General features: G+C 41.8%; 1 long non-coding RNA gene across 1 annotated transcript; it reads left to right on the top strand.

The window, feature by feature from the left end:
• The first annotated feature begins 21,724 nt into the window (after positions 1-21,724).
• On the top strand, positions 21,725-24,913 carry LOC133373903 (uncharacterized). Its single transcript, XR_009759777.1, has 3 exons — positions 21,725-21,798; positions 23,879-23,931; positions 24,424-24,913. It is a non-coding gene; the product is annotated as an uncharacterized LOC133373903 (long non-coding RNA).
• The last annotated feature ends 46,625 nt before the right edge of the window (positions 24,914-71,538 follow it).

Below are 71,538 nucleotides of genomic sequence, written 5' to 3'. Positions count from 1 at the left end.
CTTTGAAACCTTTAACTATGCTGTTCCAGTATTGCCCCAAATGAGAACATAAACAATTCATATCTTGGTATCTTCAGAGAGAGAGAGAGAGAGAAAGAGAGAGAGTTATGTGCCTTCAAGTCAATTACGACTTATGGCGACTCTATGAATCAACATTAGTTGTAAACCATCCTGTTCAGATCTTGTAAGTTCAGGTCTGTGGCTTCCTTTATGGAATCAATCCATCTCTTGTTTGGTCTTCTTCTTTTTCTACTCCCTTCTGTTTTTCCCAGCATTATTCTCTTTTCTAGTGAATCATGTCTTCTTATTATGTGTCCAAAGTATAATAACCTCAGCTTCATAATTTTAGCTTCTAGTGATAGTTCTGGTTCAATTTGTTCTAACACCCAATTATTTGTCTTTTTTGCAAAGCTCTCCTCCAACACCACATTTCAAATGAGATGATTTTTCTCTTATCCGCTTTTTTCTTTGTCCAACTTTCACATCCATATATATAGATCAGGAATACCATGGTCTGAATGATCCTGACTTTGGTGTTCAGTGACACATCTTTGCATTTGAGGATTTTTTCTAGTTCTCTCGTAGCTGCCCTCCCCAGTCCTAGCCTTCTTCTGATTTCTTGACTATAGTCTCCATTTTGGTTAATGACTGCACCAAGATATTGATAATTCTTGACAAGTTCAATGTCTTCATTATCAATTTACATAAGTTACATAAATCTTCTGGTGTCATTACTTTAGTCGTCTTGATGTTCAGCTGTAGTCCTGCTTTTGTGCTTTCCTCTTTAACTTTCATCAGCATTCATTTCAGATCATTATTGGTTTCTGCTAGTAAGTACCTTCAGTATCTTCAGATATTTGCTGTGCTTTCCTTGACTGCTGATTGTTACCAAAAAGAAAAACAGCATCTTCCAAATGACTACCTAAAAGTACATAAAAGTGAGCTCTGTCCATCCACGGAATTTCCCTCAATTGCAGTTGATCCATCTAGTGTTGAGAAATATTTATCACTAGTCATGTCATTAAGAATGCCTTTCCACATGGACAGGAGAAAGATATTTGTAAGTCCAGAGAGGGTGGAGGGGAGGGTGAAAGTAGAAGAGAAACACGTTTTGGGGGGTTCTTTTCCAAATTTGTTCAGTGGGAAAATCGGACATCTTGAGAGGAGTTGAGAGTGGGGGACCCTCTTTCAGATTAAGTGAAATACTTTTAAAATAACACAAGAGGGGTCTACATCAAAATGTTGCAATGTGCAGTGATGCTTTTTAGAATTCAAGCCATGCCATTCCATTCCACCTCTCTCCTTCGTTGTCTCCCTCCCCAACAGTCAGTAGCCATGCATGGCCACTGAGAGTGCTCAGCTTTCATTGGGATATTTCTGGGAAATGTTTTTTTCTAACTGTTTTTGTACTTCTGCAGACGTCGCCTGCTGATATCTTCCTTTGTGTGAGAGGAGTGCCATTTTGATTACCATGATGGATAAAAGGAGAAATAATAAATGTAAGAATAAATAAATACATAAGCCAGCAAGCAATGGCATTCGTCACCTGAAACACTGATAATTGATTTTTTAAATTATTTTTGTAAGTCATTGTGAATTATAAACATTATTTATAAATTATGCAAGCCACAAACACGCACATATTATGAAGTCTACAAAGAAATGACTTCTGAGATCAGGTAGTTCACTTTATGCAAATAAATTTAGTTAATTTGGTGATAGATCTACCACACAAAGGTGTTAACAGCATCTAAGACAACTAGTTGAGATTTGCTTTTTACAGGATATTAGATGAGCTATTGTGGCAGAAAATGTATCTGGCTTTCCTAGTTTTTTTTAATGGGGTTATTTAAAAATATTATCAGTTCCATAGATGGAAACAAATGTAATGGACCCAAATGTGGAATATCACAAAAACTTCAAGGAAGAGTTTCCCCCCCTCCTTTTTTAGTTATAATCTTTCCAGCCAATCATTTCCAAATGTTTCTCGCTGCACTCACATGAGATCTAACAGGCTTATAAAAAATAAAACACAATCTCTGGATGGGTTACAAATCAACATTTTCATAACACTCCATTGCCATCCTAAAGTTGAACTTTCCTTGGGATATCGCCTTACCCCATGTATGCCCACTTGACCACTTGGATCTGTGGAACTGACACTGTTACAAGTGCCACATAAAGCTCATTTCACAGTTATAAGAAATCAATCTATTAGTGTAGCCACACCTACACTTTCAAACTCCCTGCCTATTGACATCCGGCAGGTGCCTTCATTGTACTCTTTTTGGTGCTTGCTTAAAACATTTTTGTTTAAGAAAACCTATCCAGACATGTAGTTACATGAGTTTAAACCTATGCCTATTGTTGATTTGAATTCAGTTTTTTAATGTTTTTAAATACCTGTTTTTAAGTGTCTTTTTACTGATAATTTTAATGTGTTTTTTGTAAACCACTTTAAGGTTTTGTTGCAATCAGGTGGTATATAAATTTTGTTAAATAAAAAATAAAATTAAAACAAGAAGTTTTCCAAAAATCTGCAAAGAAATTCAAGAACAGCTCAGTATAACTTACATATTTAAAACCTTGCTAATTTAAAAATGGCAAAAACTCCAACCTAATTAAATCTAGTTGTGATTGAGGGCCAGGCTAGACATCATGTTTGCCACACAGGTTGCTGCTGCGTCATTGATTATTTTATTTTTTAACGAATAGCCAGCATCAAAGGAAGGGAGGCAAGTTTGGAACTGTGATGTGGTGGGAGGGGTTTGTTAAACATTTGCCTCTGCCATTATATTGATTGGAATCACACACACACTTGCACCTTCTATTTGCAACACAAGAAAAGCAGCCACATGTAGCTCCTCGTCTCCTTGCACTCCCACTGAAAAATGCTTTTTTTAAATGTGTTTGGCAACTTTTTATTTTAATGGAAAAGTAGCTGTGCAGGGCCCCATGGTGCCTTGTACCAAACTTTCAATTTAAAAGCTCACCCAGCTGCTATTTTCCTCTGCAAGTGCACCTTCAAGGCAAATAGCAGTTAGATTCGGGGGGGGGGGGGTTCAGTGGGAAAATAGCATAGGGGTCCATGGAGCCATGGAGCTGCTTTTCCATTAAAATGAATGTGTCTAGCTTAGCCACATTTTTTAAAAGTGCGTTTGATGTAATGTGCAGCTTGGCCCTGAATAGGTTATGTTTAGGTTAGGTTTATTAAATGTATATATTGCTTTGCACTACAAGAAAGCTATTTACAGTGAGACCTATTTAAACCTATAGATTAAGTTAACTGCAATTAACTCAAGTATCATTGCTTTTAGTTGGACATAGCCTTGACAAATGTTGGATTTTATCTCAGTGTATCTCAAGCTGCGGAAAAGCGTCCCAACCCTTAGGGTGTGCAAGATGCCTTCATGGAGAAGGGCATGAAGGAGTTCCAGTTCGGCCACTGGTTGAATAGTTTGTAGCAGAGGTGTAGTTGCACAGAGTCTCAGGGGGTCTTTGACCCCTTACATTTTTGAGAGCAGGGTCCCTATGTCTCCAGCATCATATGAGCCAATCAGCATGAAAGGGGAGTTAGCCACTGAGAAAAGACTTTAACATGCTTCTTTGTCCTTTCCTGATGATTGGAGTCAATCAGAGTGAAAGGTCAGCCACTGAGAAGAGTCTTCTCAGTAGCTAGCACACTCCCCCTTTCATGCTGATTGGCTCCTAGGGATGTCTGTTGTTGTGGGAGAAGGCATGTGCGGGAAGGATTGAGGAGTGTGGAGATGGAGATGGACAGCAAGTGAATGAGGGAGTGGCTGTGAGGGGGCATGGCATGACTATCATGAAGGGACGCTGCCCCTGTGCTACTGGTTTGCAGCCATTCCTGGTAGATAGCAACAGGGAGAAGACAAAATGTTCTTGCTTAACCCAAACTCTTGCTGTTTGTGTTTCTGCTTGTCTTCTGCCCGTTAGCTCCAGAGCCACAGAACAAATAGGGGCAGGCCAGTGTGGACCCATTCTGAGACACCTTTCTAGAGCAGAGCTACAGAAAGAAAGGAGTTCCTTCGAAGTCTTGCTGCATGTGTAAAACTCCAAGTGGTGTGAAACTCTTTAGATATCCACCCAATGTAAGGGAATTTAGAAAGCAGAGGGTGGGATAGAGTATACGCAGAACTCTTAATCAACACAAAAAGAAAGGAATAAAAACAGCTAAAATTTTCTTGCAGGGAAATATGACAATCAATGGCAGAGTTGCCAGCTTCATGGAAGACTGAAAACTCTAAAAGCTTTCCTAAGTATAAGCCCAACCTGAGAAGAGATGTCTTAAGGAACAGAACTGCTCACTATCAGCTGGAATGTTTAATCTCACAGCTCCATTTCAAACAGCTTTGTGTGTCTGTCCGCAGAGGAGAATGAGCCACCCGTGTCAGAGGGAGCTCTCAAGCCTGCTGCAACATCATGCCCATCTATGATGCTTTCGTACATCTTACAGGCTGTACAACCCTATGCATGTCTACTAAGGTTGCACTCAGATATGGGATTTATTGTGTTAGTTTTACTGATTGCAATGGTAGTGCTTCTGTCCCGATTTCTAACATTCCTTTCACACTGCAGCACCTGTTGTCTTATAGAATGGTGGCTTTTTGACCGATATACTCCCATGTTGCACTAAACTTCATTCACACCAGTGGGTGTGGTGTGACACAGCAATGAACATCATTGGACATGTCACTACTCCCCCGCCCTTTCCATGCATGCACAATTCTGTCCCCCATGATTCTCCCAGGAATTATAGGGGAAAGAAAAGAACTGTATGGCAGAAAGAACTGCATGCCAGTATACTGCCCCAAATGTTGTCACTTTGCTCCTGTGGTTTTCTGGGTTAATAGGATTGCAAACAGCTTTTGTCTGGAATCAATTAACGTGGAAATGAGCACTAAACTGCCACTAGATTCCACTAGATTTCCAGAAGTGGCTTTTACAGTATGTGAAAGGTCAAATAAAATGCAGAAATGATCAGGTAAGGAAACGTTGCGGAAATGAAATAAACTGCTGTATGAATGCAGCCTAAGAAGTAAGGCCCATTGATAGAGGATTGCAGATTTAGACATTTATTTATTTATTTATTTATTTCATTTCATTTCATTTTTAAACCGCCCATAGCGAATAGCTCTCTGGGCGGTGAACAAAACAAGATTAAAATACAATATTACAATAAAATTACAATAAAATCAGCAACAAGTTAAATGAAAAAAAAAAATTAAATGAAACACATTGAACATTAAAATGCCTGGGAGTATAGCCAGGTCTTAACCTGGCGCCTAAAAGAAAGTACCGAAGGCGCCAGGCGTATCTCCACAGGTAGGCTGTTCCACAGTTCGGGGGCCACTACAGAAAAGGCCCTAGATCTAATAACAATCCTCCGGGCATCCTGATGAGTTGGTACCCGGAGGAGGGCCTTGGATATTGAACGAAGTGAACGGGTAGGTTCATAGCGGGAGAGGTGTTCCACAAGGTATTGTGGTCCCACACCGTGTAAGGCTTTATAGGTCAAAACCAGCACCTTGAATCTGGCTCGGAAACAAATAGGCAGCCAGTGCAGGTGGGCCAGGACAGGTGTTATATGCGCAGACCAGCAGGTCCTCGTTAACAACCTGGCTGCCACATTTTGCACTAGCTGAAGTTTCCGAACGGTCTTCAAGGGCAGCCCTACGTAGAGCGCATTACAGTAGTCCAGTCTAGAGGTTACCAGTGCGTGAACAACTGAGGCGAGATCGTCACTGTCCAGATAGGGGCGTAGTTGGGCTACTAAGCGAAGATGGTAAAACGCATTCCGTGCCACCGAGGCCACTTGAGCCTCAAGCGACAAGGAAGGGTCAAAAAGGACCCCCAAGCTACGAACCTGTTCCTTCAAGGGGAGTGTAACCCCATCTAGAACAGGATGAACATCCACCATCGGGGCAGGTAAAGAGCTCACCAACAGTGTCTCAGTCTTGTCTGGATTAAGTTTCAGTTTATTAGCTCTCATCCGGTCCATTATCGCGGTTAGGCAACGGTTCAGCACATCAACAGCCTCACCTGAAGAAGGTGAAAAGGAGAAGTAGAGTTGCGTGTCATCAGCGTACTGATGGCAACGCACTCCAAAACTCCTGATGACCGCACCCAGAGGCTGCATGTAGATGTTAAAGAGCATGGGGGACAAGACCGACCCCTGAGGGACTCCACAATGGAGAGTCCAGGGTGTCGAGCAATGTTCCCCAAGCACTACCTTCTGGCGACGATCCGCTAAGTAGGAGCAGAGCCACTGCCAAGCAGTGCCCCCAACTCCCAACTCCGCGAGCCTCCCCAGAAGTATACCATGGTCGATGGTATCAAACGCCGCTGAGAGATCAAGGAGAATCAACAGGGTCACACTCCCCCTGTCCCTCTCCCGACAAAGGTCATCATACAGGGCGACCAAGGCTGTTTCAGTGCCAAAACCAGGCCTAAAACCGGATTGAAACGGATCCAGATAATCGGTTTCATCTAAGAGCGCCTGGAGCTGGCCGGCGACCACCCGCTCCAGGACCTTGCCCCAAAAAGGGACATTCGCCACCGGTCTATAGTTGTTCAAAATATCTGGGTCCAAAGAAGGTTTCTTTAGAAGAGGTCTCACTACTGCCTCCTTGAGACTACCAGGGACTACTCCCTCTCTCAAGGAGGCGTTTATCACCTCTTTGGCCCAGCCGGTGGTTACAGCCCTGCTGGCCTTCACCAGCCAAGATGGGCAAGGATCAAGGGCAGACGTGGTCGCCCGCACCATTCCAAGCACCTTGTCCACTTCCTCGAGCTGCACCAACTGAAACTCATCCAACAATGAAGGACAAGACCGCGCTCTGGACACTTCAATGGAGTCATCTGTCATAACATCAGAGTCTAAGTCCCGACGGATGCAAGCAATCTTATCCTGGAAGTGCTCCGCAAATTCATTCCAGCGAGCTTCCGATGTTTCCTTAGTATCAGGAGGGCCAGAATGTAAAAGCCCTTGTACCACCCTAAAAAGCTCCGCTGGGCGGCAAAGAGATGATCTAATGGTGGCAGCAAAATATGACTTTTTTGCCGCCCTAACCGCTTTTACATACAACTTAGTGGAAGCACTCACCAAAGAATGACTACATCCGTCAGGAGTTCACCTCCACCTGCACTCTAGCCTCCTTCTCTCTTGCTTCATCACTCTCAGCTCCGGGGTATACCACGGTGCTGTTTGAGTTCTGCACCGAAGGGGGCGCGCGGGAGCGATCATGTCAATGGCCCGGGTCATCTCCGCATTCCACAGATCGACCATGGCCTCGACAGGAGTGCCAGTGCTATCAGCCGGAAAAACTCCCAGAGCGCTCTGGAAAGCAACAGGATCCATAAGCCTCCGGGAGCGGACCAACTTAATAGGTCCCCCACCTCTGCAGAGGGAAAGGGTTGCCGTGAGTCTAAAGCTCAGCAAGCGGTGATCTGTCCATGACAATGGAGTAGATGAAAAATACCCCACCCTCAGATCACCATCTCCATGACCAGTGGCGAAGATCAAATCAAGAGTATGTCCTGATACATGCGTTGGGCCAGTAGCAACTTGAGACAGCCCCATGGTTGTCATGGAGGCCATGAAGTCCTGAGCTGCCCCGAACAAGACAGCCTCGGCATGAATGTTGACATCCCCCAGTACCACAAGTCTGGGGGATCTCAACAATACCTCCGAGACTATCTCCGTCAGCTCAGCTAGGGAAGCCATTGGGCAGCACGGTGGGCGGTACACCAATAGTATTCCCAATCTGTCTCCTTGGCCCAGCACAAGATGAAGACACTCCAAACCAGTCGCCGTCTGGACAGGGTGCTTAGTGAGAGAGAAAGAACTCCGATAGACCACAGCAACCCCACCTCCCCGGCCCTCAGATCTACCACAGTGCTGCACCGAATACCCGGGTGGGCAAAGCTGGGAAAGAGCAACTCCTCCCTGCTCACCCACCCAGGTTTCGGTAATACACACAAGGTCGGCACCCTTCTCCACAATCAAATCGTGGATAAGGGGGGTTTTATTAACGACCGACCTAGCATTTAAAAGCAGCACCTGGAAATCCGAGAGCTGGCTGACAGTACAACCAACAGTCCTGTGGATAGGAGGAGAACCAGAACAAGGCACAGACACAACTTGTCTGGGACGAGTTCCCCTTACCTGGCACGTTCTCCTCCCAACGCCATACCTCCCATTACCCGTCACAACGTTAATTGGGGCCCCCGAAAATCTCCCTGCGAGGCCCAAGGCATGTTCTCCCAGGCACATCTTAAAATAAATCTAATACAGCAAAACACTTAAACAACATAAACACAAACACACATTCACTCAATCTCATTCACACAACAGACAGACAAACAAACAAACAAATTAAAATACAGCCAAACTTATTTATATCTGGCATAATCACAATTGTTTAAAATGTCATCCCTTTACTGAGCACTTTGTTGGTATGATAAGACAAAATGTCAAAGGGCTAACTCAAGAGCTAATGTGGCCACGCTTTCCCCTTGTTAGCTCTTAGCTGTCACAAGTAAGATATGTACAGCCATCACCACAGCAAATATTTGCCTTGATTCAGCAAAAACAAACCACTTTCATGATCAGCTTATGCTAACTAACATTTCCCTGATCAAGGACAAACAGCATGCAAGGACAGGATTGTCCCCAGTTCTTTCCCCTGACATTCAAGCTTTCCATGTGCAAGGAGGAAAGGTTTTATGCTTGGGCACGTATAAACATATAATCTCTTACCTGCAGGCAATCCCAGAAACATCTCTCTCTCTCTCTCTCTCTCTCATATGAGCTTTTTCAGATCAGCATATATCTCCATTGTTTTTTACTTTTTGGGGGGGGGAGCTTTATGCAGTTGTGTCTATGCCTATCTCATGTTCTCTTCCTTCCATTTCTCCTTCATTTATATCTTACATTAACCCCGCATTTCTTAGAAACTGATTTATCTGCATGTGTAAATCAGTCCTGTTCAAACAAGCATCCCTTCCCACAAGTAGATCCAATGCATGGAGGAGGTTGCAGGCCCCACACCTGTCAGCCCTAGTGCCTGTAGTCCTCCTGCCCCCTTTTCCCCTTAAGTTTGTGACTTCAATGGGACATTTACATATTTACTTACAAAACTTATTAGATTCCTAACATCTATTGCTCTCAGAAAGTGGCAAGTGGAGCACATAAAGTTGAATATGCTTAGGCTCTCCATGCTATTGGGATGCCTGATTCTACTGGGTTCCTTTACAGCAGGTGTGGGAAACCTCCAGACCTCCAGTTGTTGCTGGACTATCATCCCCAATGGTTGACATTGCTGGCTGAAGAACCTTCATGCATACAGCTGTAGGTATGGAAGCCCCACAGCCACTGAGAGCAGTGGTGTGGATGTCAGACTGGGATTGGCAAATGCAGGCCTGCAGCCCCTTTCACGTGTTGATATAAGTGGCTTTAAAAACAGATTAGACAAATCAATAGAGAATAAGGCTATCAATAGCTAGTAGCCATGATTGCCATCTTCCACCTCCACTATTGTAAACCACCCAGAGAGCTTCAGCTATGGGGTATACAAATGTAATAAACAACAACAACAATATACATGTGAACAGAGCTAGAGGAGGGAAGAATGAAGTCATTTCCATCTTTCCCTGACTTTCCTATAATGCCAAAGCACAGACTTTAATGGAAACACTTGACCAGGACTTACCCTGTGCTATCATAACTCACTGATGTACAAAATATTATTGGCACAAAAAGACAGAGTTGAATGGATGCTTGCTCTACCACAACGCCAGCGGAAATTAATTCAACTTGTTGTGACACCATGCACAAGAAGGAGAAGGTGCAGCCTGAGATGGTAATTCGAGCTGAATTCCCATCATTGTTTGTTTATTAAATTTATAGCTCACCCTTCCTCTCAAAGGAACCCAGGGCAGCAGTTGTTCTGGTTGTTTCTCACAACTATCCTGTGCCTAGAAACCAGCAGCAATTAAAGCTCGGATGCGGAAACTGTGGCCCTCCAGATGTTGTCGTCTGACTGTCCATGCTGGCTGGGGCTGATGGGAGTTGAAGTCCAACAGCATCTGGAGGACCACTGGGTTTCCCATCCTGGCATTAAAGGGATTTACTCACCTTTTCTCTTTCATGAAGTATCCCCACCTCTTGCGCCTCCCCAACACACATATATGCACACAAAATGGCTCTGCTCATTCTAGTGATGGCCACCAACGTGGGTGGCTTTAAAAACAGATTAGACAAATGAATAGAGGATAAGGCTATCAATAGCTAGTAGGCATGATTGCCATGTTCCACCTCCACTGTCAGGGGCAGTATGCCTCTGAATACCCATTGCTAGCCATCACAGGTGGGGTGAGTGCTGTACAATTAGATCCTGCTTGCAGGTTTCCCATAGGCATCTGGTTGGCCACTGTGAGAACAGGAAGCCGAACTAGATGGGCTTTTGGCCTGATCTAGCAGGGCTCTTCTTATGTTCTTATGTTTCTTGTGAATGGAGGTGGCACATTAATTGTTACTGGCACATAATGCTCTTTTGAAACCTGACCTCAACCAAATAGTCTGACTCATTCCTCCTTTTTAATTTCCAGCATGATTAAGTAGCTTTGGCGGGGGAGGGGGTAATCTTTTGCTGCTTCCTTGCCAAAATTTGTTTAAGGATTAAGCAACCTAATAATTTAAATCAGTTTTTCTCAGCTAGGCTTGGCCTCCTGTAACCACCCACATCTGCATGGAATAGTGGATCTTGATTTGAGCCAGGATTCATCACAGCTTATTCCTGAGAACCGGTATTCAATGCAAATGCTCAACCCTGAAATTTGTGGAGTAGAGGGCCCCTCTGAGCATGCGCCAGGATGCCTTTCCTCCTACATGTGTAACTAAATCCAGTCTGGGATTACAGCAAAGCTTGTCAGGACAGATTGTATAACTTCCAGACAATCTTAAATTATTTCACTATACAAATTAGGCACTGCAGAGGTATGATTGCTGCTCTCCTCCCTCCACAGTGTTAACTAAAATACAAAACGTGACTCGCAGAAATTTCACTGGTAAAGTTTTTCTTGCCATTGAGATAAAGATCACATCCACATCATACATTTAAAGCACATAGTTTCCCCAAAAGAACCCTGGAAACTGTAGTTTACCCCTCACAGAACTACAATTCCCAGCACCTTCATAAACTACAGCTCCTGGGGTTCTTTGGGGGAAGCCATGTGCTTTAAATGTATGGTGTGGATGTGACCTAAGTAATGAGAAATCTGCTCTGTTTCTCTCTCTTCTGCAATCACTGAAGGCGCAGGAATCCCCCTCTAAGGCCAAATTTGATATGAGGTTAAATGTGACTTTACACTTAACATGCATGTCTTTTAAAAATGTAAATGGAATCCATGTGCAGAGCGGAGCGCTAATAATTATCAGGCTCACAGCAGGCAGGGAAGTGAAGTATGACCCTTTCCTCCTCTACTTTATCCCTGATGAAAATACCTCCTTTGAAGATGATACTTGCAATAAGAGGAAAATCGCTATCACCACCACCCCCCTCAGTGGCTACTGTTTGCATTTTAAGTGTGCACATTAAATGCAAATACATATTTAACATAATATCTAGTTGGGTCATAGGAGAATGAGAGTTCTATCAGATCAGAATCCCATTTGGTCCCATTCACTTTGCATGCTATTTTCTGGGATCATTATATTTGGCTGGATGCTAAAAAATTACATTTTGTAACTACCTAATACCAGGGTAGATGTATTTGTTGTATGCATCACCATCTTACTCTGGTGCATAGTAAAGCAACAAACACAATTTGTGGCACCATTTCACGTGGACTGGGAAAGCCCACGTTCCATGATAGATACAGGGAGCCTTTGTGGACTTTGAAGTCATGGATTGAAGACTATGTGAATGTTCCCATCCTGATTCCACCACCCCCATCAGCATATCTTCTAGATTTCCTCACATTTCAACAAGGGTAGCCAATACTGGCCAAATTCACACAGTTGTTCCATTATTATTCCACTTTAAACAGTCATGGCTTCCCCCAAAGGATCCTGGGAAGCATAGTTTGATAATAGTGCTGAGAGCTGTAAGGAGATCCCTAGTCCCCTCATAGAGCCACAATTCCCAGAGTTGTCTGGGAAAAGGGACTGACTGTTAAACAACTTGGGGAATTGTAGTTCTGTGAGGGGAACTGGGGTCTCCTAACATCTCTCAGCACCCTTCCTTGGGGGAAGCCATGACTGTTTAAAGTGGAATAAATGTCTGGTGTGGTTGTTGTGTCCTCCAGCTGGTGTGGAATACAACTCTTATAAGCATGGCCAGCCAGCATGGCCAATGGTCAGCAATGATGGAGTTATAATCTACATCACGTGGAGGACACATTGGGTGCTACCCCTGCATCAATATACATGATCTCTTCTTGCTTTCCCAGAATGAACAATGGTATTATAGCCATATTTTTCTTCTGGCCTGGCTCTTCTCAAAGCCGTGTCTTCCCTCTTCTGCCACACTCTGTCCTGTCCATTCCTTCTTCACCTGTTGAAATTGCTGCACTCTTTTTCCAGCCCTTCTGCTTGCTCTTATCCCTTCTTTCAGTAATATTTTAACATACATTCTATTGTGTGACTATCAAGAAAAGAGATGTGTAACCTGTTTGCAAGGGGGAAATGATGGTAGGCTTCTATGTCCAGAGGCCGCAGAGGTGCTTACTTACTTAATGGCTTTTCACTAGACAAGGATAGATGGTAGCGATCCATGGCTGGCTGGAAGCCTGAACAGGAGAATACATAGCAACATTTTTTGCAGGTCTCATTTGTACCTCCTATTCCTGAATTTGAACTTCTTGCACTTCTAGATATAACAGCAAATGACTATAAGCTTCTAGTGGTTTACACACACACTTACATACACAATGATCCTTTTAGCCTGGGCTTTGTTGATTTGTGTGAAGATGCATGACTTGAGTCACTGTTCCTGAAAGAGTTCTGGGAAGCATGATAAATAAAAGCAATTAGTGCCTGTAATGTCAGAGTCTCCATTCTTTGTGTAAATCACAAGGCAGTCTCTGGGTCTTAAGAACAGTAAATCACAGAGAAGGGCATCACACCTCCCTGCAAAGAGCAATTTTATGGGTGCTGTTCAAAACAAACACAATGTCAGGGGAAGGGACTATGTTTTGCACTGACATGAATATTCTCCTTGGAGTCAAATTTTCTGGTAACAAAACTTCTGTTTTCTTGACCAACAGGATTCAGTCCCAGATGCTCTACAATGTTGATTGTATACACATCATCATTTTTCTGTCTTAAACACATTTTGTTATTTAACAAAGCATTAAGGTGGTCATTTGAAATGGATTAGCTACCTCTCCTTTACATGTTTACTCACATAAATGGGGTAATTAACACATAATAGTAGGCAGTTAAAGCACCGTTTTCTTCTCTGATTCAGTATATTTATTCCACAGTATAAAATTATATGATATTATCAGAATGCTATCAAAGATTTTCAGGAAGGACAGAGCAACCCCAGCTTTCTCCCAAGATTGAATAAGCAATCTAACACTTCATCCACACGTTATGCTGTGGATTCTGCTATATTATTAGTTTTAGGTCTCTTCCAGACAATATGTTTAAAGAGGTGACTTGGTGGAAATATTAGACAACATGGGTTATTTAATGTGTATTCATCATGATTTGTCTGACGGGAGGTTAGATGATGTTGCATCAGGTTTCCAGTGCATTTTCCCATCACTTTCCTTATCACAAAAAGTCTGATCTTTTGGGGAAACCAATTTGTTGCAGAAGAGCTCTAAATATGGGGAGTGGTCCAGAGCCTTCCTTGCTATAAGAACAGACCTAAAGAGGGGGCTAGTTGGCTTGAAATGTGGTGTTGGATGAGAACTTTGCAGATACCATGGACCATGAAAAAGACAAATAATTGGGTGTTAGAACAAATTAAACCAGAACTATCATTAGAAGCTAACATTATGAAACTGAGGTTACCATACTTTGGACTCATAATGAGAAGATATGATTTGCTAGAAAAAAAATAATGCTGGGACAAACAGAAGGGTGTAGAAATAGAGGGAGACCAAACAAGAGATGTATTGATTCCATAAAGGAAGCCACAGACCTGAACTTACAAGATCTCAACAGGGTGGTTTATAACAGATGCTATTGGAGGTCACTGATTCATAGGGTCGCCATAAGTCATAATCAAATTGAAGGCACATAACAACAATGCAGTGATTACTAGGAGCCAGCATGGATTTATGAAGAACAAATCCTGCCAAACTAATCTTATCTCAGTTTTTGATCGGGTAACCTCCCTTGTAGACTGTGGGAATGCTGTGGACATAATATATCTCAGCTTCAGCAAAGCTTTTGACAAAGTGTCCCATGATATTTTGATTAGCAAGCTAGCTAAATGTGGGCTGGCTGGAACAATTATCAGGCGGATCCACAGTTGGCTCCAGAATCATAATGAAAGAGTGCTTATCAATGGTTCCTTCTCAAACTGGGCAGAAGTAACAAGTGGGGTACCACAGGGCTTGGTCCTGGGCCCAGTGCTCTTCAACATTTTTATTAATGACTTGGATGAAGAGGTACAGACCATACTTATCAAATTTGCAGATGATACAAAATTGGGGGGCACAGCTAATACCGTGGAAGACAGAAACAAAATTCAGAGGGACCTTGATAGGCTGGAGCACTGGGCTGAAAATAACAGAATGAATTCAACAGGGATAAATGCAAAGTTCTACACGTAGGAAAAAGAAACTAAATACACAGTTATAGGATGGGGAATACTTGGCTCAGCAATACGACATGTGAGAAGGATCTTGGAATTGTTGTTGATCAAGCTGAATATGAGCCAACAGTGCGATGTGGCTGCAAAAAAGGCAAATGCTATTTTAGGCTGCATTAACAGAAGTATAGTTTCCAAATTGCATGAAGTATTAGTTCCCCTCTATTCAGCACTGGTTAGGTCTCATCTTGAGTACTGTGTCCAGCTCTGGTCTCCGCACTTCAAGAAGGATGCAGACAAACTGGAACAGGTTCAGAGGAGGGCAACAAGGATGATCAGGGGACTGGAACAAAGCCCTATCAGGAGAGACTGAAAGAACTGGGAATGTTTAGGGTTGAGAAGAGAAGACTGAGGGGAGATATGATAGAACTCTTCAAATACTTGAAAGGTTGCCAGACAGAGGAGGGCCAGGATCTCTTCTTGATCGTCCCAGAGTGCAGGACATGGAATAATGGGCTCAAGTTGCAGGAAGCCAGATTTTGACTGAACATCAGGAAAAACTTCATATGACAATGGAACCAATTACCTAGAGAGGTAGTGGGCTCTCCAACACTGGAGGCATTCAAGAGGCAGCTGGATAGCCATCTGTTGGGAACAGAGCTTGGAAAAGTTACTTTTTTGAACTACAACTCCCATCAGCCCCAGCCAGCATGGCCAGTGGATTGGGCTGATGGGAGTTGTAGTTCAAAAAAGTAACTTTTCCAAGCTCTGGTCGGGAATGCTTTGATTTGGATTCTTGCATTGAGCAAGGGGTTGGACTTGATGGCCTTCTAGGCCCCTTCCAACTCTACTATTCTATGGTTCTATAAACAAGAAGTTGGCATCATCCTGGCCCCCGCCTGGTCTGCTCATCCAGCCAACAAGATTGTTTGATCAGTTTGTTTGCACTGTGACAGTTACTTGCAGGTAAAGTGAGTTTGGGCTGATTGCAGGGTGGGATATTTTTTGATTGCTGGTTGAATGCACAGAGATGGGGTGAGGGTGTAGTCCAGAGCCTGCCTTGCTATAAAAAGTGGGTGGCGGGGTAGACTGCAGTGGAGTTGCCCCCAAAGGGGATGACATACAAGGGGGTTGCCCTTTTGGGTTGACTCTTCAGGGAAGTACAGGGGCAGGGGCATTCTCTCTGTCAGTCAAGTTACATAATTGTAGGCTGGGCACTGTGGGTGACAGGCCTGTCATCCTTACATAGGGTGAGAGCCTGGGGAAGGGGAAGATTGGTTTGGTGGTATTCCCCCAATTCAGAAAAATCTGAATGGAATGGTACTATTATTGTCTGCCAGACCGTGTGGGATGTGCCTACTACTGGGCCCAGGCCTGGCACCAGCAGGCAGCCAGGTTCAACACTGGCTGAGGGCCCCTGGGGCTGACAGGGGTCTCTGCTGCTGGGAAGGTGTAGCTTCCGCTCCACACTCACATCAGGTCACGAATGTACGCCCCATGACCCAATGCTGGCACGGATCACACCCTCCCAGGCAACATCTCCTGCCAGCAACACAGGCTAGCCGTGACACTTACCGTGTCTCCGTGTCTCCGCGCTGAACACACATGCGTCCCATCACCCAAGATGATGGCGGGGGCATCAACGTACTAACATGGCTGGGCCTATTAAAGCCATCACTGCCCAGACCCCCCATGAAGGCCCAACAAACAAATTCAATGTGATTATGCATTGTCCAAGGTTGTATAGTGTATTGTTTTTGTTTAACATATTGAATAAAATAGAACTACATTTCAATGAAATTGTCATTTTGTTGATGATAGCTCTCAGCTGTTGAGCTAGTTTCTCCACAAGTGTCATACCAGTTGCAGCCAGATATCCAATGATAGGTTCTTAAGATTTTTTCCAATTATGGGCAATTATCTGCCTAGCTGAAAGTTGTTTACGTATAAAGTCTTCAGCAAATATAGGCAATAAAGCAGCCCCTCTTTCATAAGTATAGTGTCGTAGCTGCACAATTGAATTCCCCATGGAGTATTCAGTTGTGCAGCCAATCCAGCAAGCTTGACATCACTGACCATCGGCATCAGCAGTGTGCAGTGTTGGGAAGCCGGGAGAGCAACGCAGCCCCACCTATGGCACCCCACTCTACTACTGCTTGTACATACATGCAGATATTGAACTGAACATGTATAAAGCAGGACTTTCTGCTGTGATCCTGCATCCCCCTCCCCCCTAAGCATTCACTGTACATTGTCTGAATGTCTGCAGAGGGCTTGTATCCTGCCACGCCTTGCCTGGTGGCCTGGAACCTCCAGTTATCAATGCTAGCTTCTCAGTCGGCTCACATTTTTCATGGCTCACACTTTTTATTTTCTTTGGTGCTAGCACTTTAAAAAGCAGGATGCAGGCTAGAGACATCCTTCAGATTTATAGCTGGATCAAAAAACATTCTCAACATGCTCGACATGGTCCCAATTCAACATGCTATATTATTAAAAGGGGATTTGCAAAGCAACTGATGATATAAGACAAATCTCCTAAGTAATCAGGGAACATAGAAAGAAACATCTACCATATATATCAAGTTACAAAAAGAGAAGTGCAATGTGTTTTCTATATATTTAAATTCTGACCAAGAGCTTTGAGGACCGACTGATCACTCTGGTGAGCCAGTTGCCCCTTTACAGTTCTTACACCATAAAGTTCTCACATAAAGGATGTTGTTAGTACACCTAGAGACAACAAAGCGTTTTGAGGTGTTGAAGCAGGTGAAGATTTATTACAAGCAAACACAACTGTGGATTAACTAGTCCCTAAGGTGGCTGAAGCAAGAGAGGGTTTCATTTGTCGACAATTTCATTAAATCAAATTTCATTTAAAAAATTTGCCCCATAAACTCTTGGATTAATGTACAACATACATGAAGGGCTGTTCTGCAGAAGAAGGGGGAAGACTTGTTTTCTATTACTATCTCCTCTCTGAGATATTGTACTGCCCTAGAAATGTGTAAATATGCAAACATAATTTGGGTTGGTCTTTCACAGTCCAATTCAATTCCTGTGCAGCTTGGAAGAATTTGATAGCATGTGCCTCTTAGGAGGTCAGGTCTCCTGCTCCCCTGGTGCATTCACTATAGCTGCCCAATTTCCCTGCTTTTTATAGTTTAATAGAAATATCTGTTGGCTATAGGTATGTTCTTAAACCACAAGGGGGTTTTGCCTGTTAGTCAATCAATTTCTTAATCTTTTTAGTGGCACTTTTTCTGCACTCTTTCCAACTCTGCAATATCCTTTTTGATACTGTGTGGCCAGAACTGTTTGCAGTGTTTTAAATGCAGCTACACCATAGACTTATGAAAGACTTAAAGATAATGGCTCTTATTTTCAGTCCCTTTCCTAGTAATCTTTCAAATGAGTAACAAGAGAGGGAAGACAACATACTTGTCCAAGCCTTTCCTTGCTGCTGCTTCCATTGTTCTCTTGCAACCTTGCTTCTGCCCTAGATTCCAGGATCACAGAGCAAACAGTGACAGCCCTCTCATTTAGAGACAGCAGCTTTCCTAACTTACTGCTGCATCTTTTGAAGGGGCAAGAAAGACTGCAGGGGAAACTGAGTGCCTTGGAAGTCTTGGCGCCTGTGTGGAGCACCCCATCCAAAAATTAGAGTACATTCAGAGGAGGTTCCCAAAGTCAAATAGTGCCAGCATTTCTTGCAAAACATTGCATAGTGTCTTCTGTGGAGATGGGGAAATGTTCCACACCAAATGTATGCAAATGAGACACAAATGAGGGCCACGCACAGTTGATAGTTTTGCATGTGGTAGGCTCCAGGTTCAGTCCCCAGCTTTACTTTAAAGTCACTTTAAGGATTAGACAGCAGGTGATGAGAAAGTTGCCTGCCTGACATTCTGGAGACCTGCTACCAGTCATAGAAGACAATACTGGGCTAAATGCGCAAATAAGCTGGCAAGTTCCTATATTCCAAACGTTAGCACTGTCTAAAATTCAGTTCTACTGTTGTGATAATCTCTTAGGATTACATTATCTATTGCTGTTATAGAACCAGTAATAGCCACATACAGAGTTAATGTCATGTTCTATTCCATACTACTAGCAGAATTCCCATTGGGTTTCAAAGAAGCCCAGATAATAACACAATGCATTCGATTTTTTAAAATCCACATGCTCTGTTGCTATTTTTCCATTAGAGTAACCTTGTCAACATGCCTTTTGCATTTTACTAATGATGCTTGATTTCTAAAGCTACATATGTAAAAACCACATGAGTTGGGCTGAAAAATACAAATATAAATAAAGAGTCCTTATTTTGATATAGTCAAATCAAAACCATTTTTACAAATGACTGGCAGATGTTTGCATTTTGTTTATGCTATCAGATACGCTCATTGTCAGAGTTGGTACTTTTCGGTGAATATCATTTGTTTAGACTATGGGAAAATTTAGAGAGAAAATACTGTATATTCTGAACTGGTTGACTTTCTCAATAGAAAACCCAGACTTTCCATGCTTTCCAAGTATTGGAGAAGTACAAATGCTTCACAGAACACTACATTTTTGTGGTGGAATAATGTTATTATATAGTCACTTTATAACAGAGTTTGGGGACCTGATGATAGTTGTCGGATTATAACTATCACCATCCCTGACTGGGGATTGAAAGATCTGTCAATTTCAGTTCTCTCAGTATTTTTTCCAAGCTTAAATTCAGTTTTCTGCATTTCTGCAGCAATTTGCTTTTTTAAAAAAAAACCCTCATGAAAATTCTCCAGCATTTTAATGCTAATTTCTCCTAATAAACACATTTTTGTAGGGAGTTTTGACTAATGCACACATTTTTGCAAATCATTTCTCAACATATAATGTATTTTTGCATGTTATTTTAACTCATATATTCATTTTTATACACATTTTCCCCAATATATGTATTTTTGTAAACATTGTTTGGTTGGCGAACCACAATACAAAATTCAAATAAATGCAAATTTTGAAGGATGACTTTGTTTCAGTTCTCATATTGTTTCAGAAAGTGCAAGTTTGATAGATTTAGCTTGCAATGCAAACTTAATTGAAATTGTTGCCCATCCCTATCCCTGACCAATGGCCACTCTGGCTGAAGTGGATAGGAGCTGGAGTCCAACAACATTTGAAGGGCCACTGGGTTCCCCATGCCTGCATTAGAGGGATTTGTTAATCTTTTCTCTTTTGTGAGATATCCCCACCCCATGTGCCCCTCTCCTCAATACCCACATATGCAAACAAAATGTTCCTGCTCATTCTAGTGATGGCCACCAACTTGATGACAAGGAAGAGGGCCTTTTCACTTGTGGTTCCCCATCTGTGGAATGATCTCCCCAGTGAAGCCCACCTGAAACCTTCACTGACAACTTTTTGGCACCAGGTAAAGACATAGCTCTGTGTGGGGAATAAGGGTCTCCTAACAAGTCTCAGCACTCTTAACAAACTACAGTTCACAAGATTCTTCAGGGAAAGACATTGGTGTTTAAAGTGGTATAAATGTATCATATAGATGGGGCTTAAGTTAAATGCCTGTTTGGTTTGACCATATCTGGATTATCTGAATCCAGTTTCTCCATAGTACTACTATAGCTCGATGTCCACTGATGGGCAGCTTTGATTTAACCATCCTTAGTCCTCAATCTCCCAATCATGTCAATAGAATACAACATGTCCAATGATGAGCAGGTTTTTGGACCCCTAACAAGTACTGTTTTCTAAGTTCCACATGAATCACCACTAGTGGTCATAAGCCAAGCCAATTTGAACAAAACTTGATTAAGTTTTAAAAGCTTGCAAGTTGCCCCCCATGTTGGGTGCTGCTGGTCCCTCAGCAGTTATGTGCCAGGATGATGTTGAATTTGCAGAGCCCCCCAGGCCACAGCCATCGCCTCATGACACTCTCCATAAAGTCACCCAATTCCCCTTCCCATTTGATCACTGTTCATTTCAGCCTCAACATCATATGACTGCCTCACTATCCGCTAATCTACAGTTCAGCCTATTCAAGAGACTGTACTGTGTCAAAAATAGATCACAGAACAGGTGCACCACATGAATGTCCCTATGGTCTAATGATTACAGATGACTTAAGAAAAAAGAAAAGGCAAAACAAGCCAAATGCAATGTTGGGATGAGTGGAAGATCTGTCTTCCCACATCATTCATGGGATCAAGTTGGTTTATACAGAATATTCTGGTTTAAGCGATAATATAAATGAAGGGCTTAGGGAAAGTGCTAAATAAATACATAGTATTGTAATGTCAGCATTAGTATTAAGGTTTGCAACCTTTCACATACATATGATTATATCTCTTAAACATAATTTAGGGAAACATTCTTCTTTGTTTAATGTTTCAGAACGCATGTAATTGTCCCTCAGGAACACACACACAATCATTATTTTTTAGATTTCTTATCAACCCTTCACCACAAGGGTGAAGCACAACCATGCAAAAATACAGTATTAAAATCAGTTACAACAATTCACAGTCAGAAGAATAGAGTGTCCAGGAGTCACAGGCCAGAGTAAAGGGGTGTGTCTTCAGTATCTGATAAAAACAACACAATGAAGGTGCCAGTCACATCTCTGTGGGGATGGTATTCCACTATTTAGGGGCTGTGACACCCCCCAAAAAAACTTCCGAGAGCAATGGAACTACCAAGAGGAGACCCTCTGCCAGTCTTAACACCCAAGAGAGTCTGTAGGGAAGGAGGTGGTCTTTCAGATATTTGGGGTCTAAGTCATTTAGGGCCTTAAAACACTAATGTGTGCACCTTGAATTGAGCCCAGAAATAAACTAGCAACCACCACAGCTGGGTTATGTGAGTTCTAAATGGAATCCCAGCCATTAATACAGCTGCTGATTTGGGACCAGCTGAATTTTCCAAGTCATCCTCAAAGGCCTCCTTGTATGCTTTGTTCAGTATCTGAGGCCTTGCTCCATGTGTCCCTGCTGAATGAAGCTTGGTGGGTATTGACTAGGAACAGGGCCTTTTCAGTTGCAGTGTAGTTCTGTGGGATGTCCTCCTTGGAGAGTCCTACTAGGCTCCAGTGCGTTGGTCTTTTAGACACCAAGTTAAGAGCGAGCATTTCATGCCTTAGGGCATCATTGACCAGCTATATTTTGTTGTCCTGCAATTTGGATGGGGGGGGGTTGTGCTCTGTGGCTTGGATTTTTGTTTTAGTTGCTGCTGTTGTTAAAAATGTATTCAATTTAATTTGAGTATTGTTGAACTACTGTATATTGTACCTGGTTGCAAGCCACGTTGTTTCAGATTTAAGAAAAGTAGCCTGAAAGATTTAAACAAAGATAAATTCCCAAGGTAGAGGCTGAAAGCACATGAGGCCACCCCCTTGCTGAAGCTGAGTGGTCTGCTCAGTGCCTAGATGGGAAACTCTCTGGGCATCACACATGTGTTACCTTGAGTTGCATGATGGAAGAAAGGCAGAATATAGATGTAAGAAAACAAATAATAACCCATACAAGAAAGGCGATTTACAAGTTTTATAACATGTAATAGCAGCTCACAGGATTTATAACATGTAATAGCAATTACTATAAATCAAATAGGCCTATGTACGGCTATATATGTCAGATAGTGACCAAAGGAGTCCTTATGACTGTGTAATTCCCAATGCATGTTAGAAAGAATGAAAATGCCTTCACAAAACTAGAAGGGGGGAACCTGACATTACTTGATTGTTCTGTGCTAGTTATCATGAGACATAAACAAGATGTTAAAAATAATAATAAATGCTCTCAAACTACACTCCTTTTCACATTATAAGTTTGGGGAAAGGACCGTAGCTCAATGGTAAAACATCTGCCTTGAATGCAGAAGGTCCCAGGCTCAATCCCTGTGTCTCCAGGTAGAGTTGAGAAAGACTTCTGTTTGAAACCTTGGAGAGCTGCTGCCAATTAGAGTAGGAAATTCTGAGCTACATGGCCCAATGGTCTGCCTTATACTAAGGCAGCTGCCCTCCATCTGACTTGCATCTTGATTATTCTAGAGCAAGAGGAGCAAGGTCTTCCTTAAACTGGTTATGTATGTCAGATAGTGACCAAATGAGTCCTTACGACTGTGTAATTCCCAATGATTAGAGAAACTAATTTTTTTGTAAATGAAACAGCTGCTTTGTTTCAGTCAAATGGCCATGAGGGATCAAAACCTGAAGCCTTCACCATATAACCCTCAAACAGCATAAAACCACAAAAACCGCTGTGTATATGAACACACCCATGCACAACTTCTATGTGTAGGAGTCATGGATAGCAAAAATGCTACTGCCAGCGTCCGCCAGAATGGCCCCCTAGGAACAAAAGTAGCAACATGTAATTTAGAACAGCCTCAGTCAACTGCATGGAGTGATGCCAGCCTCTGTTGCCTGTTCTCCATGCATCAAACCAATGGTAGTGACACAAAATTTAAGTATGTGTTCATGAATGTAGAACAGGTAAAGTTCCATCTATACTATAGGAGCATGGTAGCAGGAAACATGGTTTGTTATGCTAAGGAATACAATTGCTGCTATGATTCATTTTCATCAAGGTAACTGAAATGCTTCTCAAATATATGTTAAAGAATGGGAGTTGTTCATAAGGAAAGCCTGTTTTCTCCATGATGCAGATATTGGCTTTTCTAATTATTTTCTTTTCTTCCTTTCGCTTAATGAATTAACAACACATTTATAGTTGTGGTTTGAACGCTAAACAAAAGTTCAGATACAATTCACTATAATGTTGCAATGAATGTAGAACTTCTGCAACAATCTCTTAACAAAACTAAATGATGGTTCCATGCAGTCAAACCCAGCTATTGATCACCTTTATTCTCCAGACTTGGCTCTGACAGTTCATGTTACCATTTCCTCATCTCCACCAGACTCTTCCTCATAACACCTCAGTTAACAAATCCTCCAGGAAACAATCTCCTTTTAAGGAAGGCTTTTTTTTTAAGGTGAAACTGACCATCTTTGCTTTGCTATGGATAAACTGACCAGCTTGTGTCTTTGCTTTGCATTAAAGCGATCTCTTGCTTTCTCCTAGTGCTGGGGAAGGAAGGATCCAACATGATCCAATACAGAGGAGGAGACGGAAAGGTAGGTAGGTAGGTAGGTCGGTGCCCCTGTTAAAGCCCCTGTTGACGCTGCCCCCAAAACCTATGAGTGGGTATAGGAACATATCCCTATTCTTTCAAATGTTATTCCTATCTCTGATACCAAAGTTTCTGTTAAAGAAGTAATATCTAGGAATGCATCTGCATTGTTACTACTGAGGCATTACTGTACTCTAATCCTTCTCTGTTGATGTTACCACTGTTACTCCAAGGTGTGTGACTGCTACTTTTGTGGGGCTTCCTCCTTTGGGAGAGAATGGTTTTATAAGCCTTTTGATAAAGGTGCAAGACCTTTTTTCATAGAAACATTAATGGTTTGTTATAATAGCTATGGAAATCTTTGATATGATTGGCCATTATATTATGGGGTTATATTATATTTTATTTTGGATTTTGAATGTTGTAAGTTCTCTTCATTCTCCAGAGAATGGTTGCATATCAGTGGATAATTAATCATCATCATTTCCTCTAACAGTATATTTAGGTGGTGAGTGCCAACAGAAATACAGCCAAAACAGGACCTTGGGAAAACAAGAGACAGGTTACAGCATGCAGGAATCCCAAGATCTGTATTAGTACAAAAAATTAGTACAAAATTCTGAGATCTTCATTAGTACAAAAATCTTCTTAAAAACCTATGATCTAAGTGGGCCAAAAAAAACACAACCTGGACAGCCCAAAGAGGACTGTGCATGCTCAGCAGCCACAGAATGGTGTTGGGAGAAAAGAAATTGAACACCTGGCAAGAGATGTGGAATGCAGTACTTGGAGGAAATTGCGGGTTCAAACCCTGAACAGGAGCACTGTTAGGAAGGAAGGTACATTTTGACATTTTGTTGCAAGCCCCACTTATTTAAAACATAATTTTATACATGTAAAAAAGTTTTCAAATGTGAATCTGTGCATACAGTGATATCCGTTTGCTACCTTGTTTTCTTATGCTGGTTCTGAATTTTCATTTATTTCTCTGTGTTGTGTTTCATTAATATCCCAAGTGTTTTGAGTACTCAGAACCTACAAATTACAGAAATGTACAAGCACTTGTGCCATGTATTCAGGCACTTACCCGCTATGGAATGTGCATGTAACCATAATTACAAATGCTGGAATGTCAGACATGTGCTTGCCCACAGAACATTGTTGTATCCATGCCAGAACAGACAGCAAATATATCACAGCAAAGCTGAAATACAGATAATATGAAAATGATTATCACTAGTAATTTTATACACTGCTGCAGCATATCACTTTTCACTGAACTGCATGAATTCATTTTGCCTAATTTCAAACCAGTATTCAATAACACCAAGTCTGATTTTATATCGTGAAAGTCTGTGCAGGGAAACAGTAGAAAACAAAGAGAAAAAGTAATAATGGCAAAAGTCCAATCCTGATAAATAACTAATTTGGATCAGCAACCTCTGAAGTAGTTAGCTTAAAATCCACTCTATGTATACAGTGAACAAATGCCATGTGCCTAAAAGGGCTGCAATATTAAATGCTCGTCAACCTGGTGCCTTCCAGCTGGCTGGGGCTGATAGGACTTGTAGTCCAAAACACCTGGAGGGCACCAAGATGCACTAGGAAATAAGCCCCATTAAACAGAATGGAATCCCCCTGCCCAGTAAGCATGCACAGGATTGTGCTGTTAACATGGGGGATGCTATTTTATTGTGGCAGAAGTGTTCAACTTGTGGATGTTGAATCTCTTAGTTTCTTTTCATAGATACGATGGCCTATTACAACTGTGACCTCGATACTCAGACAAGTGGATCATAGAGGTCTCTCTAGCCCTCCTAATCCAACACTCTAACCCAGCCTTCTGCAACCTGGTGCCCTCCAGGTGCTTTAGACTACCCCTCTCATCATCCTTGACCATTGGCCATGCTACCTGAGACTGATGGGAGTGGTAGTCCAAAATGTCTAGAGCAGCCTTTCCCAACCAGTGTGCCTCCAGATGTTGTTGGACCACAACTCCCATCAGCCTCAGTCAGCATTGCCAATGGTCAGGAAAGATGGGAGTTGTGGTCCAACAACATCTGGAGGCACACTGGTTGGGAAGGCTGGTCTAGAGGCAGGGCCGATCCCAAAGGGCGACCAGGTCAGGCCCTATCTAGAGGGCACCAGTTTGTGGAAGACTGCTGTAACCACTATTCCACACTGGCTCTATTTGTACATACACCCATGGTACTTTTGATGCTTTTTTTAAAAAGCCAAGTATTTGCAGCCTTCTATAGAAAGCTAGTTGTATTGTTCTTTGAATTGTGCCCTATATAATGAATCATCATTAAGTATGCCCTTGTGCCAGTCTGACCCTATTACAATTCTTGAAAAGATAGGGGCTGCTCATCCAGCAAAATAAATCGCAGTCTTCTCTTCAGTTGGAAGCTATGCTTGGTTGTTTGTATTAAAACAACTTGCCCTTATAAAAGACCAAAGCAAGACACATATTTATTCCAAGGCTAAAAGAATTGTCCCAACTTTAAACTATTTTATCAAAGTTTGTTTGTTTGCTTGTTTTAAGCATAAACATTTAAAATCATAGGTTTCATGAGACTGGCTCAATCCCAATTTTTCTGGCATTATTAATCTAATTTACCTGGCATCATTCATCTATATTTTCTACCCTGCTGGTTTATATGGCATCTGTCCCTCTCCAGCAAAATGCTCAAAAACTGCTCGACCATTCTGGACCCTCAAGATGTCATATGGTAGTGTATGCTGTGCTGCCATAGATTAGAGAGTTTAATTTCACATCATCTATTCATGGACTTTGGCATTTTCTCAATTTCCCTCAAGCCTAGTTCCCACACAAAGTGGATGAAGTGCTAAATCTGTTTCTGGACTGAATTGTTTCAGAAGAAATCCGGTTAAAGAAATGCTTCTCCGTACAAAAACTCTGACACATGGAAATCAGGTTTGCAAGGAGAAGAGTCTAACCCAGCTTTCTCCTTGATGTGCTAGCTTTCTGTGCACAGAGGTATGTATGTATGTTTAATACACAACAATTCAGCCATGTTATTCCCCACCAGAGCAGTATTTAGAAATTTGCTCCTAATGAGGTCCCAGTCCCAGAAATTATGCTGGGGTGTTTATAATGCTCATACCTTGCACACACCACTATAAAAAAAGGATGTAATTCACACAGATAGGGCACACTGCTACAACACACCAGCTGAACCTTTTCTTTTTTGTGTTTGTGTGCACATGTTTTGCTGCTGAGTACCCCATTCAGAAGCCTACACAGAGTGGCAGAAAATCCTCAGAACCAGGAGTTTGGCAGCACTAATGCAGAAGAGTGTTTGCTTCATTCAAGCATCACACTTGTTCTTTATCCACATTGGTTTTAGATTCAGATATTGGTTTTAGAGTTGTATTAAAGGCAGTGCACACCTCCACAGTATCTACCTGGTTAAGTCTCTTAGACATACATTTTATTAAGGGCTTTATAGATTAAAACCAGCACTTGGAATTGGCCCTGGAAATGTATAGACACAGCCAGCACTGCTGTGCCAGAACTGGTGTTAGTTCCTGTTAGCAATCTGGCTACAGCATTCTGCCTCAGAAACACTCTCTCTTTCTCTCTGCATTTCCACACAACCAGTTGATTGAGCATTCATCTTGATTTGTTTGCACTGCAGAGAGATTAGATGGCATTGGCTATTTCATGAGCAATCACTCTGATTTGTTTGCGGGGAAGTTAGACACTGCTGCATCAAAGCAAATGTTATTCCACACTTTTTATCACTTTCCTTATTGCAAAAACTCTGATCTTTTAGGGAAGGTTTGCTGCACAAGACCCCCTAATCAACAATAATTGTGCAACCTAAATTTGTCAGTTGGTGATTGAACACCACCCAAAAATAGCAACAGTCTGGAAGTGTTCTCTGTCTTTGGTGACAAAGGGAATGCTGTGGAGCTGCTACCTTTCAGCTTCCAAAAAGCATTTTTCTGGCCACTGGCTACAGACAGAGTACTGGACTAGATGGGGAAGAGTGATAATCCAGACTACAGCTGTGCTACAATCAGAATGCAGGAAATCATCTACTTTCAGAGCAGAAACCTCAAGAATGTGAGCCAAATGTAATTACAGGTCATGCCACACATGATGTGAAGAAATTATTCCACGAAAACCTGTCCATTTTAGAGATGTAACCTGAGAGATTACAACACACATCACCTTTTTTCTTTAAGATGTACAAACAGGGTTCAAACAACCAGCCAGCTGGAAGAAAAAACAACAACAAAAAGTTTGGCAACCCTCCAATTAATATATATTTTTAAATTAAAATATACAATGACAGCGTCTGTAACCATTAGTTCCCCCTCAGTTAATGATCCCCTTCATCAATCATCACATCATTCCTTCCCCATAAATTAAGGACTTGCTGGCTGTAAGCAGGCAGCACCAGTGTCCAGGCAGATGGATTGGTGGCCTGCCAGCTGCTTGAAGAGATGTGGCGATGGCAAGCCTGCTGGTAGTGGATGGGAGCCTCAGGGTCTACCACGTGAGCTTTGTGGCTCAGCATGGCTTGTTACAGGGCCAGCCCTGCAGACAGTTGTGTAACCTTCAAGAATAAAGTAGGGCAACAGTGACTTTGGATAGTTGATGGCAGTGCGAGGAGAAAGATCAGGAGTACATGGACGATAGCCTGCTTTGTGAGGTGGAGGCACAGGAAAGAAACAAGCTACTTCAGCCTTTCCTTTGGTCCTTACTGCTGCCACCAAGCAGAGCCCCTCTGCACTATACATTTAAAGAAATATTATACCACTTTAGATAATCATGGCTTCCCCAAAAAGAATCTGGGAACTATAGTTTGTTAAGGGTGCCAAGCATTGTTAGAACAGCCCTGTTCCCCTCACAGAGCTACAGTTCCCTGGGAAGAGGGATTGACTGATAAAACACTCTGAGAACTGTAGCTCTGCAAGGAGAACGGGGGTCTCCTGACAACTCTCATAACCCCTAACAAACTATACTTCCCAGGATTCCTTTGGGGAAGCCATGACTATTTATAACAGTGCTTTAAATGTATAGTGCAGAGGGGGGCCTGGCCAACTTCATTCCCTAGATCCCTCCGCTAACCCTTCCTTTCATCTCTGGATCCTATTTACTGGCCCCACCAATTCTCTGCACTGGCAAGTGCGGTAAAGCATTTAGGTGTGGGGTGAATAATAAGGTCTCAAAATTAAACCAACAGAAATTTAGCTTTTATTATGGGGTTGGTTTTTTTTGCAAGACAGCAAGTCAAAAATTATTATGTTCTTTTTGAAGAAAATAATAATAATAATAATAATAATAATAATAATAATAATAATAATAATAATAATAATAATAATAATAATAATGTGTAAACTGAACAGTTAACCATAAGAGCAAATGAAAATAACACAGGAAAATGCATCCCGCTAAACCTAATCTAGACTTTTCCCCTACCCAAGCCTGCATGTTTTGGGCAGGACAACAATTCTCATTGATTTAATCTCGGAGGGGGGGAGACTTCGTTGCCAGGACTCTTGGGTTCTCCAGAAAGAGGGGCCTGCTGAGGTTTCTGGTTTTTTGTTTTTATCCTACTGCATATTTTATGCTGCTTCTATGATTTCGTGACTTTAAAATTATTAAATTTTGAGGTTTTGTTTTGGTATTTACATTTTGTTTTATTCTTTTTGGAAACTGCCCTGGGAATATGACTGAAGGGCAGTATAAAAATAGCTTACAAATACCTAGCAATAAAGTAGTTTGCACCCCTCTCTGTTCAGATCCTGGGGCTACCGGAGCCCTTTCTAGCTGGCCTCTGAATTTTAGCTTTCTCCAAGAGTCCTCTGACTCGTTTGTTGCTCCTCACCAATTTGTATGCAATAAACCCTGCTTCATGAATCCGTCGTTGTATGAGGTAACTGAAGACTGACTGAGAACCCTAACGATCCAGGCCCAGCAGAGCAGATGGGAAGAGCTGTAGCTGAGGGGTGGAGCATCTGCCTTGCATGCAGAAGGCCCAAGTTGGATCCCTTGAATCTCCGGGGAGGGCTGGGAATGTCCCGTTTGTTACTTCGAAGAGCTGCTGCCAGTCAGTGTAAGGCAACCTTGGTATAAGGCAGCTTCCTGGGCTGCTAGTATAAAGGGTATGTTAAGATGCAGGAGATTTTATGAAAATGAGCCCGTAGAAAGGTTATTTGTAGCGCTGCCAAAGAGGGAAGGTTCTAGCCAAAATCTCTGCAGGCTGAGACTGGGACCTCTGGGGAGAAAAGCTGGAATTTGAAGCAATGTCTGCTCCTTCGCATGGAGGCTCCCCTCCCTTTTGGATTTCTGAGTCCGTTTAGGCTGGAGAGGAACCAGCAACTCCTGCAGAAGCATCAGCCATTCTGTGCACTATGTGAGAAGGCAGTTAGGAGAGCCAGCTAGGCAGCCCAGCGTGTGTGGCAGTTTTTGTCCGTGGCATGCAGCGGGGCTGATGGACCCTCAGCTATGTGGTTTCACCTGTTGTTCTGGCTTGCAGAGCACATATGCAGGAGCAGCAGGACTGTGACAGCTCTGAGGAAGCAACAGCAGCTGCAAAAGAGCTGAGAATGAAGGAGGAAAATTCCGTTCTATCCCCCCCACCGCCCCTCTAGCAATCTCTGGCACAAACCCTACATTACAAGGATGTGCCGAGGAGCCAGGAGATTGACCTCACACCTATTTTAGTTCATTCATTTCCCTTTATTTTCTAGCTTCTAAAAAGGTTGCTTGCCATTTTTTATTTTTTGAACAAGGTTTGTGTGCTTTTAATAGCTGCAAGGCAGCAGAACTTCAACAGGGTACATTTTTCTCTTCACTGCATCCCCATGCCAATAGAGCAGTGACAGGATAGGACCTTTCCAGATACACTTTTTCTTTTTTACTGCAATGAATGTTGGGGGGGGCTGTTCTGCAGGCTACCTCAGGGTAGCATTTCTGTCACATTTTCCTAGCGTCTGCCCTGTTGCCCACTAACACCAGCCCTCCAGCTAGCATATCCATCATGACTGGGAATCAAATGAAGTTGTACAGATGTCATAGGCATCTTTTGGATGGTACCCATGCACCGTCGCTAGTGTTGAGTGGCAAAATGCCTCTCCTCCATTAACACACAATTTTGTGCATTTTAATGTTGATTCAATCATTTTTCTTTAGAGCAGGGGTCACCTGTGTGGTACCCGTGGGCAAACGTGTGCCCACAGAGGCCTTCTGTTGTGTCCACAAGGTACTTTTCCCGCTCCCTCAGCTGAAAGTAGGCCTAAAATAAGCATTCTATTGTAGGAAATAGAATAGGTGGTGATGTGGGCTTAGTTTCAGTGTTCAGTGTCTGTGCGGCCCTGTTTCCCTGCTTGTAAGTGGTCTTCTTATTTATCCTATGCTGCTTGAGGGGAAAACTGTATGGCAGGAGCCTCTTATACTCCTGGCTAGATATTGTCACTTGCTTTGCTCCTGGATCTGATCTGGCAGGGAGGAGTGCTTCCATGGAGGGGCTGCTCTGTATCAAGGGTGAAACAGTTAGAACCGTCACTGACATTGTCTGTAACTTTAAGAATTTGTGCTTGAGCTTGCTTTTTCCTCCTCCCTCCCATTCCTTTTTCCTTGTGTGTCATATCTTTTTTAGATTGTGAGCCTCAGGGCAGGGACTGTCTTAGGACTGGTTCTTGTAAGGCCATCTGAGAGCCTTTTTGACTAAAGGGCAGGGTATAAATGCTGTAAATAAATAAATAGTGTATCACCCTAGCCAGGCCTTATCCAGCCTGCTGCCCTCCAGATGTTTTGGACTACAGGACAGCTGGCTGGGGCTAACAGGAGTTGTAACCAAAACATCTTGGACTGCTGCACCCCAGCCAAACTAGAGTGATTGCCTTTTAAGTCAACCCTTGAAAGCCAGTGCTTTCAGTAGAAAACAATTATTGTATTGCCTTTCCTTTTATGATGTGTGGCTTCATAAACTCAGCTGCTGCCACTAAAGTAAGCCCACAGCTTTAAAACAAACAAAAAAACAAAAAAACACCCTGACTGGGTTGGGATCTCAGACATGAAACTGGCCCTGGCTGCATGAGAAACATTTCCCCAATCACAGTATCTTCCTTTGTTAAATTTAGCCCTGTCATGAAGCTCTTTCAGTCATAGGCACCTAGCACAAACATATTATATACATAATGTTAAAAAACAAATAAATGCTTTTATCAGCTATTAATAGCTTCCCTGAGAGCACTACTGAAGGGTGGGATATAAGTAAATAAAATCAATCAGTCACAGCCTTCATGAGAATACCTTCAGTATGGCCTTCATTAGAGTACATCTAAAACAGGCGCTGTCCGTATTGTCTTTTTGGTGTATGATGATGACTTCTAGCTTTCAACAAGCCTTCTGCATGGGGATACTTATCCCAGTTGGAATCTGTATTGGATAGGAAATTATTTTCATATATGTTATTGTTTTAAGTATGCAATTGTTTTACATATACATATACAATATATATATGTATATATATATGACAGTTTTGAAAGCAACAAACAGAACTTCACTCAAGCTTGCTCTGGATCCCTATAAGGATTCCGTTAATCACCTAAATATAATAAAAATCTCTGTTTGGTTAATCACAATTACGTTCATATATATATATATATATATATATATATATATATATATATATATATATATATATATATATATATATATATATATATATATATATATATAAAATAAGTAGACAGTTCCAACTAAATAAAATGACAAAGGCATATAATTTGATCATAACACTTTATATTAAAGTTGTTATGATGAATATTTATTATTTATTATTTATGATAAATGCATGTATAAGGCTTTAACCTGCTGTTTACTAATAAAGTAAGCCCCACTGAGCCCAGTGGGACATATTTCCAAGTAATCTTACCTAGAATTGTGCTGTAAATCTAAGAATCTTTACATTTACCATTTATGATAAATGCATTTCTAAATCTAATGCTTCTAATCATTATTATTTATGAAAAATTGACATTTTGACCCTTTTGTCATCATTTGGCAGAGGCGTCCTATCTCAGGAAAAACATAACCCAGCAAATTTAAATAATAGGTTAACTTCTTTTCATAGTCACAGTATATTTTCCTATGCAAATTCTTATAGTCTGCATACAAACTAAGACGTAAACCAACATGTCTCATATGAAAAACCTGTGTTCACTTGAATGGCTAAAATATATGGTTCAATGCTGTTTTGTCAAAGCATAACATTATTTCTATAAGCCATTGCATTGAAAATAGTGAAAACATTTTCAATACAAATTAGCACAATTTGCTAGCTATTTGCTTCTTTGGCACTAGGGGCTCATCCCATTTCTTAGTAGCGAGTCCCATCTATATCACTGGAGATTAATTCTGCATAAGTGTCCCGACTCAGCAACAGTATTCTGCATTTCAAAACAGTTATCTGAACACCAGGTTAGGGAAGGCAGCTGTGCAAGTGCATACTCAGCAACTGGCTTCCATGTGTGCTCTTCTTCAGATCAAAGGCAGACCTTTATTCAAGTTCACTTAAAGAAATGTCTGGCCTTGCTCTAGTATGACACAAGATAAGGAATAGTTAGTGTCACAATACAGTATTATAGTAAAGAAAGCTGCTCCTATATCCAGGGTATGGCTCATGCTTATGCTGTAAATATTATGCATTCTTTTCTAGCATAGATATCTAGAAGACATTTGGGGGGCAGCCACACTAGAGATCATTAACACTCTGGTTATCACTTTTCCACATAATTAGATGGAAGTGGAATTAAAACTGAGGTACCGTGCAGCATTTGCTACAGGACTAATTTAACAAGCTATGGCCTTCCTCATATGGACTACTTGTATTGTCTGTTCTGACTGGTTGGTCTCAGGAAGAATGTCTTTCCCATTTAGGGCTGCCAGATCAGAAGTATTCCAAACCATGAGATTTCAGGGGTGGATCCTAGTGATGTCCTAGGGGCATGCCCTGGTGATGTCAAAAGGGCCAGACCCTAGTAATGTCATTAAGCATGATACATTAAGCATCAACCACACTTGCTTGGGGCATACCTCTCAAACAAAATAATTCTCTGATTGGAAATTAAGATAGAAATCTTAGCTAAATGAAGGTGTTTCCAGGTCCAGCTGAATTGATGGGATCATTCCTTCTTACCGGCACAGAAATCCTGGGTAAGGAACATTTAATCTACTTGTTTCTGGCAAGAAGAGTTTAAGTGCTGTCAGGCCAGGCCAGTCACCAGAAGGTCGTTGTAGGAAGAAAGCCTACACTTTAGATGGGAGCATTCAGGAGTAAAGATGGATGCCCCTGAAGGCTGCAATTCTACACACTTACTAAGGGACTAAACTCAACAGGACTTACTTCTGTGTAGATATTGTTAGGATTGTGCTGTTGGTAAGGCTTGACTAGGAATCTTCTGCAACGATATCCATATCAAAGCAGAGTTGGCAACCTCCTGCCTGGAATGCCCTGCCTGCATTTTAACGTGGCTGCTCCAAATTTCTTTACAGATTTGACCCTTCACTGCAGAGAGAGGTTTGAGAAATGAGTAAGAGTTAAAAAGATTCTCTACTCTTTGCTGCCTACTCTATGGGCTGCTACAAACTCACTTTGACAGCCAACCCAATTCCAGTGAGTAATAATTGACAGAGAGAAAACACACATGGTTTGGTCTACTTTCACAGGCAATAGACTGGGAACAACAGCAATTGAAGCCACACTTCCCAGTATGTGAATTCTCTTTTACCACTGTTGTGCAAGAAAAAAACCGCCATGCAAATTACAAGTTGCATCATCAGTGGGTTTAAGGGGGTTGAGCTGACCACATGGAACCATGGTTGTTGCTTCTTTGGATGTAAAGGAATAAGGTCAGAGGAAAATGAAATGCAAATAGAAAAAGAAAAAACAGTGATTATTTACTAAATGTAATACCATACCAACCACAAGATACCTATGAGTAAGACAGCATCCCACAACCAGTCAGGGTTCCTAACCAAAACTAAACAAATCCTGGCAGCTAGTCAGCCAAGGTCACAGAAATCCCTATACAGGGCAACCTGACCCCAGGGCTGCAGTTAGTGCAGAATGCTGCAGCGCGATTGCTGACTTGAGTGAGACCCTATCAGCACATAGCATCTCTGCTTTGAAATCTGCACTGGATGCTGATTTGCTACCAGGCTAAGGTTAAGGTGTGTTTTCCATGCTACAGGTTCCATGTAGTACTTGTGCTCTTGTAAGAAATTATTCGATGTACACCGCCCAGAGAGCCTTGCTATGGGCGGTATAAAAAATTGAATTAAATAAATAAATAAATAAAATCTTTTAGTGCAGCAGTACCTATGCTTTGGAACTCCCTGCCTATTGACATTAGGCAGGCACCTTCATTGTACTCATTCTGGCACCTGCTAAAAACATTTTTGTTTAGGCAAGCCTACTCAGGCATGTATAAGCTGTTATGTTTTTTTCTGTTTTTAATTCATTGTTGGTTTTATTATTTTGAATGTTTTTAAACACATGTATGTATGTATGTATGTATGTATGTATGTATTACATTTATACCCTGCCTTCATGAAACCCAAGGCGGCTTAGATATGGTTCCCAGGAGTCACTGTGGCCCTTGGGTCTCTATCCTCTTTTATACTGAGTCAGTCCATTTGGTGCCATCTAGCTCAGTACTGCTGACATCGATTAGCATTGTTGTCCAGAATTCTAGGCAATAGTCTCTTCCAGAGATTGAATTTTGGATCTTTGCATGCCCTACCACTGAGCTGCAGTCCTGTTTTAAAAAGTATCTTTTAAAATTGTTCTTTGCATTTCACTAATGAATGCACAGCATACTAGGACAGATGGACATAATACATTTAAAGCACATGAATCCCACCACAGAATCCTGGGAATTGTAGTTTAAGGGTGGTGGGTACTATAACTGTAAGGGGGAAACAGCACTTCCCAGGATTCTTTGGGGGAAGTCATGCACTTTATATATAGGTTGGATGTGCTTTAAATGTATTATATGGATCTGCATTACTTCATAAATTTTGCCTGCATATAGATCATTTTACTTAAATTTTAAAATGGAAATAAGATACTGGGTAACCATGGGCTACACACCATCTCTCAGCCTAATCTGCCCTTGGGTTGAAAATAATACAGGGGGACCATGACCATCCTATGTATGTTTACTCAGAAGCAAATCCCAATGTATTCAAAGGGGCTTACTTAAACAGGGAAGCATGCACAGGACTGCATTTAGTGATAAGGAACTTCACTCACCCAATCCAAAATTCAGAATCATGCCAAGTTAAGCTGCTTTGCAACTGTTTTATACTTGTTTTATAGTTATTGGATTTTAAATGGCTTTATTTCTTGTTGTGAGATGCCTTGGTTCCCAACCCTACCTCACAGGGTTGTTGGAAAGGCTACACACACACACACACACACACACACACACATGAGATGTAAAAATACCTACACCCCATATAATAGTTTATTATCAAAACCAGTTGGCCATTGCAGAACATTTTTTTAAGTATTAGTTTCCTGCCAAATAAAATCAGTGACACCTAATTAATCCCTGCCTAACTGCTTAAAAGAAAAAGGACCAGAAGGGGAGAGAAAGATTTACAACACAATCCTTTTCTATGTTCACTCAAAAGTCCCACCAATTTTCAGCATAATTCTAACCACATCTACTCAAAAGTAAGTCCTACTGAATTCAATGGGGTTAGCTCCCATATATGTGGAATCAGCATTGCAGCTTTTCTCCCAGAAAATCTTCATATTGGGAAGGTTTTCAAAACAGGTTATGGATAAGACAAATAAACTGCCCTTTTCCAGTAAAATTTAAACTTGTTTGACTTCTTAATTAGAAAAGTATAACACTGCAGCATGTACACTTTTAAAAACTTCTATTCAAAAATTATTTGAAAGATAAAATGTATAATATGCCATTTTTGCAAGTAATTAAAAAAACCCTGCATGTATACTTTTATGCCTACCAAGATCCTACTGTGATCGTCTGTTGTAGTGAAATCCTATGCAAGTTTACTCAGAAGCAAGTCCCAATCCTGTACAGAGAAAGTACTCTTTATGCTGCTGAAAGGTATATATTTACTGAATTCCAGATGTGAGACAAGCAGGAAAAGGAAACTGTGAGTTTAGCTATTGCCTGGGGTCAACAAATCTTGTCAATCACAACCCTGACTTCACGTATTGGCTAAAAACCTGAAAGGGCAGGGATTAGAGCAGCCAATAGTAACAGAAGTTGCAGGGGAGGCGGCCGACATTTTGGTTTATATCTTTTGAACCAGACCACCTAGAAACTTAATTTTTTAAAAAATGAAAGCTAAGAGTCCAGAGATTAAGGTGAGTCACCTGGAGACCTGGAGAGGACCCCAGAAACTGGAGTGTCTGGGTGAAAACCAGACACCTGGTAACCCTATTCCCATTACCTGCTACCTGATTCCTTGAACTGGAGATACAAGGAATTGACCGTGGGACTTTCTGCACACAAAGTATGTGCTCAACCACTGAGCTATAGTCTCTCCCTTAGCTCAAGAGGAGGAGTAGAAAGTAAGACACAGTGCAGAGTCTGAGTAGATTTGAGTCATGAACTGCCCTTGAATCCTAGTATGTAAATGTGTTCTCCTGACAACATGTTAGCATTTGTGTGGCGGCTCAATCATTCATTGGCGATCACTCGTGGCCGAATAAGATTGTCTTCCAAGATAAGATCTTTGCTTGGAAGACGCCTGTGCATGAATTTGTTTTATGTGGGGAGATAGGTGCACGACAATCAACACACAATCTTGACAGAAAAAGGCTTTGATCCAATGGCATGGATACGACGATGATTGGAAATCTTTTATCTGCTGCAGCCTTCATCCGCCTTCACAGCCATTGTAATGTACACATTGTTATCCTCTGCCTCTTCTGCCATTGAGGACTTTCTTGGATCTTTCTTTGTCTGGTTCCTGTCCCTTGACCTTACCGCCATGGGTGATCCTGCTGGGAATACATAACTCCCGACAGCATTGCTCACAGGGTTCAGTGGAACACGCAAGCCCACTCACCTCTACAAGGTGACGATCCAGCGAGGGGAGGTGGCTCAATAAGCCCGCATTCAAAAGCACTTGATTAGGGAGGTATTTTATCCTCACAACAACCTACTGGGCTCCTACTGGGAGGAAGGGCCGGATATTTAATAATAATAATAATAATAATAATAAACAACTTTGTGAAGTAAGTTAGGGTGAGAGACAGTGACTGGCCCAAGGTCATCCAATGAGCCAAGTGGGGATTTGAACCCTGGCCTCCCAGGTCCCAGTACAACACTCTAGACATTATGCTGCCCTGGGCTTCTACTGGGAGGAAGGGCAGGATATAAATCAAATAATAAATAAATAAAATACTAAATATCACACTAGCTCTCTCATTTCAAAGACTGATTTGTTCATACAGTGACAAGCTGTTGTTTTCCAGCTGGCAAGGGAAGGGTGGAGAGCCACGGCATTATGAGGCTTGGCGGCAGATCCTGGAAGGGCGTGGGTGGCAGGCCATGCCAATTTAGGGGAACAAGGGATAGATGTATTATACCCATCCCCTGTTCCGGGCCTGCCCATAACCAGAAGATAACTGGGGGATGTAAGACTCCATCCAACCTTCGACTGCTGTTGTGTAACGCCAGGTCTGTAGTTCAGAAAACATTGCTCATCCATGATCTTATCCTGGATGAGAACGCAGACCTGGTGTGTATTACGGAAACCTGGCTGGATGAGGCCTCAGCTCCCATACTTGAGGCCATGTGCCCAGTGGGTTTCCAATACGTACAGCAGCCGAGGATTGGTAGGCGGGGAGGGGGGGTGGCAGTTATTTATCGGGAGTCCTTGGTTTTCACCAGACCTCCTCTTCACAAGACCAAGTTTGTTGATTGTATGTACTGGAGGTTGGGCCCAAAGGGCAGTTTAGGGATTCTGCTTGTGTACCGCCCACCCCGCTGCACGGCAGACTCCCTGACCGAGGTGCTCAAGGTGGTCTCGGCTGTGCGGCTGTTTACCCCGAACTTGTTGGTTTTGGGGGATTTCAACGTACATGCCGAGGCCGCTCTCACTGGAGCCCCTCAGGATTTCATTGAAACCATGACTTTGTGGGAACTGCACCTAAGTAATATGGGTCCCACCCATGTAGCCGGTCATACTATTGACCTTGTGTTTGTCTCGGGAGAGGAGGGAAGTGTTCTGAAAATGGGGACTGTTTCTTCTAGCCCTGTGTCATGGTCAGATCACTACCTGGTGAATATGGATCTCTCACTGCCGCATACCCTCTGCAGGGGACAAGGACCTATTAGGATGGTCCGCCCCAGACGCCTGATGGAACCTAAAGGATTCCTGAACGCGCTGGGTGATTTGGAGCCAACTGAAGGACACCCGGTCGAAACCCTGGTGATGGAGTGGAATAGGGAGATCACTAGGGCAATAGACCGGGTGGCACCGAAACGTCCTCTCCCCCTGAATAGAACTCAGACTGCACCCTGGTATACACCACGGTTACGCGGTCTGAGACAGGAGGTGAGACGGCTAGAACGCCGATGGCGGAAATCTCGCACTGAAGACGATCGGACACTGGTTAGAGCGGCAATAGCGGCCTACCAGTGGGCAACAAAGGCAGCAAAGAGGCAATTCTTTGCTGCCTCTATTGCGTCGGCAGAGTGTTGTCCCAGGAGGTTGTTCCAAGTGGTCCGAAGCCTGGTCGGTCCAGTTGCTCAGGAACCTATGGAACATTCAAAAGCCTCCTGTGACACATTTGCTAAACACTTTGCAGATAAAATCGAGCGCCTAAAGGGCAAGATGCTGCACGTCGTGGTTACAGGTAGTGGTCCAGAGGCGGCCAGTTGCATTCCGGTCTGCTGGGATTGGTTCCGGCCTCTTCTCTCTGATGATGTGGACAAGGTGTTCTCTACTGTGAAACCAACCACTTGCTTGCTTGATCCTTGCCCTTCATGGCTCGTTATGAGCTGTAAAGAGAGACTGGGCAAAGGGATCAAGGCAATGGTAAATGCGTCCTTGGAGGAGGGCGTAATGCCATCAGCCCTCAAGGAGGCAGTGATAAAACCTATTTTGAAAAAGCCCTCCTTGGATCCCCAAGAATTAAACAACTTTCGCCCAGTCTCTAATTTACCATTCTTGGGCAAGGTGATTGAGAGAGTGGTGGCTAAACAGTTACAGACACACTTGGAGGAAGCAGATTATTTAGATCCTTTCCAATCAGGCTTCAGGACTGGACATGGAACTGAAACAGCCTTGGTCGCTCTGGTGGATGATATGAGGAGGGCGTTGGATAGGGGAGAATACACATTCCTCATCCTCCTGGATCTCTCAGCGGCTTTCGATACTGTTGACCACAGTATCCTTTTAAATCGCCTGGAGGGATTAGGAATAGGAGGCACTGTTTTACGGTGGTTCCGTTCCTATCTCTCCGGCAGATATCAACGGGTAGCACTGGGGGATGAGGTTTCAGACCCTTGGCCTCTTAATTGTGGTGTGCCACAGGGTTCTATCCTCTCCCCCATGCTATTCAACATCTATATGAAACTGCTGGGAGCCATCATCAGGAGTTTTGGGCTGCAGTGTCACCAATATGCGGATGACACGCAGCTCTATCTCTCATTTAAATCTTCACCAGAGTTGGCTGTGGATACCTTGTCCAATTGCCTGGAGTCCGTATGTGGATGGATGGGAGAGAACAGGCTGAAGCTCAACCCCGACAAGACCGAGGTGTTGCTAGTGGGGGATAAGAGAAGGTTGGGAAATTTCGACTTGGTGCTTAATGGGGTGAGATTGCCCCTGAAGGACCAGGTCTGCAGCCTAGGGGTCATTTTAGACTCCCAGCTGTCTATGGAGGCTCAGGTTGCGGCAATGAGCCGGGCAGCTTGGTACCAACTACATCTAGTACAGAGGCTGCGACCCTACCTTCCTATACATCTGCTCCCACGGGTGATACATGCCCTGGTCTCCTCTCGATTAGACTACTGTAATGCGCTCTACGTGGGGTTACCCTTGAAGACGGTCCGGAAATTGCAGCTGGTACAGAATGCGGCAGCACGCCTGATAAAGCAGAGCCGTCGCCGGGACCATGTCACCCCAGTGTTGATGAAGCTACACTAGCTGCCAGTTGTGTACCGGGCCCAATTCAAGGTGTTGGTACTATCCTTTAAAACCCTATACGGTTTCGGCCCAGCTTATCTGAAGGAACGCCTCCAGTATCACCAAATATGCCGCCAAACAAGATCAGCCTCACAAGACCTTCTCTCGGTCCCACCGGTGAAAACAGCTAGGCTGGTGCGGACCAGAGAGAGGGCGTTTTCAATCGTGGCCCCCACCCTCTGGAACTTGCTTCCGTTTGACCTCCGACATGCCTCCTCCCTGATGGCTTTTCGCCGAGCCTTAAAGACCTGGGTATTCAGGCAGGCCTATGGGACTTCTGGGGCGGGTTAGGTTTTTATACTGTATTAATTGAAGGATGGTTTTAGATGAATTGATGTTAATATTGTGATTGGTGATTGTATATGTTTTATATTATATTTATATTGCTGTACGTCGCCCAGAGTGTCTGTTAACTCAGACAGATGGGCGACTAACAAATACAATTTAATTTAATTTATTTATTTATTTCCTTCTTCCTGCTAATTTTCTGTTCAGTGGTGTAAAGAGGGACAGAGATTATCTGCAAGTGCTACTGTTCTCATAAAACTCTGGACTGAGCCACCTATCTCCAGCTTAACAGGGAGGCCAAAAAGTAAAGGAGAAGGCAGCAACTTGAATGGGGAACAGTGAAATGCAAGGAAAGCTTCAACACAGAGCGTTTGTCACAGCAATGCTGGAGAGATGCATTCCCCTGTAGCATCTTAAATTTCAGCTGTATTAACTGACATGCTTTAAATTGTGAAAGTAACTTCAATAGTGATGGAGTTGTAAAGATGTGTGCAATGAAGCCCGGTTCTGTATCATAGAAGTGAAAATATTGCAAAACAAACCCTTTTGCCCTTGAAATGTCGCAAGGTTCTCTTCAAGTAAAACTGTTTCTCTTTTAGAAACAAATTGCTCTGTGGAATAAGAGTTAGACAAATGCTATAATGTAACTTCATCTATATGATTTTCATTTCTATTTTTCAAAAATGTATTTCATAATATGCTAGCAAGCAAACACAGTTCACACATAACATAGGATGCATTGCAAATCCACTGTTTTGTATTTTCTTGCTTCAGACATTACAAATATAAAATATTTATTTATTTTATTACATTTATATCCCACTTTTCCTCCAAGAAGCTCAAGTTGGCATACAAACATGGTTCTTCCCCTCCCAATTTTATCCTCACAACAACCCTGTGAGGCAATTTAGGCTGAGAGACAGTGACTGGCCCATGGTCATCTAGTGTGCTTCATGGCCAAGAAAGGATTTGAACCCTGGTCTCCCAGGTCCCAATCCAATATGTTAACCACTATACCACACTAATTTGTGCATGCATCTTTATGTATAGCAGCAGAGCTGGAACAACAGGCACATTGACAGCATAATCTTATACAGTTTATCCAAAAGTAAGCACCAATTAGTTTAGTGAGACTTACTCCCATGAGAGTATGTATAGGATTGCAACCTAAACCCATATGTTTGGACTTTAGTTGATTTAAGATGCAGACCTGCATGTTGACTCAGAAGTAAGCCCCATTCAGTTCACTTGAGATCTATTTCCATGTCAATGGGTCTAGGATTCCAGGCCCAGGCCCATTGTCATTAATGGGACTCTCCTGGCTGCAATTCACATGCTCTAACTTCACTGGATTCTGGCTTGCAGCCTGATTTTTATGTACATGGACCGTCAGATAACAACGCCAAGTTAATTGTCTCAAATAGATGTCAATCAGCTCAGAAGGGCACAAGAAGGGCCTATTAATAATGGAAGCTCCAAGTCAATGTATAATGCAGGCTTTTCAGATCATTACACACAGATTGGGTACTTCTGGGAATCACTTAATGAAGAGATGTTTTGTTATGAAGAGAATATTATATACAGGTTCAGAATGAGACTCTCCAACAGCTATGTCAATGTCTTAGGATAATATACATCTAGTGAAAGTCTAAAACATTGATTTTAAGAAAATGCATAAAGATCTGTAATTGTCAACAGAAATAGATTGATTTTTGTTTGGCTCTTTTGGTAATCCGTAATAGCATAAACTTGTTTTGTGCAGCATTCATGCCAGGTTAAAACTGAACGATCATCTACTTTGCATGCACCAACACTTCATTGCTTGCACTGATACTTTTAAGTCTTCTGAGGCTGAAAAAACAGGCTTTTCTACAGTTACCTGAAGACCGCAATGGTCAGAGTATTGATCTCTTCATCCCCATCTTACCTAATACTCTAGACAGGCACAAGATATAATAAGCAAGGAGTAGCCAATGTGGCACTGTCCAGAAGTTGTTGGACCTCAACTCCCATCATCCCTGACCACTGGCCAGGCTGGCTGGAGCTGATGGGACTTGTAGTCCAAAACATGTGGAGGGCAGCATGTTGGCTGCACCTATATTAGACAAGAAGAGCACTCAGATCATAGCAGCAAAGATGAATGATGATGGATGTACTGCCTTCAAGCTGATTTCAACTTACGGCGACCCTATGAATAGGGTTTTCATGGTAAGTGGTATTCAGATGTGGTATACCAAGCCTTACTCTGGGGCTGAGAGGCAGTGACTGGCCCAAGGTCACCCAGTGAGTTTCATGGCTGTGTGGGGATTCGAACCCTGGTCTCCCAGGTCGTAGTCCAACACCTTAACCACTATGCCACGCTGGCTCTCCAGCAGCAAAGAATGGGGAGCCTAACTGATTCCACCCACATACCTCAGCCTCAGCAGTTTTCTAGGTCCAGGTTGAAAGGTTGGTGGCCGATGATAGCTGGCACCATCTGCTATGGCTCACTGCCAGTGGCCTCCAGTCCAGCTAATGTTTGCAATGTGCTCTTCACTTCTATATTCTAAAATGTTTTGCCATGCATCAAAAAAATAAACAAGAGAGCTGGTGAATGGTAACTCTAAAGTTGAGAGGCACTTACACTGAGCTTGGTTCAAAATCTGTTCATATGAGAAGCCATCACTTTGATGTGAGTACTGGCAGGATTACAGAGATTTCTTTTTACTTAGACAAACAAACAAGCCTGGATTGCATCATACCCCTATAGGTAAATAGAAAGCTGCCTTATACCAAGTCAGACAATTGATCTGTCTACCTCAGTATTGTCTACACTGGCAGGAAGCAATTTTCCAGGGCTTCAAGCAGGAGTGTTTCCAAGCCCTGTCTGAAGATGCCAGGGATTGAATCTAGGACCTTCTGCACTCAGAGTGTAAGCTCTATCAATGACCTATGGCCCTTAATAGACTTAAGAGTGCAATCCTAAATGGGGTGGGAGTGTGTGCTGGCTTGAGCTGGTGAAGGCAGGAGGTCTGTGCTGAAGAATTTTTTTGCTGTGCAGAGATCCCTTTTTCCAGCTGGCAAGGAAAGTGGAGGTTTTAAATATTGTGTTGTTGTTTTTAATATTCACCCATTGATTCCAATGGGGGAAAGCTAGTTACACCAACTCCAGGCCAGCTCCCCCCCTGCCCTGCCCAAGGAAAGCCCTCTTTCAGGACCTAACACTGTCGACTGCTGGCAACAGGCCTGCCAGCAATGCCTGTAGACCTACTGTACCTCTTCACTGGACATGCTCCTTTCCTGGCAAAGCTCTTCTCTGCTGATGGAGAGGCACCTGTTTACAGTTACAGACACACTTGGAGGAAGCAGATTACTTAGATCCATTCCAATCGGGCTTCAGGACTGGTCATGGAACTGAAACAGCCTTGGTTGCTCTGGTGGATGATTTGAGGAGGGCGTTGGATAGGGGTGAATGCTCATTCCTCGTCCTCCTTGATCTCTCAGCGGCTTTTGATACCGTCGACCACGGTATCCTCCTGGGCCGCCTGGAGGGAATGGGAATTGGAGGCACTGTTCTACGGTGGTTCCGTTCCTATCTCTCTGACAGGCACCAACGGGTGACATTGGCACAGGAGGTTTCGGACCCTTGGCCTCTTAATTGTGGTGTGCCACAGGGCTCTATCCTCTCTCCCATGCTATTTAACATCTATGTAAAGCCGCTGGGAGCTATCATCAGGAGATTTGGGTTGCAGTGCCACCAATATGCGGATGACACTCAGCTCTATCTGTCGTTTAAGTCCTCACCGGAGTTGGCTGTGGATACCATTTCCAAGTGCCTGGAGTCCGTAAGTGAATGGATGGGAGGAAACAGGCTGAAACTGAACCCCGATAAGACCGAGATACTGCTTGTGGGAGACAAGAGAAGATTGGAAGATATCGACCTGGTGTTGAATGGGGTAAGATTGCCCCTAAAGGACCAGGTCCGCAGCCTCGGGGTTGTTCTTGACTCCAAGCTGTCCATGGAGGCTCAGGTGTTAGCAGTGAGCCGGGCAGCTTGGTATCAGTTACACCTGATACAGAGGCTGCGACCCTATCTTCTGGTTCATCTGCTCCCGCGAGTAGTGCATGCCCTGGTCTCCTCTCACTTAGACTACTGTAATGCGCTCTACGTTGGGCTACCCATGAAGACGGTTCAGAAATTACAACTGGTACAAAATGCGGCCGCACGGCTGATTAAAAATGGCCGCCGCCGGGATCACATCACTCCAGTGTTAGAAGACCTACACTGGTTACCAGTTGTCTACCAAGCCCAATTCAAGGTGTTGGTGTTAACCTTTAAAGCCCTACACAGTTTCGGTCCAGTTTATCTAAAGGAGCGCCTCCAGCATCACCAAATGTGCCGCCTTACAAGATCAGCCTCACAAGACCTTCTCTCGGTCCCACCAGTGAAAACAACCAGGCTGGTGCGGACTAGAGAGAGGGCATTCTCGATTGTGGCCCCCACCCTCTGGAACTCTCTCCCATATGATCTTCGCCATGCCCCCTCCTTGGTAGGCTTTCGCCAAGGATTAAAAACGTGGCTATTTCAGCGGGCATACAGGATCCCTAGCAAATTTTAGTATATAACGTACAGATGTGGGTGGGTTGATTAGTTGAAGACTGTATTTATATGTCGTATTCATATTGTATTTATTTGCTGTATCTTATTTTAATTTATGTGCGCCACCTAGAGTGGCCGTTCACTCGGCCAGATAGGCGGCATAAAAACAATTTATTATTATTATTATTATTATTATTATTATTATTATTATTCCTAAACCAGTTGGAGGAACCCCAGCACACTTCAGCAAAACTGAAACAATAATGATCACTTTATTAATTTATTTCTTGTGCACCTTGTGCTAGTTTCCTCTCATGATCATCTTAATAAATCTGCAGAATATCAGGGCCACTTCAATCTTTATTTTATTATGGGGAGTGTATCTTTAAGATAATTTTAGTGTACACCTAGAAAAAGTAAGAGTGTTAAAGTGACAAATGTGTGTTTGCAAACACATGACTTACATGGGTCCACTCATCAACCAGTTGTGGTTGACCCAATCGCCTGGTTGTGTATACACTCTGTAGCAGGTTGCATCTGCATAATGATTGGATGATTCATAGGGTCGCCATAAGTCATAATTGACTTGAAGGCACATAACACACACAGGAGTGACCGTATAACCATTTGATAACATATGTGTCACATATGTTACATTTGTATCACAACACTTACATTTGTATCACAACACTTACATTTTAGGTGTCCCATCTTGGCATGGTAAATTAAAATATATTCAGTAGATAAATTTGTCTGACCCATAAGATTTAAATGGAAGGTGAATGGGGAAAAATGAGAAACCAAAGGTTAAGGCTGGATATTTATTTATCTTTACTTATCAATGATTATTTATCAATAGGTTATCAGCTGAGGTTATTAGATATATTTGTTTGTTTTTACCAAAAAGGTAATTAGGAAATTAACTCCTCTTACCAAAGCTGAAACAAGAAAATGCTTCAAGGCATGTTGTAAAGGCTATCTTAAGAAAATAGAGGGGGTGGATTAGAAGTACCAGTAGCTATTTCCATCCTCATTTCTGAGTCTCTATATAGACACTAGAATGGGGATTACTCATTAATTAGTCTGCAACCATACAAATGCTGACTGAGAGAAAATTAAATTAAGTGAAATGGCTGACACTGCAAAGACTTGGGGGCTAAGGGTAGGTCTGGATTTTGTAAATGGGTTTCTCGTAAAAATCCACAGAGAGAATTCAAATTAAAAACAATTCAAAATGTATGTCAAACAATTGATGGGGGAATTAAGACAATGGAAACATTTGCTTCCAGCTGCCCAGAGCCACATGGGCATGTCTTTGGCATGGAGCTGGAGTCGGACAGTGAGTGGGTGGGCGGCCCCACAGTTCTGGATCTCAGCATTACATTGAAGCAAAGCTATGAGATCTCTTTTTGAGTGAGACCATATAGCATTGGCAGGAAAGCCACATTATTATGTAAAAATGTGCACATGAATCCTGTATTTGGAGTAACCTCTTCATCACCACAGCCTATTTTCCTTAGAAAAGTGCTTAATTCACAGTAGAAACCAATTTCCTGATAACTAGTAAAAGCATGGCACGTTCTGAGATTCCTACATTTGGGGATGGGGAGAAATTAAATTTAGTTTGCAAGTAAAGGGGAACTTGCATAATTCACACTTCCTGAAACAATACACAGACACAGACATCTTTTCGAATTTGCACTTTTCCAAATTTTACTGTGTGGTTCTCTAGCCAAATATGGTTTACAAAAATCCATATACTAGGGTACAGTGTGCATTTAGTGAAAATAACCAATAAATAACTAATAAAGTATAAATGCATATATTAGTGAAAGTAGCCAATAAAATATATGGGGAAATTGCTTTGCAAAAATGTGTATATTAAGGAAAATTGCATGCAAAACTATATATTAGGAGAAATTTGCATGAAAATGTTGACAAATTTTCATGAGAACTTTTTTTAAAATGCAAGTTGATGTTGAAATGCAGACAAATAAACTTAAGACTGGAAAAGTGAGAATCTGAGAAAAACCAGAATTAACAAATTTCCCCATCAATACCTAGAGTGCACTAAAATTCAAATGTCTGAAATTTGCTGAAGTTACTGCAGATTCCAAAATATGATACCAATGTTGTGTTCCATGTTATGCTTTTAACAACTTTTGCTTCAGACAGAAGGCCAAAGTGTTAAGAGGTATTGAGTGTTTCATTCTACACTGACAATTTTATTAGGAGCATAGAAGCTGCCTTATCCTGAGTCAGACAATTGGTCCATCTAGCTTGGGATTCCCCACAGTCTACACAGACTGGCAGCAGCTCTTCAGGGCTTCAGAGTGAAGCCTTTCCCAGCCCTCCCAAGATATGACAGGGGTTGAACCTGATACCTTTTGCATGGATAGTATGTACTCTATCATTGTGATGTGGTCCTTCCTTAACTAAATAATCAGAACCATCTTTAAAATTAGCAACAGACAAAGTGAAACAGAAGAAGAGGAACAAGTTTTATACAATTTGTATGGATGTGCATATCAAAGTCCAGGAACAAAATTCTAAATTGCAAGTGTTTATGTAAAGATATATTAGATCACAGCCAAGTTGTATATGTCTACTTGGAAGTAAGTAAGAATGGGACTTATTTCCAAGGAAGGATGCATAGGATTGAGTCTTAACAAATGTATACGAGCTAAATTGCTAAAATAAAAATAATGATGAGACATTTAGTTTTAAACAGACCTGATGGAAATACATCCAGTAACTCACCGTTATTTGGTCCCTAGTTCTGCAAGATACTCATGCAAGTGCATTATCCTGATAGAATTCTCAGCACTTCATCTGAAATGTGGTATCCTACACGAAATATAGCATAAAATTAACAATTGCTATCTGGAACTAATGACACAGCTGGGTCAAAGCTGAAAGAAAGCCCAGAGGCTGATGCGCACAGATGCGAAAGGAGAGTCCAGAGTTGTACGAAGCACACAATAGGAACATGGGATGTGAGAAGCATGAACCAGGGAAAGTTAGAAATTGTCAAGCAAGAAATAGAATGCATCAACATTACAATACCTGGTGTGAGCAAACTAAAATGGACGGGAATGGGACATTTTCAATCAGGCTACTACAAAATATTTTATGCAGGAAATGAGAAATTAAGAAGAAATGGGGTTGCTTTAATAGTGAGAAGTGATGTAGCAAGAGCAATTAGGAGCTACAACACAAGGTCTGAGCGAGTTATATCAATGAGATTAAATGGGAAACCTATCAACATAACCATCATCCAAGTCTATGCTCCAACGGCAAACACAGAAGAGGAATTGGAGAGATTATACACACAAGTACAGGAAGAAATTGATGACACACCAAAACAAGATGTGCTGATAATCATGGGAGATTGGAATGCAAAAGTAGGGAACAGAGAAGAATTAGAAATTGTGAGGAAATGGGGCCTAGGAGACAGAAATGAAGCAGGAGAAAGACTTATTGAATTCTGTGAAGCTAATAATTTGTTTCTTGCAAACACATTTTTTGAGCAACCGAAAAGACGACTATACATATGGACATCACCAAATGGTCAATATAGGAATCAAATTGATTATATAATTGGTAGCAGAAGATGGAGAAGTTCCATACTTTCTGTGAAAACAAGACCAGGAGCAGACTGCGGTACAGATCATGAACTGGTTGTATCGAAAATCAGATTAAAGCTAAAGAAGAAGAACAAAGCACTCATAATGCCAAAATCAGAGCTTGGAAAAGTTACTTTTTTGAACTACAACTTCCATCAGCCCCAGCCAGCATGGCCGCTGGATTGGGCTGATGGTAGTTGTAGTTCAAAAAAGTAACTTTTCCAAGCTCTGGCAAAGTACAATTTAAATAACATCCCAGAAGAATATAAAGTTCAAATAAAGAACAGATTTGAGGCTTTAAACTTAGTTGACAGAGAACCAGAAGAACTATGGAATGAAGTCAGAGACGTTATCAGGGAAGAATGCAAAAACACAATACCTCTAGTTAAAAAGAAAGACCTCAATAGATGACTGAAGAAACTCTTAAAATGGTTAAAGAGAGAAGGAAAGCAAAAGCAAAAGGAGATAGAAACATAGTTAGAACCCTAAATGCAACAATACAGCAACTAGTACGTAGGCACAAAGAGAACTATTACAATAGTTATTGTATAGAAATAGAAGAGGACAACAAAAAGGGCAGAACAAGAGACCTGTTCCAAAAGATCAGAGAAATGAAAGGGAAATTAAAACCAAGAGTAGGGATGTTGAATAATCAGCAGGGGAACACACTGACTGACCGAGATGAAATCAAGAAAGATGGAAGCAATACACTGAAGAACTCTATGAAAGAAATGCCAGGGTGACAGATTCATTCACATAGGAACTGTATGATGAAGAACCAGAAATTGTAGAATGCAAGGTGAAAGCTGCTCTTAAAATACTTGGAAGAAACAAATCACCAGGAATAGATGGCATACCAATAAAGTTGCTACAAGCTACTGAGACTGAATCTGTCCAAATTTTGACAAAAATCTGTCAAGAAATAAGGAAAACTAAACAATGGCCAACAGACTAGAAGCGTTCCATATACATCCCAATTCCAAAGAAAGGGGATCCCAGGGAATGCAATAATTATCGAACGATTGCCTTAATATCCCATGCAAGTAAAGTAATGCTCAAGATTCTACAACAAAGGCTCTTACCATATATAGAGCGAGAAATGCCAGACGTCCAAGCTGGATTTAGAAAGGGAAGAGGCACCAGAGATCATATCGCAAACATACGTTGGATAATGGAATGGACCAAGGAATTTCAGAAGAAAATCACCCTGTGCTTTATAGACTACAGCAAAGCCTTTGACTGTGTAGATCATGAAAAACTATGGAATGCTTTACAAGAAATGGGGGTGCCACAGCATTTGATTGTCCTGATGCACAACCTATACTCTGGACAAGAGGCTACTGTAAGGACAGAATATGGAGAAACCAATTGGTTCCCAATAGGAAAGGGTGTGAGACAGGGATGTATTTTATCACCCTATTTATTTAATCTATACGCACAACATATCATACGGAAAGCAGGATTGGACCAAGATGAAGGTGGTGTGAATATTGGAGGGAGAAATATCAATAATTTAAGATATGCAGATGATACCATACTGTTAGCAGAAACCAGTAATGATTTGAAACGAATGCTGATGAAAGTTAAAGAGGAAAGCACAAAAGCAGGACTACAGCTGAACGTCAAAAAGATTAAAGTGATGACAACAGAAGATTTATGTAACTTTAAAGTTGACAATGAGGACATTGAACTTGTCAAGGATTATCAATACCTTGGCACAGTCATTAACCAAAATAGAGACAATAGTCAAAAAATCAGAAGAAGGCTAGGACTGGGGAGGGCAGCTGTGAGAGTATTAGAAAAGGTCCTCAAATGCAAAGATGTATCACTGAACACTAACGTCAGGATCATTCAGACCATCCAATCTCTATGTATGGATGTGAAAGTTGGACAGTGAAAAAGGAGGATAAGAGAAAAATCAACTCATTTAAAATGTGGTGTTGGAGGAGAGCTTTGCACATACCATGGACTGTGAAAAAGATAAATAATTGGGTGTTAGAACAAATTAAACCAGTACTGTCACTAGAAGCTAAAATGATGAAACTGAAGGGAGGAAGCCACAGACCTGAACTTACAAGATCTGAACAGGGTGGCTCATGACAGACGCTATTAGAGGTCGCTGATTCATAGGGTCACCATCAGTCGTAGTCGACTTGAAGGCACATAACAACAACAACAATCTGGAAAAACAATCTAATATATATCAATGTCCATGTGTCCAGTAGTACCTAGGAAGTCACTGAATGTAGATTCAGTGGACCTTGGAAAAAGCCCACTGGACAAACAATGATTTGGGTATGGCCAGACTGGTATTTGTTAATGCAATCTAAACTATTTTTCATGTAAGGAGGAGGACCAGTCTACACTGCATCCTGTGACCTTTTTCAAGCTGCTGCTTTACCCACCATGTGAATTATAGTTTAGGCTAGTTAATTGCTGTCATTAAATTGAAAGATTCTAACTTCTCTTCTTATGCTATCCTGCACATGATCTAAAGGTTAGCCTGATGGAGGGAGTTACAGAAGCTAGTAAACCATTACATACACATCCCCTCTCTCCCAGCTTCTACTGATCCTGAAATCAAAACACTAAGTTGCAGCTGTCTATGTCATGATAGGTTAGTGAATCCATAAGGCACATGTTGCATTGGGATACAGGAGACCATACAGCAGTCAAGTAGACTTTTGAAACACAACAGAACTTCAGTACAACATTACAGTGTGTCTGAAATCTCCATCTAGCAATAAGTTCTAGAAGAAGGAACTCCAGGAGATCATAAAAGTTCTGACTTGGAACCACTGAACCCCATATAATGGAATGGCTCTGATGGTTTTGGCAATACCATGGCCTAAACAACAGACTGACCTCTTGTGAGCGCTTCTCATATTTGCTAATCACAGCTCATCTATGTATTTTGATTTCATTGAGTTGTGGATCACAACTCAGTTCAATTGCTTTCTGAGGACAATAAAAGGTAAAACAAAGAAACCAGCCTAAGAGTATAGTTATGTAAAAATGAGAGGCGCTCAGTGTCAAGGGGCTGTTCTTGAACCTACTTGAAGCAATTTTAAATCACAAACAGAAACTCTTCTGAAAATAGGAAATCCAGCATATGCATGGGTGCTACTTATCACATGAGATAATACAGCAAGGTGGTTGATTGAAAATTTAATGAGAAGACAAAAAGCTTAAGAATTTGAGTAATAAACGACCTGGAGGGATTTCTCTGTGCCTTATGAAAACCTGGTGGAATCCATTTATCACTGTTTGAAAAGAAAATGAATCTTCCCCTTTTCTCTTTTTACCTTTGTTTTCCATCCCAGATTTATTTTAAATGGGTAGTAGAAATATGGATGACATTGAAATTCCCAGTTTCTTTAGTCATCAAAGAGGTATAGAAGCAACCTGAATAAGGAACTTACATTTGTACACTTCCCCCAATGTAAACTTTAGAACACCCTAACGTACATTCCTGTGAACCAGGAGATTGTGCTCCAAAATATGCCATGGCAAAAGTCCCTTCATACATTAATCACGTGAAGGGGCTCTACACACTCAAGGACTCATAGAGTTACAGACTGGTGTTAGAGTCAGTAGTTTGACCATAGCAATAGCCTGAAGCCATGGGAAGATTTCATGTTTTGTAAAACATGTGACTTTTGCACTAGAAAAATAAGGCTATGCAAGATTATGTGTGGTATCCCTGCCCCCAGTTTCTAGGACCATGGGAAGCTGCCTTATACTGACTCAGACTCATTTGTTCATCTGTCTACAACAGTATTGTCTACACCAGGAGTGGGGAACCTTTGGCCCTCCAGATGTTGCTGAACTACATCTCCCATCAGACCTAACAAGCATAGCCAATGGCAAGGATGATGGGCGTTGTAGTTCAGCAACATCTGGAGGGCCAAAGGTTCCCTGCATCAGGTCTATATCGACTGGCAGTGGCTCTCCAGAGTTTCAGGCAAGGGACATTCCCTGTCCTACCTGGAGATACTGGGGATTGAACCTGAGGCCTTCTGCATACAAAGCATGTGTTCTACCACTGAGCTATGGCCCTTCTCCAACATTACAACTGCCTCACTTTCACCTCCTAAAAACAATGAAACCTACAAAATGTTTTGCTTACCCTTCTTCCCCCTTTCTTGCTTGGCTGCACAGCATTCACTTTCCTACATGAAAATGACAGTTAAAGCCTTGTCTCTGATATGGATGCTCAAGGGAGTAGTTAGTAACATGCACCATGTTTTTTTAATACACCAACTGATCCAGGTTCCTAAGCACATTATTGCATATCTAAAGCGTCATGTGCACATACCTAATCAATTTGGTTAAGACTTTACATCATGCTGTTTCATCACTCACTTAAACACAGTAAATTATTTCCCAGCCAGATTTTATTTTCAGATGTACACAGGCATCCGTTCAATGTTAGTACAAAGGAAAGATTTGTCTCTTGTCAGTCTTTTTCTTGCCATATGTAGAAAATAATTAAGACCCTCTTTTTTGTAACATTAATTATTTTGGAAGTAAATTCAGTGAAATCCTCTGAACTTCTGATGTGATATCAGCAGGGGAGAACTTGTTATTCAAATATGGAATCTACATCAAAACCAGTTTTGTAAACAAAATTATTTTTGTTTCCAGTGGTTCTTCAAGAGGCTCTTTCTTTTAGAAGCTACTTATGTGTTCTAATTTGAACCCCTTTTAATCAATGAGTGTATGTATGTCTCCTTCCAAGCATAATTCAAATTACATCAGATTTTAACATTCAACACTGTTTGTGGGTTAGGACCGTGTACCTCAAGGATTGCTTGCTCCTGCATGAAATGACAACAATATGGAGATCTTTTGCTTTTAGTGATGATGCCCTATCTTTGGGATGCCTTTGGGCTGGTACTGACAATGTTACCCCATGAGTGCCAGGTGAAGACCTTTTTAAATGTCCAGGCATTTTAGATGCTATTTTAACAAATAGTTTAAAATTTTACCTGGCTCTGGGTTTAACATTTGGTTTTACTGTTCTGCTGCTTTATAATTATTTGTGTATTATAATTGTTTACTATGTTATAATTATTATACTTATCATTATAATTATTTAGTGTGTTGATTTATTGTTTTGATTTCTGGATTTCTGAGTCACTGTGTCAATCCTTGAGAATGAAAAGCAAGATAAAAATGTATTGTGTTATTATTTAATCAATTAGCTTCCTTGAGTTTCTTTGAAAAACAAGGCAGATTAGAAGTTTTAGAATAAATAAATAAAATACTTGTGTGTGTGTGTATTTCAGCTTTAGCCAGCCCTATTTCTGTGGTTCAAGACAGATAATACTGAATTGTTCCCTCTTCTCTTGTTCTATCATTGACTGATATCAATGAGATCGCAAGAAATCAGTAGGCAGGACTTTCCACAAGTAAACCTACCAAGATTGGATATGAACAGGTGAGCATGACTGGTCTGGTAGCCAAAGGTCAAGGCAACATAGTAGCTAATCTCAAAGAGTCTAGGAATAAAGCTGCCACATTTAGAGCTAAGAAAACAGGCCTGGGTTCAAGTAATGGTTATAGCCAAATGGCCAAGAAAGAGACTAAAAATGAAAATATTATACCAACAAAGATCTGCTATAACTTGAACTGATGCATTAAGTACTATTGACCATTCTGATCCTTCCCAACTCTTAACCAAGGTTGCTAAAAACTTTTAAGAAGCCATAACCTGAGCCATCAGTTGAGCTCTTCATTGTCTTTGCAAGATGGTTATCATCAAGGTACTTTTCATGAGGCCAGAATGGTAGAGAGTATTGGGGAACTCAAATCAAATCTAATCAAATCCTTTATTTGCATTAGCCACCAGCCACTGCAATTGGAATATACAAAAACAATAAGAAGCAAATATGCAGCTTAATTAAATTAAAATTCCAGCAATTATGTAGGATGCCAGCCGATAAAATTAAAATATCCAAAATCCATCATCATAAACTCAAGGTCCCATTGTAGATCTGGTTCTAATGGCACCTGCTAAAACTTTTGCAGACATTTCTGTCACCCTCTGCTCTTGGTCTGCAAGAAGAAAAACCACATAGAAGTTAACTGAACGCCCTGGGAAAGATGACAGCAGCGGGGTAATCAGCTCAATTCTTAAATCTCTATACAAAGAGCAGAACAGCATTATGTGGGCTACTGTTTCAGCACTGCCGTCTCTGCATGGGCATACACGATTTTGCAGTGGAACTCTTTTAAAATGCCCTTCTAATAGGGTTGATGGTAGTATGTTCAATCTTGCTCTAGTAAAAGCTCTTCTGTATTTAAGAATTATTAGATTTTGTAAATATGGTGCTGGGGAATTAAGATAACTAAGCAGGAAGCTGTTATACCATGGGCAGAAGTTCTTATAGCAGCCAAATTGCTTTTTGTTGTTCAATGTCATAAAGGCGCTGTTTAATTAGAACTCTTGCTTTACTAGCACCTAAGATTAGTAATTGCTGTGGAGATAAACCATAAGAGCAAAGCCTTAAGATGACAGCCTTCATCCAGCTGTTCTCATGAGGGTCACACAGAACTTGAGAGATCAGACCGGTAGAAGTTCAATTTAGCTGCAGCCAATAATTGAATGAATAATTGAATAATTTGCCAGGTCTGCAAAGTAATAGAGGGAAGACCAGCTTCCATTCACAATAAAGCATTAGGAGCACAACATAGAAAAGAAAAAAACTGTTTAAGAAATTTAGACTGAACAACTTCCAGTGGTCTTAACTAAGTGTCAGCCCAGATTTGCATCCCAAACAGTAATTGGCTGAAGGTTTAGCCTTAAAAACCTCAAGTGCTATAGGTATGAAATTGCCACCTTTTCTACAAAAAAATGCATTAAATCTTTACAGCTCTGTAGGGCTTTTTCAACTACATATTTCTGTTGGGCTAGCCATGCCCCTGTTGACTGAAAAACTACGCTTGGGTATTTTAAAACTCTGACTTGTTCAATCGGCTGCTTATCCAGAAACCATCTATGGAGCCTATAACATTTAGAGAATATCATAACCTTAGTTTTGTTATGATTAACCAATAGGTATTCTTTTTAGCAATAATCAGAAAATGCCCTCATCAGTCTTTTCGACCCCATGCTTATTTGAGAAACAAGCACAGCATCATCTGCATACAATAAGCAGAGCTTGGAAGATTACTTTTAAAAAGTAATAAATTACAGTTACAATTACATGACCCAAAAAAGTAGTAATTACTGTTACAATTACAACTGCTCTGAAAGTAATTGATTACTTTTTCTCCAAAGTAATCACTGCAATTACATTTCAGTTACTTTTTTTAAAAAAATGCCTACAAGGTGCTGGCCTTGGCTGCTGCACATCTAAGTAGCCTAAAACAACATTAAAAATAAACACACACATACAGAGATAATAGAAGAATACTTTTCATCCATAAAATAGCAGTGGTGGTCTCTCCGCTGGTAAGGGAGGTGGGGAGGGAGGCAGAGGCCACTACTCAGATCTTTACACGTCAAACCAAGTGTAACCCCCCCCCCCACTAAGCCAGCCAGCATAATCTCTCTCACTTAACCACCTCCCGGACCCTGCCCTGCCACCAACTAAGGGACACTCACCCAAGCAAACATTTTCCCCTGAGATGCAAAAAAGTTAAAATACTGCTAATACAGCACAGTAGCCAGAGAGGGTGGTGGAGGCCACTTTGTGTGCCAAGTGTAAACACATTATTCACACACACACACACACACACACATGTCATCTTTCACCCACACAGTTCTTTATCTCCATTCTGCTGCTGCTGCTTCCTTTTCCTCCTTTATCCATGTTCTTGCCCTCCGGCTCCTTTTTCCCTCCACTCCATTCTTCACACCACCACCATCCATTTTTTTAAACAATTGTTTTCTCCACTCCACCCTGTCTCACTCTCCTCCTCCCTTGTCACCTCCTACCCACCCACAGAGCATGAGGGAAGAATGACGCTACACAGAAGCCCAGTTTGAGGCACATGATTTTCATCCACAAATCAGAGGAACAGAAGACTTTCCCTGCTCCCCCCCCCAAGTAATGCCCCAAAGTAATGCTGGAAACATTACAATTACTCCACAAAAGTAATAAAATTACTCCTAGCTCCATTCAGAAGTCGGCCTCCCTTCAATTAAAGCTCGAGTCCATGTTGCCCTAGTAAGTTTTTGGAAATTACTGATAGCCGCCCCTTCTAAAACAATAGTTAAGACATGTTTGGAACCGGCTAAAGTGGATAATTATTGGTCTGGCAGAATAGAAAGTGTTTTCCACCTGTACCACGTTTCTCCACAGAAGTCTAAGACCTAAACTCAAGATCCAAGCTACGTGATACGTTCTTCCAATATAGCGCCAGTTTAGACAGGCTAGCTATTAATAATTCTAGATTTAGTCCATGGTATAGGCTCTATAAAGTAGACAATCACAAAGCTTCCTATTTGACCCAGTCGCTTCCATTAAAATTTAGACAGTCCTTCACGGCATTGCGATTCCAAACTATGCCAAATGCGGTCATGGATGGCTGCTACACCCAAACGCCGTGGGGTGAGCATGTTTGTATCTGTGGTTCCAAGGAAACTGAGGATTTACCCCATTATCTCAGACTCTGTCCTTTGTATTCTCACCCCCGGGATAAGTTTTTGAGGACCCTGTTGGCCAACCCGTTTTTAACAACTCTCAATCAAAAAATCTTTTACCTTATGTCCGATTTAGACCCTTCAATAACATACAGGGTCTCTCTTTTCGCTCTGGCAGCACAGAAAATATGTGCTAGAGTTGTCTCTGACCTGGGGACTGATTGCTGAGGGGATGGTTCCCTATGAATGTTTTATTCCTATTGTAATAGATCGTATAAGTCTGTTTTTCTTTTTCTTTTTTTAAAAAATGTTTTAATATTTTAGCGAATTTTAATTGTATCTGCCTAATGGTTGTAGACGTTTGCAGATGCTTGTTATGCAAAGGCCTATGGCCACGCAATAAACTGAACTACTACTACTACTACTCCTAGCTCTATCACAATCAAAATGTAAAGGAATTACCCACTCGTTTCTCAAAAAAGTAATGAATTGCAAGTAAATTACTTCCAAGCTCTGACAATAAGACAGAAACAGCTTTTGTAGCCAGTTTGGGGCATGAAGTATAGGGGAACTATTCTACTTCTATGAATGGTTTAGGTTCTATCTTCTATGTCTACATGCCATGTAATTAGTAAGTGAAGGGTCTGGTCTGCTGTTAATATGGGAGATGAGTGCAGGGTAGCATTCTTAAGTGAGATGTAAGAAATCATTGCCTCTTTTACAAGGAATACTCTAGCACTTTATTCAAATCCCAAGATCTACCTTACCTGGGGAACTCTGCAGCTATTCCCTAATGTCAGACTGAGAGGTCAGCAGCTATGATGCTGATTGCAGGTCTTGAAAGGTATGTAGATCCCAGAGAAGAAGTGGGTGTCACTCCCATCTTGCTTTCCCAGTGGTCTTTGTATGCTTTTCAAGGTCTGAGATCAACAGCACTGAGCAGAAGAGAGTGTAGAGCTTTTTGAGTTCTCCAGGGCATTGGACACCTCAGAGTTCATGGGTCCTGAGGTGTTCAATAGAGGTAGATTAATGACTCCTATGCCCCTTGCTAGAAAGTGGACAGCTCAGCCACTGGGACAGTGCAGTCAGTTTCACAGTTGTTAAACGAACTCCACCAGTAGTGTTGTGGCAAATTCAGAAGTGCAGAGTCCCTTCATGATAGTCACAGCCATGCCCCTCCTTTTTATGCTGCTGGGTTGAGAATAAGATCCTTGTTAATGCCTTCTCCCACAACAACCTATGTCCCTAGGAGCCAATTAGCATGAAAAGAGAGAGTATTAGCTACTGAAAAGAGTCTTCACAGTGGCTGACTCATCTCCTTTCACTCTGATTGGCTCCAATTGGCAGGAAAGAACAATGAAGCATGTTAGAAGACTCTTCTCAGTAGCTAACACACTCCCCTTTCATGCTGATTGGTTCATAGGATGCTGAGACATAGGGACCCTGTTGAGCCCTGCTGCCAAAAAAGTATGGGGTCTGAGACCCCCTGAGACCTCTGACAACTACACCCCTGAACTCCACTATCTGGGAATCAATGGTAGTGAAAATGATATTTTGAAATTATGAACAATAAGGTCATGAGATGTGGAATTCAAATCTGGAGGACAAATAATCAACACCTGCATATTTGGCTTGGCAGGGGAAGATGATCGCAACTTCCAGTATACCAAGGGGCTGCCACTAGTCAGTTTGGGGATAAAGGACAATAGAAGAGTCTCTGCAGAACAGCCTTTAATAGGTTGGGCCTTGCAATGGCCCCTACATTGCCTATCCTGTTAAAGTACATCCCATATGCTGTACTTTGAACAGAGCATATACTGTTCTATATTCATTATATAAAACAGGAACCCGAAAAGGAAAGAAACAATTTTTCTACACTGTGTTCACGCAGCTGATCACTCTTACAGGTCTTCATTTTACATCTACTGTGTTCCACCCTTGGTTTACCTTTTTGGCAATCATAACCAAAGGGGCACTTTAGAACATCTGCAGGCAATTTTTATAGGCACTAGTGATTCATAAACTTTGATTTCAAAGACATTTCCTACAAGTCCTTTAGCTCTGTGGGACCACATGAGTTCCCCCACAAAAATCCTTGGTTTGTTTCCAGAGTTTACTTCATGATTTCAGTTGTCTCGGGGATAAAGTGGTCTTGTTATAGCTCAATCACTGAAAGCTATTAAATCAAGCAGCTCAGACAATTCCCTAGCTTGGACAGTTTTCTTAAGCCACCCCCCCACCTCCATCCTCCTTCATTGCTTCTCCTTTTGAAGCAGTGGAAAGGTATGTACTTTTAGACTGTGTTGTGCTGGATTTTGGATTCAGCCTGTACATGTGTAAGATTGTTACAACATTTTATTCGTGACATCTACTGAGCTGAGGTGGGGGGGGGAGGGCCAGGGAAATAATGTTAATGCAGAGCAACATCATTCCAATATGCTACAATTTCCTTTCCTTTGAATCAAAAGCAGTGTCCATTCCGACCCATTTCCAGATGGTAAGGCTAAGGCACATTAGTTTTCTCAGCTTAACACCTCATTTTTCCTGTGTAACCATTATACAAGCAAGTACTGTTGCATAGCTGCATCCAGCCACCTTTAACACATCTCACCAAATGGATTATGTTTCCCTTTCCAGTGGGTGGAAGATCGTATGAGATCCAGAGCCACAATTTGCACAAATACAGGCATGTACAGCCACGTCAATCTTGGTCCTTTCAATGCTCAGAATTACAAGTGAGGTTTAAATACAGTATTTAACTCTGCAATCCTATTTACACTTTACTACAGATTAACCACCATTGAACACCTCATAGGACTGAGATGTGGTTAAAAATAAGAGGTGTTAATTATCTCCTAATGTGTTAAACAACTTGCACATAAAAAGGCAATAGTGATTTTAAGAGAAAAAGCTAAGCATGAAAACATCAATAACTGCCTTAAACTGAAGCTGGCTGTACTATCAACCCTGACTAGCAGCACCTCTCCAGATCAGGCTTTTTCTCCCCAGCCCTATGTCCTGAGAACATTGTGCATTGGCCCAAAGAAAGCTCTTTAACTTAGGAACATAGGAAACTACCTTATATTGAGTCAGACCATTGGTCCACCTAGCACACTATTGTCTGCGCTGATTGGCAGCAGCTCTGGATGACTTTCCCAGCCCTTCTGGAAATGCCAGGGATTGGTCCCAGGATATGGGACACAAGGATACCACCTTGCCAAAGCTATGCAGGTCTGGGTCTAGTCAGTGCTCGGATGGGAGAACACCTGGGAATAATATATATATGCCACCTTGAGTTCCTTGAAGAAAGAAAAGTGGATATATATGCAACAAAATATTTTTTTTAAAAAAACTGGGATGCTGCCAAGCATATATTCTGCTACTGATCTATGGACCCTCCCCATTCTTGTAGTCTTATTTTGAAACACTGAAACTCAATATCAATTATTGTAAGATGACATTGGTTTTATGTTGGGAAATGTTTGTAAGAAACATAAAAAACTGAAACATGTTGCTTGCATAAGTATTCAACTCCTGTACTGTGGAAGCTCCCAGATGACATAGATGGAAGAAATTGCCCTATCGAGGACACAGTTACCTTACCATTGGCCTCCACCTGTGAACCATTAAAGTTGCTGTCACATGGTCAGTATAAAAACCCCATTGTTGAAGGATCATTGGTCAGGCTGTGGATCTGAAGAAAAATGAAGACCGAAGAGCATTCTACAGAAGTGAGAGGTAATGTAAAACAAATGCATAGATTAAGAAAAGGGTACAAAAGAATATCCAAGTGTTTGGATATCCCAGTGAGCACAGTTGGATCAATAATCAGGAAGTGGAAGCTGCATCACACCACCCAGGCATTGCCAAGAAAAGGCTGTCCCTCAAAACTCAGCACTCAAACAAGGAGAGTTGTGAAAAAAGCCACAGAGAGGCCAACAATCACTTTGAAGGAGCTAGAGTTCAGTGGCTGGGAGTGAAGTAATGGTAACACTGGCCTGTATGGGAGGGTGGCAAGAAAGAAGCTGTTACTCAAAAAGTACCATCTGAAAGCACGTCTGGAGTTTGCCAGAAAGCATGACAGTGCCCCAGCTGCGATGTGGGAAAAGGTTTTGTGGTCAGATGCGACCAAGAGAGAGCTTTTTGGCCAAAACTCAAAGCGCTATGTGTGGCACAAACCTAACACTGCCCATGCCTCAAGACACACCATCCCTACAGTGAAGTATGGTGGTGGCAGCATCATGCTATGGATATGCTTCTCATCAGCAGGGACTGGACATCTTGTTAAAACTGAAGAAGAATGGATGGAGCAAAATACAGCGAAATACTGCAAGAGAACCTGCTTCAGTCGACTAAAAAACTGAAACTTGGGAGGAAATTCACTTTTCAGCAGGACAATTATCCCAAATCCAAGGCCATAGCAACATTGGAGTGGCTCAAGAACAAAAAGGTGAATGTCCTACAGTGGCCCAGTCAAAGTCCTGATCTCAATCCCATTGAGAATCTGTGGCACTCTTTAAAAATTATGGTCCACAAATGATGTCCAACCAACCTGAACAACCTGGAACGAATCTGCCTAGACTAGAGGAATGGGCCAAAATCCCTCTGACACTGTGTGCAAAGCTAATATACACCTACCCCAAAAGACTTAAAGCTGTTACTGCAGTGAAAGGTGGCTCTACCAAATATTGTGTGAGAGTTGAATACTTATGCAACCAACATGTTTCTTGCAAACATTTCCCAACATAAAACCAATGTCACCTTACAATAATTGATTTTGAGTTTCACTGTTTCACAATAAAATATCATACAGAACAAAATTACAATATATCATTTCTAATGCAGTAATATGAGAGCATTGGTCAGGGGTCTGATATATATATCAGATATTTCTATCAAACTTTAAAAAGTAGGGAAATTGGGTAGCTATAGTAAATGTACCAGGGGAGCAGGAGATCTGACCTCCTCTCTGAGGTTAGTGGTGGCAACACCTACCATCTCCAAAATGGAGAATTGCATTTTTGTATGTTTGTTGGTGTTCTTCTTATTTTGCTTCTTTTCTGTGTTACTATTACTGATTCTACAGAGAATCTAACCTAGAAAATTATATTTCTCTCATTATTCATCCTAGAAATCGGTGTCAAACTTATTTTTATTAATTTCAAAGCCTTTTTATTGGTCAATGTCATATGATGCTGAAGACAGCCTTTTGTGTTTCAAACTAGAGGTTATGCTCTATTTCTATTTTGGGCACATTAACAGTTGAATCTGAAACTGCAGTTTCATGTAAAATCAGACCGATTATAATATGTTGTTACTTAAACAATGACACAAGCTGTTGGAAAAAACAAACCTGGCCTGCTCAAGATGCATGTTTTCAGCCTGCTATGCTTAAACTACTCCACTTAAAGAAAGGTGGGCATGGTCAATTAAAAACATAGAGCACACCTAGAAATTTGCTAGAATTTCTTTCACCTCCCACTGTTTTATCTTGTGCAAACTGAGACACTCCTCATGTCTATTGAAACTATTCTGCCAAACAGTCAGTGCCATTATTCCACAATTGTTTTTGGAGCTTTTTTTTAGTGTTGCAAAGTGTTGCTGTACTTCACATATTCCCAGAAACAGAAGCAAAAGAAAATGATTTACTAAAATTGCAAAGTAAATCCAACATATTTAAAGTGACTATCTGAACCATATCAACTGTTTTAATACTTTTGCTTCCTCCCTGCTTAAACAAGATCAATACAGCACATGTCTTGTTTCTATTATTTGGGCTGATTGCAGGTGTCGCAGGAGCCTAAATAAGCTATTGCCTGCTATAGTTCAATGCTGGGAGGCCCTAACCAAACTCTCAAGACACAACAATTTATTCTTTGATTAGAAGTCTTTATTTGCGCACAAGCAATTGCTTGGAAGAGTTGCACAGAGAACAAGTCTCTATGTAAGCCTTACCTTTCATAAAACACACATCTTTCTTATATACTCTTTTCAAGATTACATTGATTACTCAATCTTCACGTCAATATATGTCAATCAATACAATAACTTGGTATAAACATTCTTAACATAGCATAAGCATTATTATATCTTCTAAAATATGCAGGTCAAGATAACCTTTTCTCTTCCTTTTCCATGACACAACTACTCCATGACACAACTACTCCAACCCCTTCCCTACATGTTCATCATATCTCCTTTGATAAGTATTTGACCTTTAAAGCAAGCATATATTTATAACCTTTACTTCTTCTCCTAGCTTTATAAGTGCAATTTCAGCAGTTCCACTGATACATTTACTAATACATTTTGGGCCTAGCCACTTTGGAGAGCTCACACAAACCTAGACCAAAATATTTCCGCAACACAGGTGTTGTCATCACTCACCATATGCAGGAAGTGGATTGGCCTGTGAAAGACCAACTCAAATTGTGCTTGCATTTTGACAAATTTGTAGAGCAGTCCGATATCTCAGAGAGGTCAGGCCTCCTTCTCCCCTGGTGCATTCACTATAGCTGCCCAATTTCCCTGCTTTTTAAAGTTTGATAGAAATATCTGTTGGCTATAGGTATGTTCTTAAACCACAAAGATTTTTGCCTATTAGTCAATTTCTCTGCTTTTTAATCTGGGAGGTAAGAAATGGGATCCTGTGCAAGTTTGCTGAGAATGGACTGATCATTTGCATGCTTATTCAGTTCAGTGGGATTTACTCCCCTGAAATCACACTTAGGATACGTGAAACTGACCACAGGGGATGGGGATGGGAGGAGGGGGAGGGGGCAGGCAGGAGGGGGAGAAGGAGTGCAGGTTTGATCATTTGCATGTTTATTGAGTTCAGTGGTATTTACTCCCATGCAATCATGCTTAGGATAGGTAAAACTGACCATGGGGAAGGATGGCTGGAGTGGGCAGGGGAGGAGGAAGAAGGAAGAGTGGAAGAGACGAAGAATGGAGGAGGAAGGGGGAGGAGACAGGAAGGAGGGGAAAGGCAGGTCTGATCATTTGCATGCTTATTGAGTTCAGAGGGATTTACTCCCATGCAATCATGGCTAGGGTAGGTAAAACTGACCATGGGGGAGGAGAAGGGGGAGGGGAGAGTAGAGGGAAGGAAGAAGGGGGAGAGGGGAGCAGGAGGAGGAGGAGGGGAAAGGAGGGGATTGGGAGGGGTGAAAGAATTGGGAGCGAAGGGGCAAAAGGGAGATGATGGGAGGGAGGAGGAGGGGACAGCAGGTTTGATCATTTGCATGCTTATTGAGTTCAGTGGGATTTACTCCAATGCAATCATACTTAGAATAGGTAAAATTGACCATGGGGGAGGGGGAGGGGAGAGTAGAGGGAAGGAAGAAGGGGAGAGGGAAGCAGAAGGAGGAGGAGGGGAAAGGAGGGGATTAGAAGGGGAGGGGTGAAAAAATTGGGAGGGAACGGGCAAAAGGGAGGAGATGGGAGGGTGGAGGAGGGGATGGCAGGTTTGATCATTTGCATGCTAATTGAGTTCAGTGGGATTTACTCTGCTGCAATTATGCTGAGTATAGGTGAAACTGACCTCAGGGAGAGGCAGGGAGGGGAGGGGGAGGGCAGGCAGGGGAGGGGGAGGGAGAAAAGGGGAGGGTAGGAGAAAGAGATGAGATTGGATGGGTGGGCACTAGGCAAAGGGGGAGCCCCTTTCTTTTTCCCCAACTTTTTATTCTACAGCAGGCACATGTAGTGTCCCACGCAAATTTAAACCAAAGCTGTCCCTGGCCACATCCACTCCAAACCTTTATTTCACTTTAGACAGTCGTGGCTTCTCCCAAAGAATCCTGGGAAGTGTCATTAGTGAAGCGTGCTGAGAGTTGCTAAGAGATGCCCTATACCCCTCACAGAGCTTCAGTCAGAGCGGCTGACTGTTCAACCACTTTGGCCACTGGAGCTCTGTCAGGGGAATATGAGTCTCCTCTCAGCACCCTTCACAAACAACACTTCCCAATATTCTTTGGGGGAAGCCATGATTGTTTCAAGTGAAATAAAGGTCTGGTGTGGGTGTGGTCCCCTGATTAGTCAAGCCAAGCAGTTGTGAGTTTGGCTTTGAGAACACTGACAGTTGGTTCTTACTGAGCATGCCCGACATTATCATTCAGTTCAATGCTAAATTTCTTAAATTAATTAAAAATCAGCCAGGCATGTTTTTAACTTTTAAACTGCAGAAGATGAAGGTAAGAGTTTGGGGCATGGTCAGTAATAGGATTACAGGTACTCTGTGAACATGGCTGATTTTTAATTAATTTCAAAAAATTATGAGAACTGTGACAGAAAAAAAGTCCAAAAAGGGTCTGGTTTTTCTCTCTCTCTTTTTACACTTTGAACTCTCCATTTTGACTGTTTTGTGTACTGCCATGAAAATTTAGAAGGTTGTTAAGCAAGCATTTCTGAGTTCAGGACTATAAGTTTTGTAAGGTTTTGTTTTGAAATGAGCTTATGGGAAGCATCGGACTGGCACAGGGGGTATTTTCAAGTTAACATTGCGGAATGCGAAAAATCCATGCTGACTATAGTATGCAGCCACTCTTGTGGCTGTATAATATAATATATATATATAATCAGTAATTTATATATATATAAATCAGTAGTTAATATATATATAAATCAGAGTACATAAAAGTCAAATATCAATACAATATTATAACAAAAAGAAAAATATACCAGAGTACATAAAAGTCAAATATCAATACATTATAACAAAAAGAAAAATAAACCAAAACATAATATAATCTGAGCAATAATAAACCAGATGCTATTCAACCAGCTAAGACAATACAGCAAACAGTAATAGCCCAGGCAAATTAAAACACCTTAACTTGGCACAGAAAATAATATAATGTCCATGCCAGTCTTACTTCTTTTGGGAGAATATGACAAAGCTGGGGCACCACCACTGAAAAGACCCCTCCTAGTTAGGAGGTCCATTTGGTGACTGTTATCCAAACTGATGAAATTGTATTTGTGATTTTTAAAGATGCATGTGCTCCGTTGTATCTCTTCATTTTTTTCTGAAAGAAAATTACATGACAGAAAACGAAGCAAATGAAGCCCAGTTTCCTCAATGAATAGATGGACACTTACCTGTAATACTTGCTATCTGAGTGCATGGAAGTTGTATGGCTTCTCTTGTTTAAATATGCAGCCTGATCTGGTCCATAAAACCTAACCATTGTGGTGCAAGCAGAAGTTTACCACAGAAATTTACCATAGATTCCACAGTGAGAAATTACCAGAGTAGGACAGGCCTGAATCACTTGTCACAAACAGCTTCAGGAATACTCTTTGCCGGAACCAAGAGGCCTTCTTCACATGCTTTAATGGGCCTTAAGATTGAGACAGCTATGACCTTATCATCCTCTCCACTTCTTGCCAAAACAACTCTTAGCTGATGTTCTTACATCATGTTGGGCTTCTGCCTTGTTATGTGTTCGATGCCTCATGCTGATGGTATAGATTTGCAGCAGCTTCTTACAAGGGCCAATGGAATACATATAGAATTCTAGACCTATGCCAGCTGCAACAGGAATTAAGTTGTTGTGGTGTTAGTGGAGAAAGATAAGAGGAATTCCAAGATCAAACACAAACAAAAGATGAGCTTTAAAACTGGACCTCAAGAATGTGGCTAAGTAGTTTGGGACTAATTGATGGATTCATAATTCATACAGAGTTGAGTGTGGTTAAGGGTTCTGTGACAGATCTGAGTAAAGATGGTTACCTAGATGGTAACCCAAGATGGTAGGAATTCAGGACATGCCTTGTTGAAATATATGCTTTGTTGGCAACTGTTGTGAAGTGCATTAGTGGCCTCCAGGGAATCAAACCACAATGGCAAACCATTTTTATGGGGTAATATCTTAAGCAGGACAAGATACAAAATCATAACAATGGTTAACACCCAATGTTCTCATCCTGGACTTGTTGCAATAGGGGCAAATTTGGGTTCAGAGAATGGGCTGATGGCACAGAGTGCTATTACTCAGCCAGGATGATACCCTGATGGGAGGTTGTCTAGGTAAGTGGCTCTGGAAAGAAGAGCAGAATGAAAATTCCTAACTCCAAGGAAGATTCAGTTCAGAAACGTTGAAATGTGAAGCAATGAAACATATAGGTGCCAGTGCAGAGAAAGCCTTACAGAAGAAATGCAGAGAGAAAAAGAGGGAATGAGGTTTTAATCAAGCAGTTCTCATGCATTGCTATTCATCAGGGTAGGAAACCTTTTTCAGCACGAGGACCAAATTCCCTTCTAGGCAACTTTCTGGGGGCCACATGTTAGTGGTTAGCAGAGCCAGAGGCAAAAGTGGGCAGAGCGTCAGACGTAAATTTTACCTTTGTTACCTTAGTTTCTACACATACACCCTCCTTGCATCCCAGCAAGCAAGAGATGCCATCAGAATTCAAGGGCGCATTCTAGCCAGGCAAAAACAGGCAAAAACACTCAAGGGGTGTGTGCTACCGGTTCCACGCGCAGGACCAGCCAGACAGGCACAGCTTTGCAGTCTCAATGCATGGATGAGACGATGGTGTTTGGTGGAAGGGTTTGGATTTGTTAGGCACTGGGGAACATTTTGAGACAAGCTGGGCCTGTACAAAAGGGACGGGCTCCACTTGAACCAGAATGGAACCAGACTGCTGGCACTTAAAATTAAAAAGGTGGCAGAGCAGCTTTTAAACTGACTGAGGGGGGAAACCCGACAGGAGCTGAGGAAGGTCCTGTTCAGAATAAACCTCCCCCCTGGGATAAAGACCAAAGAGATGATGAAATTTTAAAAGGGGTAGGCCTAGAAGTAGGCATTGTGAGAGCAGGGGCACAGGATATCAATTCAGAAGGGCAAAATTACCACAGGCCAAACCACAAGTGCCAAAGACACTTGAAGAGAGACACTGCTTACAAGTGCCTGTATGCTAATGCTAGGAGCCTCCGAACCAAGATGAGAGAACTGGAGTGCTTGGTCTTAGAGGAGAGCATTGATATAGTGAGCATAACGGAGACCTGGTGGAATGGAGAAAACCAGTGGGATATGGTTATTCCTGGATATAAACTATATCGGAAGGACGTATTGGTGGCGGAGTCGCTCTATACGTGAAAGAAGGCATTGAATCCAGCAAGCTCGAAACCCCAAAAGAGGCAGACTCCTCCACAGAAACATTGTGGGTGGTGATACCATGCCCCAGGAGGGATTTAATACTGGGAACGATCTATAGTCCCCCTGATCAAAATGCTCAGGGAGACCTTGAGATGAGATATGAAATTGAGGAAGCATCCAAACTAGGAAATGTGGTAGTAATGGGTGACTTTAACTACCCGGACATAGACTGGCCACATATGTGTTCCAGTCATGACAAAGAAGCAAATTTTCTAGATATTCTAAATGACTATTCCCTAGACCAGTTGGTCATGGAACCGACCAGAGGGACGGCAACCCTGGACTTAATCCTCAGTGGGGACCGGGACATGGTGCGAGATGTAAGTGTTGTTGAACCGATTGGGAGCAGTGACCACAGTGCTATTAAATTAAACATACATGTAAATGGCCAATTGCCAAGAAAATCCAACACGGTCACATTTGACTTCAAAAGAGGAAACTTCACAAAAATGAGGGGATTGGTAAAAAGAAAGCTGAAAAACAAAGTCCAGAGGGTCACATCACTCGAAAATGCTTGGAAGTTGTTTAAAAACACTATATTAGAAGTTCAACTGGAGTGCATACCGCAGATCAGAAAAGGTACCGCCAGGGCCAAGAAGATGCCAGCATGGCTAACGAGCAAAGTCAAGGAAGCTCTTAGAGGCAAAAAGTCTTCCTTCAAAAAATGGAAGTCTTGTCCGAATGAAGAAAATAAAAAAGAACACAAACTCTGGCAAAAGAAATGCAAGACAATAAGGGATGCTAAAAAAGAATTTGAGGAGCACATTACTAAGAACATAAAAACCAACAAAAAAAAATCTATAAATACATTCAAAGCAGGAGACCATCTAGGGAGGCGATTGGACCCTTGGATGATAAGGGAGTCAAAGGCGTACTAAAGAACGATAAGGAGATTGCAGAGAAGCTAAATGAATTCTTTGCATCTGTCTTCACAGTGAAAGATATAGGGCAGATCCCTGAACCTGAACTAACATTTGCAGGAAGGGATTCTGAGGAACTGAGACAAATAGTGTTAACGAGAGAGGAAGTTCTAGGCTTAATGGACAATATAAAAACTGACAAATCACCAGGCCCGGATGGCATCCACCCGAGAGTTCTCAAAGAACTCAAATGTGAAATTGCTGATCTGCTAACTAAAATATGTAACTTGTCCCTCAGGTCCTCCTGCGTGCCTGAGGACTGGAAAGTGGCAAATGTAACACCAATATGCAAAAAGGGTTCCAGAGGGGATCCTGGAAATTACAGGCCAGTTAGCTTAACTTCTGTCCCTGGAAAACTGGTAGAATGTATTATTAAAGCTAGATTAACTAAGCACATAGAAGAACAAGCCTTGCTGAAGCAGAGCCAGCATGGCTTCTGCAAGGGAAAGTCCTGTCTTAGTAACCTATTAAAATTATTTGAGAGTGTCAACAAGCATATAGATAGAGGTGATCCAGTGGACATAGTGTACTTAGACTTTCAAAAAGCGTTTGACAAGGTACCTCACCAAAGACTTCTGAGGAAGCTTAGCAGTCATGGAATAAGAGGAGAGGTCCTCTTGTGGATAAGGAATTGGTTAAGAAGCAGAAAGTAGACAGAAGGAATAAATGGACAGTTCTCCCAATGGAAGGCTGTAGAAAGTGGAGTCCCTCAAGGATCAGTATTGGGACCTGTACTTTTCAACTTGTTCATTAATGACCTAGAATTAGGAGTGAGCAGTGAAGTGGCCAAGTTTGCTGACGACACTAAATTGTTCAGGGTTGTTAAAACAAAAAGGGATTGCGAAGAGCTCCAAAAAGACCTCTCCAAACTGAGTGAATGGGTGGAAAAATGGCAAATGCAATTCAATATAAACAAGTGTAAAATTATGCATATCGGAGCAAAAACTCTGAATTTCACATATACGCTCATGGGGTCTGAACTGGCGGTGACCGACCAGGAGAGAGACCTCAGGGTTGTAGTGGACAGCACGATGAAAATGTTGACCCAATGTGCGGCACCTGTGAAAAAGGCAAATTCCATGCTAGCGATAATTAGGAAAGGTATTGAAAATAAAACAGCCGATATCATAATGCCGTTGTATAAATCTATGGTGCGGCCGCATTTGGAATACTGTGTACAGTTCTGGTCGCCTCATCTCAAAAAGGATATTATAGA

The sequence above is a fragment of the Rhineura floridana genome, chromosome 1, assembly GCF_030035675.1.
Source record: "Rhineura floridana isolate rRhiFlo1 chromosome 1, rRhiFlo1.hap2, whole genome shotgun sequence".
Lineage (NCBI taxonomy): Eukaryota > Metazoa > Chordata > Lepidosauria > Squamata > Rhineuridae > Rhineura > Rhineura floridana.
The sequence above is the reverse complement of the archived record's forward strand: the minus strand, read 5'-3'. Positions and strand labels throughout refer to the sequence as shown.